The sequence below is a fragment of the Dasypus novemcinctus genome, chromosome 11 (genome assembly GCF_030445035.2).
Source record: "Dasypus novemcinctus isolate mDasNov1 chromosome 11, mDasNov1.1.hap2, whole genome shotgun sequence".
Lineage (NCBI taxonomy): Eukaryota > Metazoa > Chordata > Mammalia > Cingulata > Dasypodidae > Dasypus > Dasypus novemcinctus.
In genome coordinates this window covers 89,057,157-89,129,245 of record NC_080683.1, presented here as the reverse complement: position 1 = coordinate 89,129,245, position 72,089 = coordinate 89,057,157, and the positions used below count along the sequence as shown (strand labels likewise).

The 72,089-nt window shown below is 38.4% G+C and overlaps 3 protein-coding genes and 2 pseudogenes across 3 annotated transcripts; 2 read left to right on the top strand and 3 right to left on the bottom strand.

The window, feature by feature from the left end:
- Nucleotides 1-33,386: 33,386 nt before the first annotated feature.
- LOC101414932 (ret finger protein-like 4B) lies at nucleotides 33,387-34,061 on the bottom strand. The gene has a single exon (XM_058307647.1). The coding sequence runs from the start codon at nucleotides 34,059-34,061 to the stop codon at nucleotides 33,387-33,389; it is 675 nt and encodes a 224-aa protein (XP_058163630.1).
- A 5,498-nt stretch (nucleotides 34,062-39,559) lies between these two features.
- LOC101414474 (ret finger protein-like 4B) lies at nucleotides 39,560-40,372 on the bottom strand. Its single transcript, XM_004455862.2, has one exon. It carries the CDS (start codon nucleotides 40,370-40,372, stop codon nucleotides 39,560-39,562), a length of 813 nt encoding a protein of 270 aa, XP_004455919.2.
- A 3,943-nt stretch (nucleotides 40,373-44,315) lies between these two features.
- LOC131280487 (calmodulin-regulated spectrin-associated protein 3 pseudogene) lies at nucleotides 44,316-46,053 on the bottom strand (annotated as a pseudogene).
- Nucleotides 46,054-61,115: 15,062 nt separating this feature from the next.
- On the top strand, nucleotides 61,116-62,519 carry LOC101414042 (DNA polymerase delta subunit 2 pseudogene; annotated as a pseudogene).
- Nucleotides 62,520-67,219: 4,700 nt separating this feature from the next.
- Nucleotides 67,220-67,918, top strand: LOC101413604 (ret finger protein-like 4B). Its single transcript, XM_004455861.2, has one exon. It carries the CDS (start codon nucleotides 67,220-67,222, stop codon nucleotides 67,916-67,918), a length of 699 nt encoding a protein of 232 aa, XP_004455918.1.
- The last annotated feature ends 4,171 nt before the right edge of the window (nucleotides 67,919-72,089 follow it).

Sequence of the window (72,089 nt, the reverse complement as noted above, 5' to 3'; positions counted from 1 at the left end):
TCCCTTCAAATACAAGATAGACTACAGATTGTTAGACATTTCCCATGAGAAATAAAAAAGGAAAAAGACCTAAGAGAGCACCAAAACTTTTCTAAATTACCTGGCAAATTTTAACGAAGGATGTGTCTTTCAAAAACAATTTGTTGAACAGCAACTATGTCTGAGGAACAGGGTAAGGCATTGGGAATAGGGAATATTGTGTATGGTGGATACAGAAAAGACTAGTAAACCCAAGTCTAAACCAAGGCCTATTAGAGCAGGCATGTTGACATGTACCCTGCCACCACCCCACACAGAAAAATAAACAAATAACCTGGAAAAATAAATAAATAACCTGGATCTCTGTATGTTAAGATTCTAATAGTTGTTATTTCATTTTCCTGCATTATCTGTGCTCAGGAAGTCGGGGTCAGGTGAGGGTCAGGGGGGCAGATATTAATTCTAATGAAAACACCTAACCATACCTTCAATCCAGAAACCAGGACAGGAAATTTCAGAGGCATGTTATAGTGGCAGGTCCCCTCTCCCTGAGTTGTAGAAACACCCTGCACTCAGTACAGATTTGTCTTTCTCCTCCAAGAGGCATATGTGGAGCTGCCACCCACCAATACTGACCAGAGCAGTTTGGCCTCCCTGGCAGACAGGCCACGATGGGATGTCTTCCCTTGCTCATTTGGACACCTTGAGCTGTGGGAGTAATAAGGTGGCCATTTGCTGAAAGTTTCTGTTGTGCTGGAGCTTGTGTTCCCACTATGTACCGTGTCAGCTCCCTCTGCAATCTGGCACATGGTCCAAACCCCAATATCACCCCGGAAACTGAAGTTTTAGCAGCAGAAAGTCTGAGGTTGTAAGAGAAAGTTTCTAACAACCTATATCGTTTTCTCTTTCTTTTTTTTCCCTTTTTTAAAATTCAGAAGGCAAGCAAGGATGATCTTTATGCGGTTACTTACCTATGAAGGTCAGCTGCCTCCACAGCAGCCTCAGAACAAGTAGATTTCCTTCTGTGTCTAAAATCATCCAACACCAGTTGTCAGCCTAGACGTTTCCACCACTCAAGGGTGCTGGGCTGCCAGATCACCAAGTGCTGGAATGATGCTTCAGAAACTGTGATTTCCTATCCTGTTTCCATAAACTGAATGTGAAGTAAAAGGGACTCTAACCTTGAGAGGATGTTTTCTTGGATGTATAAGTTTGTCTCTATAAAATGGAAATGCAACCAACGGGAAAGATGCTAAGGAGGAGTCTAAGCTAGGAAGCTTATAAAATCATTTAACAGCGTTCATGTGATTGATTAGTATAGTTTCAAGACTTTAAGAGGAAATAATTTGTTACTGATAACATGATGTCAAAAGATAGAGATGCTTCTGTGTGCCACTGAACAATGAAGACATAAGAATAGCAATAAGCCTTCTTCATTATGTCTCTACCTCTCTGGCTGTGGTTATTTATATATCCTTCAGTAGAAGCTTGAGCAATTAAGATGGCCGATTTCCCAGGGAAGAGAGCTTTGTGTTAGCTAAGCACTACTGAGCACAAAGGCTTACAAGACTGTCCTAAAATAAAAACCCTATTGAATGAGTTGAGATTCCTAAATTTAGGCTTTAATCCATAGCCTAAATTAAAACTGACTGTTTGTCAGAACCAGGTACCCAAGTGTTAAATTGTTCTTTAAAAAAAAATCAAGATATTTGCTTGGACTGTTCGTATGGATTTCAAAATTTGCCTTCCTGCATTTTGCAGGGGTCTTTTAGAGTAGATTTTCCAGTGCTGGATTTTGCAGGAGTCATCTAGATTTTCCAATGGGTGAGGGGAGGGAAGCTGAACCATTTTACCCAGAAAAAGAAAAGTGAAATTTACCTCAGAGAAAATCTTTGAAAGTTACTCTTTTCTCTGTCTTGTTTAAAGAATAAAACCTGAAGCAACATCCCAACCTGATAGAAACATTGAGATAAATGGTTCAAAGCTCTTTTTTTTGTATTGTTTTTATTTTTTTCTCTTCTTTATTTACTTTTAAATGTTACATTCAAAAAATATGAAGTCCCCATAAACCCCCCACCCCCCCATCCCACTCCTCCCACATCAACAATCTCTTCCATCATCGTGGCACATTCACTGCACCTGGTGAATACATTTTGGAGCACCGCTACACCACATGGACAGTGGTCTACATTGTAGTCTACACTCTCCTCCATTCCACCCAGTGAGCCATGGCAGGACACACAATGTCCAGCATCTGTCCCTGCAGCACAACCCACAACAACTCCTAATCCTGAAAATGTGCCCACATCATATCTCTTCTTCCATCTCCCTACCATCAGCAGCTACCATGGCAACTTTCTCCACATCAATATTACAATTTCTTCCCTTACTAATCACAATAGTTCCCCAGCAGAACATCAAAGCTCTTTTTGTAGCACCACATCATGTCTCCAACCAAACTAAAGATTTCCTAATTAATTTTCTATCACTCAAATGTTTTGTTAAAACAGAAATGCAGGAGCAGAAGAGAGTTTCAGGGAACTGAAATTCCATATCTGCATTCTGTCTCTCATCTCCCTGGTGGATCCTCTGTGACTTTTGAGAGTACCAACTCTTCAGACAGGGCTAAAATCCTGCTGCAGCTACACATTAGCTATAGAATCACTCAGACCCACTGTACCTCCATTTTCTCATCAATAAAATTGAAAATAATATATTACCTATCTCCCTGTTCTAACGAATAAAAGATTTGACATGTGCAAAGCAATTAGAACAGTGCCTTCAAGAAGAAACTTGTTAGCTACTATATTATTTGAGTCATTGTTCCAACTAAAACAACATTTTATAGCAATAGTGCCTGCTAGTGATTCACACAATTACTGGGCTTACATGTTTGTAATATCCATATACGTTTGTAATATCCATATACGTTTCTAAATAGAGATATTGATACATGTTTTAAAATGGAAAGGAAATATACAAAATATCAAGTTTATGGGTATGGTGGTTATATTTTTCTTTTTAATGTTCTTTCTGTTTTCCAATTTACTGATACTTTTTTCTATTTGCAAATTTTTCCTTTTAATTACAAAATAGAATTTCCTAAAACGAAAGATCATCAGTACGTTAAAATTCCAGCATTTGATAACTTGTCCCCCAGGATGTCTTCAATCTTTGGCCCTTAAAGAGGATAGATTCTGGTATAACTTTGCTTGTCTCTAACCGAGGCACAACTTTCAGTTTGGGTGTCTGAACTTGATTTCTCTAAGAAGAAATTTCCAGCTATTTCTAAGATTGAAACTGGTTCACAACAACTCCAGGAGTAGATTTCCAATTCAGTTGAAATTCACTGTTTTGATTCCTCATTCATCAACATTAATTAGAAACACCTACAAATGTCATTGCAAATACTAGAGATTAGTCTTAAAGCAGCTGACTCTAATATTTGCTATGCAAGCACAGTATTCACTTTATTCACTCTATCTGTAAAGGAGCTGAGGTACCTGGCTAACAGGCACCCTTAGGGGAATAGATCTGAAACATGGTTTATCTTCAGAACCACCCAGATCTTTTTGAAACATTATTTCTTGAGACGCACACAATCATATTGAATCAGAAACTCTCAAAAAGGGATTAAGGAGTAAGGAAGTATCTGTATTTTTAAATAGCTTCCCAGTGCTGCTAGTAATAGGGAAGTTATTTAAACAGTTTGGGACTGTGATATTACAATCCCAGATAATATTAGGAGAAAGTGTCAGCCTGAGATTTAATAAATTGGTATGTAGCTCCATTTTATTTTATGTATGTTATATTATATCCTAATATATATATATATATATATACTGTATCTATACATGTTCTATATATTTGATATATTTATAACATTATCAGTTCTCCATCACCTTCATAATTACTGGTAAACAACACAATAATTCTCATTTTAAATGTTTATTTTAAGTTCATTTATTTGGTTCAATATTTACAATATTTAGATCATAAGTATTTGACAGTTTCCTTTAGAATACGTCTTATTTTTTTTTTAAGTGAATTGGTTTCTGAGTGCATGAGAAATGCAAAGAGATTTTCTGGCAAAGTACACCACACTTCCTGTTCCTTGCATTTGGGACAATTCTGAAATTAGAAGGTGTTTGGAAAAAGGTTTGTGAGAAGTGGAAAGTAGTTCTCCAATAAAGCATTATGCTTCAAGTTGTTATGAACAGCAAGTGAATGTTCAATTATTTATATGTGAATCAAAGAGTTATAAAGGTATTTGCACATTGATCCAGTTTTGCTGACTTTAGGTACCTCAATTTTGGCTGAAAATATTCCTTTCAATCAAGTTTCAGATACCAGTGTTATTTTAAGTGTGGATAATACAATAATGGAAAATTCCCAAATACATTGCAAATCTCTTTCAAAGTAAATAAGTCTTCTGATGTTTCTACCTTACTACTTAGGTTATATAAATTTCATGTGGCTTGGGGAATAATATAAAATAAGGAAAAAAACAGATTTTTTTCCACTGTGGGAGAGAGATGTGATGGGACTAGACAGAAGTAGTTACCTACTCTGAACTTTCAACACAAAATGATTTGAACAGATGGGAATCTTTCTGGAATACATCTACTTACACCTCGGAACTTGACATCATAGTCCTAGTGAACCAAGTGGTGAGGGGTATTTGTTTCCAATTGCCATATTTTTTTAATTAAATTCAAGAAAATAATTCCTGAAGGATTTGATCACATGCCAAGAAGAAACTACAAATGTGAGTTACCAAGCCCCCATGGTGACCTCAAAAGGGTTCCCCTCCTACACACCTAAGATTTTAAGCTGAGGTAAAACACCTGTCTCACTGCAGCCAATTGAGAGGGAAGCAGACATTTTCCTCCCTTCTCTTGTTTCAAAGGAAAAGGGAGGGGAGGTCGGGTGCTTTGCTTCAGTGAATTCAACCAGCAGAGTACACTTTGAATCTCCAATCTGAAGATTCAACACAGGAACACAGGAAAGGTGAGACTGAAACACTTCTGTGGAAAGATGCGTTGACCAGCACCATCTGCTGGTCTGTCTGGAAATTGCATGAACAAAACTCAGTGCTGTCTGTATCCAATCCCTTGAAGAAAATCTGTGTGCCACTAGTGAGCTCCTGGTCCAATTTTGAAAACTTAAACTGAGCAATTTTAATGACTGAGAATAAGTTGAACCAAATATCAAAGAAAAGCTGTGAACAAAAAGATAGACAGAGAGAAGTTAGCCATCAGAGTAAATTCACCAAAATATTTAGATGCCTAGACACCAGCAAAAAATTACAAGCCATACTATTAAACAGGAAAAGATGACCCAGTCAAAAGAAAAACCAAATATACTGAAGAGATACAGGATTCAATACAATTAATCAGTGATAATCACACAGCTCTCTTAAATCACTTAAAAGAATTTAAAGAAAATTTGACTAAAAAATAAAGGATATTAAGACACTGGGAAAGCAAAAAGAACAATTTGAAAGCTTGCAAAGAAAAGTAACATAACTTATGGGAATGAAAGACATGATGGATGAGATGAAAAGTACATTAGAGGCACATAAGAGCAGATTTGAATCACTCAAAGACAGAATTAATGATTTCAAAATCTGAACTTCTGACCTAGAAAATCCAGGAGAACAGAAAGAGAAAAGAAGGGGAAAAAAACATAACAGAGTCTCAGGGAATTGAAGGACAACACAAAGCATACAAACATTTGCATTATTGGTGTCCCAGAAGGAGAAGAGAATGGAAAAGGGGCAGAAAGAATATTTGAGGAATTAATGAATGAAAACTTTCCAAACTTTATGAAGGACATAAATATCAATATCCAAGAAGGACAATGCACCCCAAACAAAAGAAATCTGAATAGACCTACCCCAAGAGACCTACTATTCATAGATAGAAAGAGGATTCTGAAAGCAGTAAAAGAAAGCAAGGCATCACATACAAGGGAAACTCAGTAAGATTAAGTGATGACCTTTCATCAGAAACCACAGAGGAGAGAAAAAAGTGATGTATTTAAGGGACTGAAAGAGAAAAACTGGCAGCCAAGAATTCTGTATCTGGCAAAGTTGTCTTTTAAAAATGAGGGTGTGTTCAAAGTCTTCACAGACAAACAAAAACTGATAGAATATGTTACCGAAAGACCAGATTTGCAAAAGATACTAAATGGGGTGCTGCAGCCTGAAAGGAAAAACAAGGGTGAGAGATTTGGATAAGACCAGAAAAATGTAAAATAGTGGCACTACAGTATATGAACAATGATTATGCAATGCAACTGGAAAATTGTTCCTGTGATCAGTATTCTGGAATTTTTTTCAGACAACATAGACACTTGCTTTTAATTGAGGACTGGAGAAGAGATATATTTTTGGATATTTCATTTCTCTTTAACTCTTTCTTATTCATACTCTTTAATTAAAATAATTTATCTGGATCAATAATGATTTAGCAGGACCACTGTAGAACAAGATTTTGAGTTTTTCCACCTCATGAAATTATGAGTTGGCAAACTGTTATCTGCTGTAATACATTTCAATAAGATGTGACAAATTCCAAAATAGGAATTTGATTATCTAGAAAGAATTATGGCCTAAATGGAAATTAAATAGCTAAACCAATAACTTATTTAATTTATAGAAATTATTATGTCCACTAGTTAGAGCCATAATATAAAAAAATAGAATTATATTATGACTAATTTCTATTATATTTGAATTATTATTTATATTTATAAATGTTTGTTGCTATGTTATCTAGTTTTTATAATTGGTTATATTAAATCTAATGTTTCCTTCCACTCTTATTTAAAATTTGTAATTTCTTTTAATTTATTATTCTATTTATTTTACAATTTTACAATAAAGGAATTTTAACAGCTAAAAAAAGCTATTGGTTATGCATATGAATAGATCATGTGGTACATGAATATATCTCAATAAAACTGCTTAATAAACAAACAAATTGTGCAAGAATAGCCAGAAAAAAAACAGCTATGCACAGCAGGGGAAACAGAGAGATTGAGAGATGAGGAATTTTCTTGTTTGTTCATCTGGTTTTTTTGTTTGTTATTAGTATCATTGAAATAAAGAAAATGCTCTAACAAGGATTGAAGTGATGAACATACAGCTATGTGATTATACCTAATACCATTAATTGTACACTTTGGAAAAATTGTATGCTTCGTTAATATGTGTCAACATAATTGATTTGTTTTAAAAAAACAGCAACACAATCCTCATGCCAAAAAAACAAAAACAAAGAGTTCTCTGGTATGCTGGTATGCTATGTCCTAAAAGAGCTTCTAACCTAAAAGTTTAGTTTTTTTTTCAATTACAAGATAAATTATCATGCCATTAAGCAGGAACCTTGGCCATATGATGAGCCAGATTTGGAGAGATTCCAAATTAAGGCCCACTGACAGGGTGCTGAATTTCTGACCTATCTTCCCTGCTTATAGTTTCTGAATGTCCTAGAGTCCTCAGGAACCCCACTATTTGAGGCACTGATTACCGTGTCAGTCAAGGAGATCCTGCTGAGACTGGCATAAGCATAACCTTTGGAATGAACTCCCAACTCACTCTGAAATTTGTACTTACCATTTCCCCATTTTGGTCAAGCTCTTTTTCCAGACTCATTGCAAGTTGGCACTTAGTAATACTCCCTCTGTGCCAGGGAGGCTCATCCGCAAGAGTCATGTCTAAATGCAAAAGCATTGACTTTAAAGGACACAGCTCTACTAAATCTCACTGAAGAACTCTTTTCAGTCTGAGGACTTGGGAGAAAGCAGCAGGAATAAAGTGAAATTTCTTTCCAAATTACATTAAATGAAGAATAACTAACTCTATAGACTGAGAGAGACCATAAAAAGGACCTGAATTGATTCAAGACAAAGGAGAGAAGGAATGAATCAAAGAAATAGTATTTCTTTTCTTGATAAAAAGCTGTTACTTTTCAAAATTGCCTTGAACTAAAGGCTTCTTGTTTTCCAATTTATTTAGCATTCTTTTATACTACGTAATCAAAGAGGTCTTCCCTGCTCAGGGAAATTAAAATATATGTATATATTTTATATATTTTATAAAATATATATATATATATTTTACTTCAAATGAAATTCTCATATATATGAGAAGTAAAATATTTTTTAAATATTTGACTTAGCCCCATAATGCAATGCCCAAAGTACCTTCAGATTTTTATTCCTAAGTGGGTTTTCAAATTCAATTAAATTCTCTGGCTTCAAAGCTACTTAAGAAACATTCTGGGCCAAAAATATTTCATTTACCTTTAAGTCCTCTAGGGAATGTCCCTCCAAAAAAATCAGGTCATTTATTCTTGAAACTCATAAATGTCAATGCAAACATACTCTGAAGGTTCATTTATCACACAGAGGTTGAGTGAACTTATGATTGGAAATAGAATGAATAGTAATAACTCCTGAATGTGTTCCGTATTTTTGTATGCTCTGTAGAATCCAGTATCAGTTTTCGTTTGCTACTCCGGAGCTGGAATTTATTAAGGTGTATTAGAGAAAGGACTGAGATTCATATTTCAAATATTTCTGCCAAAAGCAAAAAATAAGTGTTCACTGATATGGATAATTCCCACCACTGCTGACAAGTTTCACTGTTTTTTTCTTCTTTTTCCCAGCTGAGAAAATATTTGCTGTTGAACATCTGGCTAAGGAATGTTGAAAGCCCAAAACGGTCTGGTGTATCATCTGAAGTAGAATTTTTGAAGAAACGTAACATGGAGCATTAAGCAGCTGCACCAAGATGAATTTCCAAAGAAAATGTCCTTTGTTATCTCATAAAATTCAGACAATCCTAAAAAAGAAAGGGTGGGGTAGAAGACATTTATGGGGAGCATGTATTTATTGTGGCATGGCATTGAAATTTGCCATCACAGGAGGTTAAGCATAAATTCATATAACACACTGACTGCCACAGCTGACATATCTGAACCAGGAACTTGCTCAGACTGGTACTGATGGCTGCACCATTTACCCACACCTGTATTTGGCAGGAAACAAACAGGTAAAGCTTGCAGGTATAGCATGAGAAAGTGCTTCCTACCTATTAGTACTTCACTTGGGGACTGAAGGAAAGCATAAAAAGCTCCTCTTTCTGAAATAATCTTATCAGACACTTGATCATTCGGGATTAAAGTCAAAGAGTTTGTGTACTGATATGTGTTTGAATGGAAGGAGTGGTTGTAAGAACAGTTCAACTTTGGAACAAAGAGCTAGTGCCAAATTCGAGTGAATTCTACCTGTTTTTACAAACATGAACAACCAAGCCTTTGCAAACTAAAACTTGTTGTGTTACTTGAAACTAAAACCTGTTGTATTACTCCAATGTACAAGAGCACATGCTACATAAACCCTTATAAATTCACACCCATGAAAAAATTACCAGTGGTCTTATTGATTTCCATCTTATGCTTCACTGAATGGCTTTTGCATTGCATTGATTTTATTAATGTTTCAGAAACAAATAGCCAAAGTGCTACTCATTTTGCACAAAAGTAAGAACGATGCATAGCCTATTGTCAGGAGCAGATCCTCTTTATCTTAAGATCCCCCAAATCTGACAATTAAATATTTACCGTTAGAATTTAAAAAGGGCCATTTAAAACATAGAAGTTTAGATCTGAAAAAGGTCAAAGAGATCATCTAGTCCAAATATCTCATTTCACAGAGTAATAAACTATAATGGAAGTGGAATCTTTTTCTTTTCTTTTTTTTTTTTACAATTGTACCATAAGTGAGTAGCAGGATTGGCTATCTCTTTCTGCCACACTGTGAAGTTTCTTTATAATTATTGTCATAGTTTTTCTTACCCTTGATGGTTAAGGACTGGTTTTATTTTAGGTACTCTGTTAATTTCTGAAGCTGTGAAATACTTCTGCAATGCATTTTGTGGGACATTTATTTTTCAATCCTGAAATGCTAATATTGAGAACACGAGATGTAAGTAGAAAACTGAGGCCATACAAAAGAGCTGAATGCTAAGAGGATATGATGAAAACCATTCTCACAGGGTGCCAGGGGTCTTAGACTTGTGCCATCAAGATAAACAATTGTGCTTTCACCAGACTAAGTTCATGCAAGCAGCCTTCCTTTTTTTTCCCTATCTTTTTTTCTTTCTTCCTTTTTTCTGTTTTTCTTTATAATAGTTTGAAAAACACAGGCCTCACTATGACAAGGGAAAATAATTCATAAATATTTGTTGCTGCCTAATACCCATTACACTAGAAATGGGATTAACACTTTCTTTTGAAATACAACCATTTCTATCAGAATTTGACAATATTCTCATTTAATTATTGCTAGATTGCATTGGTGAGACTAGGGGATCTTTCTTATTTTATAAAGGCAGATTAAAAGTTCCCCCTTATTAATTGTAAAAGTGTGGAAATGAATAAAGTTGAGAGTAACACATTATAGTGAGTATGACTAACACCACTGATTTATAAATGTGATTGTGACTGAAAGGTGTACATCCTATCCCTGCAAGTAAATGTTAATTGAAATGAAATTAGATAATAATCCTATAGCATAGTGATTTCAGTGATGGATGAAGATTACTGTTAATAGTACAAATATAAGAATGTTTTTCTTTTACAAAGTGCCAAGAATATGGTGATACACAGGAAAATTACAACTAATATAATTTATGGATGATAGTTAACAGTAATAATTTAGTATTTTGCAGCAATTGCAAGAAGATATCATTTCAACAGTAAGGGACAACAATAGATGGATATAAGGGGGTATGGGATTTTTCATTTTGGATTAATGAAAATGCTCCAACATTGCCTGGGGTACTGTACAACTCAGTGATGAAAATGAAAGTGTGTACTGACTGTACACTTTGAATGGATTGCTCAAAGCATGGGACTGTATAACCGGGAATTCAGTGGTAGATGATGGTCTGTAGTTAATAGGACAAATATTAGAATGTTTTCTCCTGAATTATAACAAAAATATAATACTAATATAGGGTGTTAATAATCAGGTGAGTTGCAGGGAAAATATACCAAATGTAAGATATGAGCTATAGTTAGTAGTAATATTTTAATGACGCTCTTTCAGTTTGTAACAATGTTTCACAACAAAGGGACGGTGGTGGGGAGGTGTATGTGAGGATTGTATGAGAATATGCGTGTTTGTTTTATAAATTCACAAATTTCACTATACATTTATTGTTTATGTAAGTTCATGCATGATGATGTGCTTCAATAAAATTTTATTTTTAAAAAATTTTCCCCATGTTGTTAAGTGGTTTGGGTTTGAGTTGTGAGCTCCTCTGAGAATACGAATATAAGCTTCTGCCTGAGAAATCTGATTTTGGTTGTCTTTTCCCTGAGAATCCTACAGATTCACATCCAAGCAGAAGAGCAGCAGCAGGCTGATCCATTTCCTGTTTTATTGGTAGCTTTAACTCTTGGATCCAATTTTTTTGGTCACTCTAGTTTGAAACTCAGCATTCCCATATGTGCTCACATTTTCTCATTTTCAAAATGAACAAAGAATGGACTATTATTAACAGAGTCAAAGAACTCAGAACAACGTGAGCCTCATTTGTGTAACACAATCAAAACCAAATAAACAAAGAGAGGTGCCAGTCCCAGAGGAGGAGAGCTGCTAACATTCCAGTAGAAGACTTCTATTCCCCAGGGTCTCATATTATTCAGAAAGCAACTTGGACTATAATGAATTAGTTTGAAAAATTATACCTCTCACCAGACTTACTCATTATCAAACCTCTCTGAGAGGAATTGCAGCACAGGAAGCTTTCTTTACCAGTGACATGTTGAAAGCATCTGTTTAATAGATTCCTTTGGTTAAGGGACTGTGAAGGTAGCTTTCACTACGTAAGTGTGTGGGGTACCCTGGGCTCTTCATTCCCCGGGGTTCACACCACATCTGTCATCCTCAACCTTTCCATGGCATCTCTGGCCTGCCCCTTCCCTGCCTTCTGGAGTCCCATCTCTTCTCTCACAGGGATGGCTCAGCTTGTATCGCACCCTGTCCCTCAGAGGCCACACACTGACCACTAAAATATTTCATGGGTGCAGTTTTCTTTCATTTGAAAAATGCATATCGCAAATATCATAAATTAATACCTAATACACATTAATCAATGACCGTGTTACCATATTCCTGCCTAGCTCTGTACAATCGTGAAGATTTCTTTTCCATCCTATAGGGACAGACTTCAGGCACACACATTTTGAAAACTCAAAAAAGTCTCACCACAAATAGAGGTAAAATTAAAGGACTGGCCTCTCTATTTCAGCCTTGCTCTCTGCAGTCCGCTCTTCATACTGCAGCTAGAGTCATCTTTGAAAAATGCAAATCTGATTACATCATAGACCACTGTTTAAAATCCTAGATAATTTACCATTCTTCTCACAATAAGCATAAATTCCTTAGCACCATGCACAAGGCCCTTCATGATCTGGCTTCTGTATACCTCTAAGACTTCACCTATCAATGTGCTACACACCTCCTTTGCAATCTGTACACCCACCATACCAAAATAATTTTAGTTCACCTAATATGCCTTATATAATTACACATTCTCTATTTCTCTCACCTCTAGACTTTTGTATGCACCTACAACATTCTTTGCACTTGCCCCTCCTGCTTTCAGTGATTCTTGTTCTTTTCTGTCTTTTCTTAGCTGCCAGTACCTTGCACAGGATCCCTGATTCTTCAAAGCTGGCCTAAATCCACATAATCCCCGACACTGCGCTTATCATGGCACCAATCAACTCATTACAATGGATGATTTTCTTTTCTTTTTACTCTCAGCAACCAGGAAGCAAGCTTCTTTAGGGCAAAGAGTGCATCTAATTGATCATTATGTTCCCAGGATCTAGTACTATATCACATGCAAAACTAAAAAACTCCTTAAAATCCTAAAATTCCTGTAAAATGAGAACTTGACTTAAAGCCTGCTAGTGGTAATGCTGGCATAGTCCTTATCCTCAAGGAACTTGCAATTTAATTGGAGAAATGTCAATTCACCTGGAAAAAAAATCATTAACAAAAAATGGAAGCATATGACTATTGACTACAAATGCTTTATGAGCAAAAAAAAATTTCAAAAGCCGTTGATAGGGAAAGAGTGTCATTCTCTTCACATTGTATACTCTGAGATGGCACCTAAACTGTGAAATCCAGGAGTGTTTTAATAAAAAGAAAGTAAAGCAGTATTAATGGATCAAAGAAAGAAAATGTCCAAATATTAATGTAAAAACACACGAGCTCAACAAGCAATGGTTGGTTTGTGAAATTTAGAAAGGAGAAAAAGAAGAGATATCTGGGATAATTCATTAATTAAGTATGTAACATGTGCAAGTCATTGCTCTCAGCACTTGAGATATACCAGTGACTAAGACCATGAGCTTGGCTCTCATGGATTTAATCTCCAGTGGGGCAAAGCCAAAAGAAAAAAGAAAAAATTGTACACAAGATGAAAATTCATATTTCCATAAATGAAGGCCATAAAGAACTTAATGTAGAATATATGTTCTTATTTGCCAGCAATCTAACCTGACAAAATGGATGGAAGATGCTAGTGTAGGAAGCTCCAGATTAGTCCCTCCAACAAAAAAACTATTAAACAAGCAGGAGCTGAATCATCTTCTTCAAAACCCAGTAGTCCAGTAGAACACTACACCATTCAAGGAAAAGTGGGAGAAAGAGACTGGTAAATTACAGTAAATACTAGTAAGTCTAGCCTCAGGTATAGTTTATGGATGCCAGAATGGAATATAAAAATCTAATTGCACAAGATATTCGAGGAGAGGGCCTTGGGTCAATCACAGATCATTGTTTTAGGTTAGCTTTTGGGTGGCTTGGAGCCCAGCTCTGAGGATGGTCCTTGTTCCAACATACCCCAAAGGTAAAAGAGAAGATTTAAACATGACATGCTCCCTCAGAGCTGTGGAGGACAGATTAAATGCTGCATTTTCCAGGCAAGGATGAATTCAAGATGTCCATCCAGCCCTGGAAAGCAGTCAAAGAAGCTCCTGGTGCCCTTTCTGGCCTCACGTTTATGTGCTCTCCAGGGCAGCTTGGAGGCAGCCAGGAATCCCTTTGTAGGACCCCGGCCTTGTTCTTGCTGGCAAAGACTAACTGGCAAAACTCACTCTCAGATATTCTCCTTCTGGACCCCACCACTGTCCCCAGAATATTTGCTCCAAGAAAAAGTAGCCTCTGACATGGAAAGCAATATATGGAACAATTAAGTTAGATGGCTTAGAGCAAAGCTTACCTGCTTTAAATTCCTGTCTTGGAATGCCTAGCATAGGGGAAATGTCTGCTTCTAGAGGAGCAGAGGGAACATTCAAACTCCTTTAAACAGGGAAACTCAGAAGACCACCAACAAGTAGACGTCAGAACAAAACACAGGCCAAGTAAAGCCAGGCAGGACCTATAATTTGCATTCACATTTGGCAGGCTTACCTGATAGGAAGGCTGACCTCCAACTAGAGAGCCAGCTAACACAAAGCTGAGGTTTGCTTAGGTTTGCCTGGTGTTGTTAACCCCTGACACTCAAGGAAATCTGTCATATTAACAGCTGGTTATAAACTCAGGAAACACACATCTCAAGATATAAATCCAGATCATTGTTTGAAAATATTATAACATGTAGTGTGCAAAAAAATAAAATAGGTAAAAACAAAGAAACAGGAAGTGATGGCCTATCCAAATGAAGAACATAAAAATTCAGTAAACATCAATGAGGAAGACCAGGTTGTAGGCATACCAAACAAAGAATTTTTTAAAACTGATCTCCAATATACTCAAGAAACTGAAGGAAAATACAGAAAAATAAAGTATGTCAGGAAAACAATGAATGAACAATATGAGAATCTCAAGAAAGACATGGAATTACTGGAGATGAGGACCACAAAAACTGAAATGAAAAATTCCCAGGAGTGTTTCAACAGTGTATCAGAGCTGACAGAAGAAAGGATCAGTGAAATCAAAGATAAGAAAATTGAAACAAGTTAGGGTGGAGAGTTGACAGAAAAAAGAAATAATAAAAGCAAAAATAGCCTATGACACCTCTGAGACAACATCAAGCATAACAGTTTAGGCATTATGGGAGTCCCAGAAGAAGATGAAATAGAGAAAGGGACAGAAGGAATTCCAGGAGATAATGACAGACTACTTTCCAAACTTAGCAAAGGATGTGACTATGTATATCAAAGAATCCCAGGGGGAAAAAAAAAAAAAAACTTGAAGAAAATATGTTCTGTCACATACTGAACAAACATTTGAAGGCAAAGGACAAAGGGGAGAGTTCTGAAAGCTACAAGAGGAAAGCAAAGTGCCGTGCACAAAGGAGTCCTGATTACATTAAATGATGATTTCTCATTAAATAATGGAAGCAAGAAGGCAGCAGGTTGAAACACTTGAAGTGCTGAAAGAAAACAATTGCCAAAAAAGAATTTTATATGCAGTAAGACTTGCTTTAAAAATCAGAGAGCCATTAATTCATTCTCAGAGGAATAAGAGCAAGTAACCATTTAGGTAAATATTAATGCCACTATTATTATAATGTATTTCCTGGTATATAACTCCATCTAATATTTCCTACAGGTGCTAAAATGCAAATGCATAAAATGTAACATTTAATCTATGGTTTTTGACATTCAATGTACAAAGATATAATTAGCAATAAATACAAAGAAAGGTTTGGAGTGGAGGGGGATAGGAAGGCTGGATGTAATGATATTGAAATCCAGTTGCTATCAAATATATATGAAAAACATGTCTAGATAGAAATGTATCATTGTGGTACAATGCAAAGAATCAAGTAACTATGAAAGTAGGTATAAATATTGATAAAGTATCAAGTTAACAAGAAGACATACCAACAATAAATATTTATGCATCTAACAGTAGTGCCCAAAATACATGAAGAAAATTCTGACAGATATGAAGGAAGAAATAGATGGTTCTACATAAACAGTAGGAATCTTTAAAACACCACTTTCAATAATGGATAGAACACATAGAAGATCAATAAGGAAATAAAAGACTTTATCAGTTCTCTAAATCAACTAGACCTAACAAAATTTTATAGAACACTTCAACCAACAATAGAAATAGAATACACATTCATTTCAAGTGCACAAAGATCATTATCCAAGATAGACAATATTCAGGTCACAAAACATGTCTCAAAAAATTAAGAAACTTTGACACGATATGATATATCTTCTCCAAAAAACAATAGAATGAAGCTAGAAATCAACAACAAAGGGAAAAACGGAATATTCACAAGTATGTAAAAACGAAATGATGTACTCTCAAACAAACAACAGGTTAAAGAGGAAATAACAAGGGAAATTAGAAAATATCTTGAGACCATTGAAACAAAATACAACATACCAAAGCTTAGTGAATGCTACTAAGGATAAATACCAGCTGGGTAGCATATGGATGAGGCTCCTGTCTCACCGTTTCCCATCCACTTGACCACAGAGACTAAATAAGGCAGTAGCAAAGGAACAGATCATTCATTGGCCACTGTACATACCCAAAAATTTATGAGGAAAGAAGCCTAACATCCCTCCATTAAAGAAAGGAAGCTTGAGATTTAAAATTTCTTAAAGAAGAAATAGAAAGTCCATTGAAGGACAGAGACCTTGGAAGAAGGGTTTAAATGTGCAAAAAAAAAAAAAAAAAAAGCAAGCTATTGCTTTTAACCCCAGAGAAACCAAAGCTGCCTCTCCCTTGAGAATTCAATGGTCTGGGAAGGAATATGGAAACCTAGGTGTCCTTCCTAGTTTCTCACCCTGTTTGTGAACAACCTATTAGTGAGGTGTGAAATTAAATTTGTGTGTAAGACAAGCATTTTTTTCCAATGAAGTGTCATAAAATTTTTTAAAAAAGAATATTTTATTTCACTCCTTGTAAGCATAAATACTGTTTTGGAAAACTTTTGTTTCTTATGCACACATTATGTACTGGATAGAAAAACATTTCTTACTAGAGTTCAAGATCAAAAAATTAGGAAACCATTTTAAGAAGAAAGAGACTAATACTGCAAACATTTCTCAATGATATTCACCATTTCAAAGACCTGTTGAGGTGGATCAACATGACCCAATCCAGGCCTGCATAGTGTGAGGGAAGGATGGAGATCCCTAAAGTGAATTCATCTTGGGGATCAAAGAAGAATAAGGGGAAAAAAGTGGCTGGCTCCTTTTCCCAGTGGCATTGGAAAGAGAAAGGAGATGACAATTCTTGGTCTCTTGGGAAAGGAATACAGAGGTAGATTTCATAATAGGGCCCAGTCCAGCCCTGGTGGGAGGGCGTCAAGTCAGAATTGGTTAACTCAATAAATCAGAAAACGAGCAATCCTAAGTGCCCTGAACAGTTTGTAAGTGAGCCATCATGGCAGAGTATAAAACATGCATATGGGAAATTGCAGTCTTGAACAAAGGGAATGTATTGAAAAGGGAAGGGTCTGGCATAAGGGGGGAACCCAGTTTTGTGGAGGGAGGGGAAATATACATGGGATTGGAAGCCAAACAGAATGAAATAAATATGAAAACACCAAACATTTTATTAAATAGACAATGGAGAGTTCTCAATTATCATGAAATCATGATGCTACAAGACAGGGTATAAAATAATGAAAAGGATATTGTTTCTAACCATAAAATCTAATAATCTACAAATTTACACTCTAGTAATCAATGTTTATTAATTATTAAAAGACAAAGTGCAGTGTTGTCTCTAATCATTAGTTATCTGCATATCTCTCCCCATTTACAAGCAAGGAAGAGAGCTTAACACCATTCCTTAAGATGTTGAAATTATTAAGCTACCAAGTCTACAAATGGTAGTAAAGGTCTCAGAAATATATCAAATCTCTCTGCTACAGCATATTGTCTCTCCCTCAGTCATTCATATGTTTCTTAGGGTAAAAAGTCTCACACAATCTGGCAAAGCTTCTATGAAGAGCTGAGTTTCTCATGGGCAGAGTTTCAATGGGGCACTGTTGTCACCAGCTCCAGGCTGCTCAGGACAGAGGAAAGGACACAAAGACTCCAAAGAGGAGGTGTCAGTCTTGTATAAATGAGGGATAATTTATTACATAAAAAAACTAGATTTCTTCCAGGTTGACATCTAGGAAAATTCCCACACAGTCATGGTCAGCTCTGGTAGGAATTCTGGTCTGTGGGAAGGAGCTAGAGTAGATTGCATTTCCCTTCAAGCTGATAACCCAAAAGCCAAGCTCAGAGGATAAAGTGTTCTTCTCCTTTCTGTTCATTCTCCTTGCAGACACCTAATGCCCATTCTTTCCCCTCTACCACTTCTACCTTCCAATAATGGCAGCCGAAGAGGAAGCAGGAGGAGCCCAGGACACAGGCTGTGTGGGTAAATCAGTGTGGGTTGTGGCAGGTCTTTCCACACTGAGCGATCCTTAGGTCTTGGGGGAGGACAAGGAAGGGGTTGGCGGTGGGAGCATCCAGGGTCATATGCTCTTGGAACCTCAGGATTGTATCTCATAAGTGCAGACTTTGCTCCAGTAGGGGGTCATGTTGTTTGATGAGAAGAGTTAACACTCGGATTTGCCATTCTTCCTTAGGATGTTTCTCACTTACTATTTGAAACAGAGGGCAGGTCATTGCTCTCTTCTCCCTTTTTAGCATCCAAGTTTTAATACAATCAAAATAGAAGGTGTGTGCACAGAAAGAGAAAAGGGATCGGAGAAAAACTCCAGACAAACAGAGCTTGCCTCCTCTTGCAGGCTTGTAGCCATTATTCTTGAAGGTCCTTCAGCAGTCGACAGAACTGAGCTGAAATTGCCCTTTATTAGATGCTGGAAGTGATCTGGAGCCTTCTACTCTTCATTAACTAGAATGTGTCTAAATCCAATATAAAAATTAAAATTAGCATATTGTGTTGAAGCGTAATCTTGACACAATATAATGATTGAATGAACAAAAGAAGACACTTCTTCCTTTTAATATTATCCCTGGTTGAAAAATAAGAGAAAAAAAAATCTATAAACAAGACAAGAGTATGTTCAAGTTCATAATAATATATCTGTATGATGCAATCTTAAGCAAGAGTTAAATGTAGAAACTGTATAAAACTTAGAAGACATTGTGTAATCATCAAGTGCAATGAATGTACCACACTAATGGAAAAAGTTGTTGATATGGGACCAGTGGGGAGTGAGGGAGTGTGGTAAATGGGAGACTCTTGCATTTTTTAATGTAACATTTTGTGTTATCTATGTATCTTTTAAAATAAATAAAAAGTCTATTAAAAATAAGCAATATTAAATAAGATAATGAAAATTATCATGTTAATGTTTCTTGTAGTTTGTAAATGAATGGTAATTAAAAATATTTATACATATGTCAAAAGGCTTGAATTACTAGGAAAGCTCAAATCATTGTGTTAAAGGATTCATTAGGTTCCCTGACATAAGAGAATAGGACAAAGGAAACTCTCTTTTCATGCAGCACAGTTTACCTTGTCTGGAGACTTCCTGGTGAGGTCTTGTCTGACCTGGCCACAGCTTCTCTCTGTGGAGGCTGAGCTGAGCTGGATTTAATATGATCCAGGGTCACAGTCTCTCTTCCATCCTTTGTAGGTAATCTACCATTCAGGGATCAAACAATTTCTACATCAAAATTCAGTCTTAAGAATAAAGTTAATTCTACTCTAGTCATCACATAAAGATGACTTTAAGGGCCATTCAGAATTTTAAAGAAAATTAAAATATATGAGTAAAACTAGCAAAACCCACTGCAAACATGAATTGCCCATTGTAAACTCGGATGAAATATTCAGAGTAAATGTTAAAAAGCAAATCAAGGCTTGATTGACTTTGACTACCATATTTAGTTATTGGTTTTGGCCTCTCTGAATTAATCCTATCTGAACAGCACCCAGAAGAGTGTTAATGACAAGGAAGGAGGCTTTCAGCTACACCAACTCAGCTGCTCCTGAAGCTTGAGAACCCCGGGTACACTGACAGCCTCCATCTGGGACTTACTAAACAGTTGCCCTACTTTAGGAGCCCTAAATCTGACATGTGGGGCCTGTCTGAATAGACCATGCTCAGAACAGAACCCAAAATCAGCCAATTAAGGCTCGTCAGGGCCTTCAGAGGGGGTGCGAACAGAGATGTCTTCCCTAAAAGTGTACACACTAAATGATTACAAGCAGACTTCATTCTTACTACAAATTGACAAATCACAAATTCCAGTGCAGCTAAAGTTACATTCAGAGATAGAGCAAGGAACAGAACAAACCCAACATTATTACAGAAAGATATATTTCACTTGTGCAGGCAGCCCAAAAAAATGGTTTGCTAGAAGTGTCCTGCATCCTGGAACACATTCATGCAAGAGCCTACCAAACTCCCAGACTCAGCTAGACCCTGGAAATACAAATGAGTATCACCATAGTGAAGGTAGCTATACACATATGACTTGGAGTCCTTGGAAGCTTTTCATTTCCTCAAGGAACTTCCAAGCTGATCGGGTCTGGTACGATGACAACAGAGAGAATTTTCTTCCTTAAATCCAAAAGTGAAGGCATTAGAAAAAGATGTTGTAACCAAGGAGACAGAAATAGACAATGAAAATATCCAAGAGTGAAGAGCTGGCTCCCTTGAGCTGGAGATTTTCAGTTGAGTAGCTAAAAGTTAGACGTCTCTCCCTGTACCTCACTGCCTCTCTGCTCCTCTCAGCAATGAGCTTGAGCTGATGCACTGGCCTTATGATGGGGCTGGAATTCAAGACCATGCCCCCAATGTTACAGACTCTGCCCCCAGGAATGTATTAACTAATTCTAATCAAACAAATGTAATCAACCCTACTCTTCTGAGCACATGATGCTGACATATTAACCTACTCCATATTCCATAGTATAGTTTTTGTCTTTGAGTTAAGATAGCAAACGTGAATGTGAATGAGATTCTCTAACTTTAAAACTCAACTTTAAAAAAAAGTAGGTTTTACCATGCAAATAGAAAAAACACTGTTGAAACCTAATCAAATCTGGACTAATGTAGTCATTGGTGTGGATGTCTTTCATGTAATTATGCATAAACAGAACGTAAACCAGCTTTACTATCTTTTGACTAAGCAGTTCAACCTTTGTATATAATTACTGGACAGGATAAGAATGATATCACCAGTTTAAACCTGTTGTCCTGGTATAAAAATACTAATGTCCTCCCATTATATTCTCAAAAGCATCCTCATTTGGACCATAACTTATAAGGTATTCTGATTGGAAGTAGAAGGAACAGTGAAAGTCCTAAATGAAGAGTACTAAAGCACAATTATCAAAAAAGAGAATTAATAGATCAAAGGATTCCTGTTGCTGAGGGAGCCTATAATAAATCCAACCACTGAGATACACTCTATTCTGCACAATAGTTCCATCTCCATGAGCCTTGGAACAGGGCTCTGCTCTAACCACTATGTTTTTACCAGGTGGCTGTCTTCATTTCCATGAGGAAATTCCTTTCAGCAGCAGTTTTCAAACTTTTAAATTTTAATCTAGGACCTTTTCACTCTTGAAAATGAGGAACCAAATCTACTTTTTTTTATGTCAATGTGCCTTCTCAAAATTAAAATTAAAACAAAATCTTGAAACATTTATTTAATAGATCAATTGTATAATAAAGTCTTTACATATTAACATAGATATCATAGTTTTAATGAAAAATCACTTCATGTTCCAAAACAAAAAACATTCAGTGAGAAGAATTCTAATGTTATACATGTTTGTAAACCTCTAATTTCTGGCTTAAGAAAGTATAATTGGATTCTCACATGTCCTTCTGCTCTTTCTGTTGTAATGTATTACTTGTTGAATTATGAAAAGAAAAGAATATATGCCTTCCCATAGATATTGAGATGGGAAAAGGAGGATCTTGCAACTGCCCAAAAGGTTTGGAGGGAACTCCAAGGCCACTATCTGAACACCTTTGCTCCATGACAAATGCCCCACTCCTCATGGAAACCAGGGAATCTTGGTTTTTTGGAAACAGAAGACTCGATGACACTTGCATAGCAAATGATTTCCTTATTTCCCTCACCTCCAGACTTTTGAATGTACCTGCAACATTCTTTGCCCCTGCCCTTCCTGCTTTCAGTGATTCCTAAAATTTTCTGTCCCTTCTTAGGTGCAAGTGCCTTGAGAAGTGTCCCAAATCCTTCAAAGTTGGGCTAAATGCACATAATCTTTGACACTGCCCCATCATGGCATCAATTAACTCATTTCAATAGACGTACTTTTATTTTTTCTAACTATCAAGGCAAAGGGTGAATCTATACATCATCTGTTCCAACATCTAGTACAATATCTCATGCAAAAATGTCAAATGTAATAATTCATTAAATTGCATGCCTTCTTTGGTAAAATGAAAACTTGACTTAAAGTCCTCCTCCTAGTTGTGGTTGTTGTATAGATCTCAACTTCAAGGAGGTTGCAATTTAGTTGGAGAAATGATAATTCACCTGAAAAAAATCATTAATCAAAGAAATGGAGGAAATGAGTAATACTTTCTGTCTTCCATCTTCTGTTGTTGGTCTTACATCCCACCTCCCTATGTTTAGCCCCCAATTTTTCTGGCTTTTTATTTCTAACACCTCTATTTTGTTTTCTATCATTTATATACTCTTTATGTTATTGTCCTTTTTTCTCTTTCCCTCACTCTTGATCACACTGGCTTCTAATTCATACTATACACTTCTCCATATTCAGTTTCCCATCTCATTGTAGGTACTCCACTTTTTTATTGTTATAACTCTACACAGCTCACATGAGTTTAATATTCATTCTCCTAAATCTTATATGTTTCTTCTGCTAATATTTACTATCAATACTACTATTATACTTTTTCTTTTCTTACCTCTTTCACTTTCCCCAGCCCTAGTCTTTTTCCTTCAAGGGAACTTAACAAGGAAATAGAATAGGAAGAAGAAAGTGTCAAAGAGAAGACTTAACACACACACAAAAATAGCACCTAAATAAAAACCAAAACTAGACAGAGAAGCAAACCAACTAAACAAACCCATCAAGAAAAAATGATGACCACACAGCAACAAAAATTTACAAACCATACCAATAATCAGGGAGACATGGCCCAATCGAATGGAAAAACTGAAAACCAGGAAGAGGAACAGAATCAAACAACTAATCAAAGATCTCCAAACAAATATCATGGGCCAACTTAATGAAGTGAAGAAAGCGATAAAGGATGTGAAGAAAACACATGGAGAGCATACAGAAGAAATTGTAAACATACACAAAAACATAATGGATATGATGGTAATGAACGGCACAATCCAAGAAATCAAAAATACACTCCCAGCAAATAACAGCAGATTTGAAGAGACAGAGGAAAGAATTAGTGATGTGGAAGACAGTACATCTGAAATCAAACAGATAGTAGAATTGATAGATAAAAAGACAGAAAAAATCCAGCAGGGACTTAGGGATCTGAATGTTAACACAAAATGCACAAACATACACATTATAGGCATCCCAGAAGGAGAAGAGAAGGGAAAGGGGACAAAAGAGGTGTTGGAGGAAATAATGGCTGAAAAATTCCCAAACCTATTGAGGGAGATGGATGTATATGTCCAAGAAGTGCAAAGCACCCCAAAGAGCATAAATCCCAGCAGGCCTACTCCAAGACATGTATTTTTCAAATTATCCAATGCTCAAGTAAAAGAGAAAATACTGATGGCAGCAAGAAAAAAAGAGAACCATCACATACAAGTGAAGGTCAATAAGATTAAGTGCTGATTTCTCATCTGAAACCATGGAGGCAAGAAAGCAGTGGTATGACATAGTCAAGGTACTAAAAGAAAAAAAATTCCAGCCAAGAATACTCAATCCAACAAAGCTGGCATTCAGAAATGACAGAGTTCAAAATATTCGCAGATAAACAGAAACTAAGAGAGTATGCCAATAAGAAACCTGCCCTTCAAGAAATACTAAAGGGAGTTCTGAGGAAAGCAAAACAGGAGAGACAGAGTTGGAGGAGAGTGTAAGAACAACAAAAAGACAAAAAGAGAAATAAAAACAACATATGACATAAACAAACCCAAAGAAACTGTGGCTAAAGTAAGTAATTCCTTGAGAATAATAACACTGAATGTTAATGGATTAAACTCACCAGTCAAGAGATACAGATTGGCAGAATGGATAAGGAAATATGACCAAGCTATATGCTGTCTATAAGAAACCAACCTTAGACCCCAGGATTCAAGGAGGTTGAAAGTGAACAACTGAAAAACAATCTTACCAGAAAACAATAACTAAAAAAGGGCAGGAGTAACTATACTAACATAAGACAAAATAGACTTTAAATGCAAAACTATTGTCAGAGACAAAGAAGGACACTATATATTAGTAAAAGGGGTAATCATTCAAGAAGAAAGAACAATCATAAACATTTATGCACCTAACCAATACATGAGGCAAACACTGGAAAAATTAAGTGAAGGAATAGATGCCTGTACAATTATAGTGGAGGACTTTAATATACCATTATCACCATTAGACAGAACATCTCAACAGAGAATTAATAAAGAAACAAAGACTTTGAATAATATATTAGAAGATCTGGGTCTAATAGACGTATACACAACACTACACCCAAATGCAGCAGGGTGTACATTTTTCTCAAGTGCACATGGATCATTCTTCATGATAGACCACATTATAGGCCACAGAGAAAGTCTCAATGAATTCAGAAAGATTGAAATCTTACAAAATAATTTCTCTGACCATAGTGGAATAAAGTTGGAAATCTCCAAGGGTCAGAGAACCAGATTAGGCACAAACATAAGGAAGTTAAGCAACACTCTTAGACAAAGAGTAGGTCAAGGAGGAAATCTCAAAAGAAATCAGTAACTACCTTGAAATCAATGAAAAGGACAACACAAAATATCAAAATTTATGGGATGCAGCAAAAGCTGTCCTGGAGGGAAATTCATAGCCATAAATTCACACATCAAAAAAGAAGAGCTAAAATCAAAGACCTAACTGCACACTTAGAGGAATTAGTTAAAAAAAAAAAAAACTAACACCAAAGGAAGAAGAAAGAAAGAAATAACAAACATCAGAGTATAACTAAATGAAATAGAAAAATAGAAAGCTCTACAAAAAATAAACAAAACAAAGTTCTTTGATGAAATCAATAAAATTGACAAACCCTTAGCTAGACTAACAAAGAAAAAAGGAAAATACAAATACACAAAATAAGACATGAGAAAGGGGATATCACCCCACAAAAAGAAAGAGTATCATAAGAGGTTATTTTGAAAAACTATATGCCAATAAGAAGGACAATTTAGAGGAAATGGACAAACTCATAGAAACACATAAGCAGCCTACATTGATGAAAGAAGAAATTGATGATTTTAACAGGCCAATCACAAGAAAAGAGAATCAGTCATTAAAAACCTCCCAACTAAGAAAATCCCCTGGCCAGGTGGCCTCACAGGTGAATTCTACCAAGCATTCCAGAAAGAACTAACACCAATCTTGCTTAAGCTCTTTCAAAAAATCAAAATAGAAGGAACATTGCCTAACTCATTCTATGATGCCAACCTTATCCTAATACCAAAGCCAAAGACACCACAAGGAAAGAAAATTACAGATCAATCTCTCTAATGAACCTAGATGCTAAAATACTCAACAAAATACTTGCTAATTATATTCAACAATACATCAGATGAATTATACACCATGACCAAGTGGGTTTTATCCCTGATATACAAGGATGGTTCAACATAAGAAGAGCAATCAATGAAATACACCACATAAACAGATCGAAGGGAAAAAATTCACATGATCCTATCTATAGATGCAGAAAAAGTATTGGACAAAATACAGCACCCTTTCCTGACAAAAACACTGCAAAAGATGGGAATAGAAGGAAACTTTCTGAACACCATCAAGGGTATATATGAAAAACCGACTGCTAACATCATTTACAATGGTGAAATCCTACAATCTTTCCCTCTAAGATCAGGAACAAGACAAGGATGCCCATGATCACCCCTCCTATTTAACATCATGTTAGAAGTACTTGCTCAAGCACTGTGGCAAGAAGCAGATATAAACAGAATCCAAACTGGAAAAGAAGAAGACAAAATTTCACTGTTTGCAGGAAATATGATCCTATACATAGAAAGCCCTGAGAAATCTACAACAAAGCTTCTAGAAATTACAAATGAGTTCAGTAAAGTCAGAGGTTATAAGATCAATGTGAAAAAATCAGTAGCATTCTGAACACTCATAATGAGCAATCTGAGGAAGAAATCAAGAAACAAATAGCACTTACAACAGTAAATTTAAAAATTGAATACCTAGGAATAAATTTAACTAAAGATGTAAAAGACTTATACACAGAAAACTACACAACATTGTTAAAGGAAATCAAAGAAAACTTAAATAAATGGAAGTGTATTCCCTGTTCATGGATAGGAAGACTAACCATCATTTAAATGTCTATCCTACCAAAACTAATGTACAGATTTAATGCAGTCCTGATAAAAATCAGCACAGCATTTTTTCATGAACTGGAAAAACTAACTATGAAATTTATTTGGAAAGGAAAGAGGCCCCAAATAGCCAAAGACATATTGAAAAAGAAAAATGTAATAGGAGGAATCATACTACCTGACTTTAAAACATACTACAAAGCTAGAGTGGTCAAAACAGCACGGTATTGGCACAAGGATGGACACACTAACCAATGGAACTGAATTGAGAGTTCTGATATAGATTCTCACATATACAGTCATCTTATATTTGACAAGGCCACCAAGCCCACTCAACTGGGAGAGAATGGCCTCTTCAACAAATGGTGCTTGGAGAACTGGATATCCATATACTAAAAAGTGAAAGAGGATCACCATCTCACACCTTACACAAAAATCAACTCAAGATGGATCAAAGACCTCAAAATAAAAGCCAGACTGTAAAGACTTTGCAAGACAATGTAGGGAAGCATCTACAGGACCTTGTAATAGGAAATGATTTCATGAACTTCACACCCAAAGCATGAGCAGCAAAAGAAAAAAGTAGATAAATGGGACCTCCTCAAAATTAAAGCCTTTTGCACCTTAAAGGAGTTTATCAAGAAAGTGAAAAGACAGCCTACCCAATGGGAGAAAATATTTGGTAACCATATATCTGATAGGAGACTAATAACCACCATATATAAAGATATCCTATATCTCAAAAATAAAAAGAGAAACATCTTATCTAAAAAATGGGCAAGAGATTTGAACAGATGCTCCTCCAAAAAAGAAAAACAAGTGGCTAAAAAGTACATGAAAAGATGCTCAACATCACTAGCTATTAAGGAAATGCAAATCAAAATCAGAATAAGATACCATCTTATACCCATTAGACTGATGGCTATTAAAAAAACAAGACTGTAAGTATTGTAGAGAATATGGAGGAATGGGAATCCTCATCCACTGCTGGTGGGAATGCAGAAGGATCCAGCCATTCTGGAGGACAATTTGGCAGTTCCTCCAAAAACTAGCTATACATTTGCCATATCACCCAGCAATTCCACTGCTGGCTACATACCCAGAAGAACTGCAAACAAGAACACAAACCAATATATACACAGCAATGTTCATAGTGGCATTTTTCATTATCACCTAAACCCAAATGCCCATCAACAGATGAATGGATAAACCAAATGTGGCACATACATAGAATGGAATGCTGGTTAACTTTAAGAAGGAATACAGTACTAACACATGAGATAACATGGATGAATCTTGAGGACTTTATGTTGAGTGAAGCAAGCCAGGCATTGAAGGACAAATTATATATGACCTCTCTGATATGAATTAAGCAAATCAAGCTGTCTCAGAGAGCTAGATACTGGACAATAAGCGTACAGGAAATTGCGAGCAGGGGGAAGGAAAAGTCTGAGCTGATGCTTACATGGGTGAAATCTATGATAAAGTAGAGGTACATAGCAGTAAATGGATAGGATGGGTGCATAGGGATACTATTGGGAGGGGCTTTGCAGGCTTGAGGGGGGCTAGGGAGGGAAGATGGGTCAGATGGTCCATGGAATTGAGGGGAGGGTTCGGGGTGAGTAGATAAACACGGGAGATTGTCAGGTACATGAAATTATAATGTTGGAAAACTCTTTAGAAAATATAATAAGGAAGGGTTAATTGTTTAAAGGTTTGATTGGGGGGCATCTGGCACAGGGTGCACCTGGAGCAGGCTTCTAGGGAGTGTGGAATGTTCATCTTGTCATTGTGTGTTATATCATTGGGTAGAGATCCATACAATGAGTGGGAAGGTGTTGTACCCTCATCCCAGGGAGGCCTGATGTTCTCAAACAGAGGGAAGGGTGTCGAGAGAGAGCATGGGTGGCTCCCAATTGGAGAGGACAGACTAGTTTGCCAAGCTCTCAGCATTGTTGCAGATATCTATGAATCCGGTCCTTCAAGCAATGAAGCTTGTTTGTCACTGTGGGCCATGAGTGGAGGGGGAGAGAGGAATAGAATAGATGGAAAAGGGGGTAACTAGGGGGCAATGGAAGTGTTCCACGAGATTGTGCAATGATGGATACAGGCCATGTTAAATTTCACCAAAAATTTATAAAAGTGTGTAGTCTAAAATGTAAACCAAAATGTAACTAAAAATTTAGAAAAGTGTACAGTCTAAAATATAAACCATAATGTAAACCATAATGGAACCATGGTTAGTAGCTATGTTTCAATATCTGTACATCAGCTGTAACAAATATAACATCCACATGTAAGAAGATCATTTCTCAGGAAGGGGGAAAAGGGTTTGATGTTGGGTATATGGGAGTCCCCTATATTCTGTATGTGACTTTACTCTGATCTAAAACTTTTTTGAAGGCAAAATTAAAAATTAAAAAAAAAAAGAAAGGATGTAGACACTGATGAAGGAATGGAAGAGATTGCCTTGCCATTGTATATACAGGGCAACACTGATTACAGTGATGAAAGGCAAAACATCAAAAAAAAGTTTTATGGTATTTTTCATTTTTATACTCCAATTTATTTTTTACTTTATTTTCATTTTTCTAAATTAGTATATATTATATTTCTAATCTTTAATCCTATCATTATTATTTCATTTCCTTACTAATTGAATTTGGCAATATATTAGGCTTCATTTTTTTAAGAAGTTTTGGTTCTACAATGGCAGGGAGCAGTGCTGGTATGGGGTATCATTGATGGAGGACACATGGTTAGGAGGAAGTTCTCCAGGGCATGTATGTAGGTTATGTAAAAATGTTCAGGTATCCATTGGGTAGTGTCCTAGTAGGTAGAGTTACACATAACAACTGAGGGAGTACTGAGTTCCTAGCCAGGGAGCTCTGTCACATTCTCCAGTGGAACAGCAGCAATCCTCCAAGTGCAAGGGCAAAGACCAGTGAAGAAGGATGGCCCAATGATGGGCCCTTGACACTGATGACTATGCTTATGAACCTGTGTGCTTGAAATTTCAAACTAGGCCTAGAGCTGCAGGGTGCCTTAGAGTTACCTCCTGAGAGCCTGCATGTTGCTCAAATGTGGCCACTCTCTAACCCAAACTCAGCATTTAAATGCATTACCTTCACAACAGCATGGGACATGACTTCTGGGGATGAGCCTCCCTAGTGCCAGGGGATTACTACCAAGCACCAGCTGGTGATGCAACTAGAAAAAGACCTTGAATTAAAGAGGGAAATGGTTAAGACAAATGAGTTTATTTGGCTAAGAGACTTCAAAATGAGTTGGAAGATCATCAGAGAGGTCATACTTATGCACATCTCAGCAGGATCCCAGAGACAGCCAAAGTATATACAACTCCAAGTACTGGTGCTCCTGAGGGCTATGGAGACACACAGGTTCTAAGGTCATGGCAGATGACTCTGAGGTTCAATGCCATGCCAGTGGACACTTTGGAATTTGTGCTCTTGAGTGTGATGAAACTGGACCCAGATGTGACCTCTCTACACTTGCCTCTTCTGTCCCTTTTACTGAAACCGTGGTTGGTGCTGGGTTTGGTATATATTCAGGAGACTTGAATCTCTGGACTGTCCATGTGCCAGCTGGGCCCTGAGCCTCAAGAGAGTTGCACCACCTACTCTCCAGTTCATTTGACCTAAGCAGGTCAGCTAACAGGGAGGTGAGGACGGTCAACCCCCACAACTGAGAACTGAGAGTTTCTACCACTGAAGCAGGAGAATCACATCCATCAGCTATGTGAGATCTAAGCCCCCTCTTGATTTAGAGGTGGAGTGGACATCACCATCCCAGGGTCCATAGGATTGAGGAATAAAATATGCATTAGAGTGGACTTACTGATATTCTACTATGGAACTATTGTGACTCTAGCAATGGAAGAAAAAGTATCATTGATGTGGAGATTGTGGCCATGGGAGTTGCTGAGGGCAAGGAGGGAGAAGTGAATGTATGATACAGGTTTTTTCGGGACTTGGCACTGTCCTCAGTGATATTGCAGGGACAGATGCAGGACATTATATATCCTGCCATAAGCCATTGAATGGGATGGGGAGAGTGTAAACTACAATTTAAACTTATAATCCATGCGATATAGCAGTGCTCCAAAATGTATTCACTAAAAGCAATGAATGTACCACAATGGTGAAAGAGGTTGTTGATGTGGGAGGAATATGTGAGGGGTGTGTGAGGTATATAGGAACCTCTTATATTTTTTAATGTAATATTTTTTGTGATATATGTATCTTTAAAAAAGACAATTAAAAATTTGCTAAAAAAATGACATAAGAAAATTGAAAGAGAAGGATGATAAAAAATATATATAAATATCATTCAAGTTGTATACAAAAGAAAGCTGGTTTAGATATGCAAATATAAGATAAAATAGACTTGAAGTAAAAAACTGTTCTGAGGAACACAGTCAGTCCTTATATACTGATAAATAGGTCAAGACAAGAAAAAGACATAAAAACTAAAATATTTGTGCACCCAACAGTAGAGCCCCAAAATATGTGAAGAAAATTCTGTCAGATTTGTAGTGAGAAAGAGAAGGTTCTACATAATATTAGTTGACTTTATTACATCAATTCCAATAATGGATAAAATACATAGAAGATTAATAAGGAAATATAAGATGTGATTAGTTCTCTAAAATCAAGTAGACTTAACAGGCATATATAGAAGACTTCAACCAGCAACAAGAGAATTCACATTCTTCTTAAATGCACATGGATCATTATCCAAGGAGGACTGTAAGTTAGGTCACAAAACAAGTCTCGATAAATACAAAAATGTTCAAATCATACAATATATCTTCTCTGACTGCAATGGAATGAAGCTAGAAATCAATAACAGAGGGAGTAATGGAATATTCACCAACATGGAAATTTAAAAATGTATCAGACAACGAATGGGTAAAGGAGAAAATCATAAAGGAAATTAGGAAATATCTTTTGGCCAATGAAAATGAAAATACAGCATACCAAAATTTAGAGAATACAGTTAAGGATAAATATCAACTGGTCAACATGTGTTGGGACTTCCTGGCCTACAATTGTTTTTCATCCCCTGGCCACAGAGACTAAATACAGCAATCATTGTACAGCAATTTCACTGTTGTATATATATGAGGTCCTCCTCATGACCCTCAGTGGGAGATTGGATGATTGGGTTTTTAATTTCAATAAGATAAAGTTAGAAAGTTCCTTAAAGCAAAGAGAACTCAGAAGAAGGGTTTAAATGTGCAAAGAAGGCAAGATACGACTTTTCATTTCAGGGAAACTAAATCTGCCTCTCCCTTTTAATACAATGGTCTGGGAAAGGATATGGAAGCCTAAGTGCCCCTCCCAGTTTTTCAAACTGCAGTTCTCACCCTGAGAGTTATGAATGCAAACTAATGTGTGAGATCAGCCTTTTTTTTCCTCCAATGAAATGTCATCAAAGAAAAGATTATAGTGTTTCACTCATCCTAAGTATAAATACTGTTTTGGAAAACTTTTTTTTCTTATGCACACATTACGCACTGGATGGTAAAGTAAGATACTTCTTACTTGAGTTCAAGATAAAAAAATTAATAAGCATTTCAGGATGAAAGGAACTAATACTGCAAACATTTCACAATGATATTCACCATTTCAAAGACCTCTTGAGGTGGCCTAGTATGAGGGAAGCACAGAAGCCCCTGAAGTGAAATCATCTTGGTTATCAAATAAGAGTAAAGGAAGAAAGAGTAGGCAGAACCCCTTCCCTGTTGGCACTGGAAAGAGAAAGAACACCACATTTCTGGGTCTCTTTGGGAAAGATCATGAGACAGATTTCATAAAATGAGCAAACACAGCACAACTGGGGCATGAATCGAGACAAAAGTTCCTGACTTTAAATCAGAAGAAAGGCAATCCAGTGGACTCTGAAAAGTTTGCAAGACAGCCATTATGACAGTTATAAGACTTGGGTGTGGGCAATTGCACTGTGGGACAAAGTAATGTGTTGATGAGGGAATGTACAGCCTGTGGGTGAGGGGAAATGTATATCAGATTGAATGCAACCAAAGAGAATAAAATTAAACATCAAAATAACAAATATTTTATTGATTCAATTACATGATAATGTAACATTTTATTAATAAAAATAAATTCAAAAGCAACTTCAAAATCAATTATTGCTGAATCCTAGTTGAAGACTTAATGTGGGTTGTAAATTTCACCAATCAAAACTCACAGAATGTGCAGGAGGTTTTTCATTAAAAACTGCAACTAGTGGGCATGCCAGGATCTCAGGCTTCAGTACAGTCATTCTCATTTTCTATAACTAACTCCAAAACATTTAAAATCTCTTACAATTCTGGAAACTTGATATCCTTTGATTGTGTCTATCGACACCTTGTTACCAAGCATATTTCTATACTATATTTATAACCACAATAGGCCATTATTTAAATGGAAAATGGACAATTCTCAAATATTATCAAATCATCATGCTATAAGAAAGGGTATACAATAATGGAAAAGGCACTGTTTCTATCCATAAAATCTAAGTAATAAATTTACAGTCTAATTATCCTTGTGTGTGAACTACTAAAAGAGAAATGTGCTGTATTGTCCCTAATTATCAGTTACTGTAATTCTTTCCCCATTTACAGGCAAGGGAAGAGAGCTTAATGCCATCTCCTAACACCCTACAAATATTTAGCTAACAAGTCTATGAGAGCTACCCAACTCTCCAGAATCTACCAAATCTTTATGCTATAGCATTGTCTCTCCCTCAGTCATTGTGATGTTTCTCAGGGTGCAGAGTCTCATTCATCTGTTGGAAAGCTTCTGTGAAGAACTGAGGCTTTCATGGGTAGAGGCTTAAGGAGGTACCACTGTCACCATCTCCAGGCTGCTCAGGACAGAAGAAAGGACGGAGAGGCTCCAGGGAGGAGAGGTCACTCTGCATATAGATGAGGGCATCATTTCGAACATCAAAAAACTTGACTTCTTCCAGGTCGACATCTAGGAAAATTCCCACACGGTCAAGGTCAGGGCTTGCAGGAATTCTGGTCTGTGGGAAGGAGCTAGGGTAGATTGCATTTCCCTTCAGGCTAATAACCCAGAAGCCAAGCTCCGAGGATAAAATGCTCTTCTCCTTTCTGTTCACAGACTCCTTGCAGACACCTAATGCCCACTCCTTCCCCTCCCCCACTTCTACCTCCCAATAATGGCGGCCAAAGTGGAAGAGGGAGGATCCCAAGACACAGGCCACGTGAGTGAATCTTTCAGGACCTTTCAGTAGGTTGTGAAAGATCGTTCCACACTGGACAGTCCTTAGGTCTTTGGAAAGGTCAAGGAAGGAGTTGGCAGTGGCAGCATCCAGGGTCATATGCTCCTGGAAACTCAGGATTGCATCACTTAAGTGCAGACTTTGCTCCAGTAGGGCGCCATGCTGCTTGATGAGAAGAGTTAACACTCGGATTTGCCATTCTTCCTTAGGAGATTTCTCACTTACTTCTCGACAGAGAGGACAGGTCATTGCTGACGTCTCCCTTTCTAGCATCCAAGTTTTAATGCAATCAAAACAAAAGGTGTGTGCACAGGAAAGAGAAATGGGATCGGAGAAAAACTCCAGACAAACAGGGCATCTTGCTTCCTCTTGCAGACTTTTAGCCATTGTTCTTGAAGGTCCTTCGTCAGCAGTCAGCAGAACTGAGCTGAAATTGCCCTTTATTAGCTTCTGGAAGTAATCTGGAGTGCTCTGCTCTCCAATAACCAGAATGTTTCTGAATCCAAAACAAAAATTAAATTAGCACATTGTATTGGAGCATTATCTTAACATAGTAAATAGACTAAACAACAAATAAATGAGAAGAAAATTCAATAAACAAAAAATGAGTATGATTAAGTTAATGATAGTATATCAATATGATGCAATATTAAGCAAGTATTAAATGTAGAAACTAGGTAAAACCTAGAAAGGTGCAAAAAGTAATATTAAAGAAGATAATGAAAATATTCAAATTAATGTTTCCTGAGTTGTAAATGGATAGTATTTTAAAATATTTATATGTATATCAAAAGGCCTGAAGTTAACATGAAACCTGATATTGTTGTTTTAAAGGATTCATTAAGATCCCTATCAGAAGAAAATAGTAGAGTGGATAGTCTTTTTCAGACATTTCAGCTTACTCTGTCTGGATACCTCGATGTGAGTTCTTGTCTAGACTGACCACAGCTTCTCTTTGTGCAGGCTGAGCTGGGTTTAGCAGGATCCAGGGGCAAAGTCTCCTTTTCTACCTAGGTAATTTCCCATTCAGGGTTCAAAAATTTATATATCTAAATGCAATCATAAAACTAAAGTCAATCCTACTCTAGTCAGCGCATAAAGGTGACCCTAAAGAACCACTAAAATTTCAAAGAATATTAAAGTATGTGAGTAAAACCAGTAAAACTCACTGCAAAATCATACTTATTATACTATCAATTTTAAGGACAAAATATCACTCAGAGGGAGTGAAGATGGTTCAAGTCATTAGGTGCTTCCTTCCCACATGGCAGACCTCAGTTTCAGTTCCCAGTGCCTTCTAAAAACAAGAAGAGCACACCATACACAGACAGTGAGTACAAATGATGAAGCAGGGAGAAATTAATAAATCTTTAAGAAAATAAAAATTTAAAAATAATTTAAAAAATATCATCCAGAGAAAATGTTTAAAGCACTCTTATACAACAATTCAAGGCTTGAGTGACTTTGACTAAACATATTAATTATTGGTTTCAGCTTCTCTGAAATAATCCTCTATGAGCTTTACCCAAATGGGTGTTTATGACATTGCCCTCCAGCTATCCCAATTATTCCAAAACTTGAGAACTTCTGGTACACTGACATCCTCCTGCTGGGTCTTGCTAAAATGGTTGCCCTGTATTTGGGGGAGCTAACCCTGACATGCTGGGCATATGTGATGTGTCCATGCTTGAACCATAGACAAAAGATAGCCATTAAGGCTGATCAGTACTTTCTGATGGGGTAGGAACTAGGGATCATCCCCCAAAAGGATATACACTGAGTAATAGCTAGCACGCCATCTTACTATGAATTCACAAATCACGTATTTCATTGAGGCTGGAGTAACATTCAGAGATGGAACAAGGAACAGAAAAAATATATATATATATAATTACAAAAAGATAAAGTTCACCTTTACAGCCAGCCTAGGAAAATGGGTTTCTAGAACTGTCCTGCATCCTGGAACACATCTACGCATCTCCATCCAACAAATACTTATTAAGAGCCTTCGAAGCTCCCAGTCTCATCTAGACCCTGGAGATACAAATATGATATCCATATCGAGGATAGGTGCCTACACGGAACTTGGAGTCTTTAGAAGCTTTCCAGTTCCTCTAGGATTCTCCAGTCTGATGGGGTCCATACAGTGCCAACAAAGAAAAATTTCTTCCTTAAATCCGAAAGTGAAGGCATTTGGAAAAGATGTTCACTGCTGCACCACATGGTCAATGGTCCACATTATAGTTTACACTCTCCCCCCAGTCCACCCGTGGGCCATGGGAGGACATACAATGTCCAGTAACTGTCCCTGCAGTACCACCCAGGACAACTCCAAGTCCTGAAAATGCCCCCACATCACATCTCTTCTTCCTACTCCCCACCCTCAGCAGCTACCATGGCCACTTTCTCCACCTCAATGCTACATTTACTTCCATTACTAATAAAGACAAAGAAATTTTTAAAAAAGATGTTGTGACCAAAGTTACAGAAATGGACAATGGAAATATCCCAGAGTGAAGGAGCAGCTTACCTTGAGCTGAAGACTTTCACTGAGTTGCTGAAGTTCAGATATCTCTTGCTTACCTCTGGCTCTCTGTCCTCTCAGCAATGAGCTTGAACTGATGCACAGGCCTTTTGATGGGGCTAGAATGCAGACCACACCCCCAGTGTCACAGATTCTGCCCTCTGAAATGCGTTAACTAAATCTAATCAAACAGATGTCCTCCACACTACTCCTTTGAGCACATGATGGTAGCATTATAGCCCACTCTATATTCCATAGTATAGTTTTAATCTTTGAGTTAAAATAGCAAACCTGAACGTGAATGAGATTCCCTTACTTCAGAACTCTACTTTAAAAAAACACAATGTTTTACCATGCAAATTACAAAAACACACTTGAAACCTAATCACATCTGGACTAATGTAATCATTGGTGTGGATGTCTCTGATATAATTATGCATAAACAGAACTTAAACCAGCTCTAATATCTTTTGACTAAGCAATTCTACCTTTGTATGTAGTTACTGGACAGGATGAGAATGATATCACCAGTTTAAACCTACTGTCCTCATGTAATTACTAATGTCCTCCCATTTTATTCTCAAAAGCGCCCCCATTTGGACCATAAATTATAAGGTATCCTAATTGGAAGTAGAAGGAACAGTAAAATTTCTAAGTGAAGAGGACTAAAACAAACATCAAAAAAGGGAACTGATGGGTCATAGGACTCCTGTTGTCGAGGGAGCCTATAATAAACACATCCATCCACAGAGATACACTCCATTCTGCACAATATTCTCACCTCCCTGAGCTTTGGAACAGGGCTCCTGCTCCAACCACTATGCTTTTACCTGGTTTCTGTCTTCATTTCCATGAGTAAAATCCTTTCAGCAGCAGTACTCACACTTTCAAATTTTAATCTCAGAAACTTTTACTCTTAAAAATGAAGAAGCAAATCTACTTTTTTATGTGAATGTGACTTCTCAAAATTAAAAATAAAACAAAATCTTGAAATATTTATTTAAGAGATCATTTATGTAATAAAGTCACTATGTATTAACATAAATATCATCTTTTTTTAAAAAAATTACTTTACTTTCCAGAATAAAAAAACGTTCAGTGAGAGGAGTTCCAATGTTTTACATGTTTGTAAACCTTTCATTCCTGGCTTAAGAAAGTATAACTGGATTCTCCACATGTGCCTCTGCTCACTTTGTTGCAATATGTTACTTTATTGAAAATATGAGACAAAAACATGCTTTCCCACACATATTGAGATGGAATTAGGAGGACTTTGCAGGTTCCAAAAAGGATTGGATAGAACTGCAGGGCCACTGTCTGGGCACCTTTGCTCAATGACAAATGCCGCACTCCATGTAGAAACAGTGAGTCTTGGTTCTTTGGAAACAAAAGACTCAGTGAAACTTGCATAGCAAATCATTTCCCTATTTAATTACACACTCCCTAATTCTTTCACCTCCAGCTTTTGAATGCACTGGCAACATCCTTTGCCCCTGCCCCTCCTGCTTTTGGTGATTCCTAATCTTTTCTATCCCTTCATGGGCAACAGTTCCTTGGGAAGGATCCTTCAAAGTTGGGCTAATTGCATGTAATTCTTAACACTGCACCATCGTGGCACCAATCGACTCATTACAATGGACGATTTTCTATTCTTTTTAAATCTCAGGGCACCAATCAATTCATTACAATGGATGATTTTTTTGAGCACTTAGTGCAAAGAGTGAATTTAATTTATCATCTATTCCAGTATCTAGTACATCTTATGCAAAAATGTCAAAATGGAATAAATTGTTAAATGGCAATCCTTTACCTGCAAAAAGAATAGTTGACTTAAAGCCCTCCTAGATGTGATTGTTGTATAGATAGCATCATCCTCAAGGAGGTTGCATTTAGTTGGAGAGATAAATACCTGAAAATAATCACTAATCAAAGAAATGAAGGAAATGAGTATTGGATACAAATGCTACTTGAGCAAAAAACAGAACAACTTTCATAGGAGTTGATAAAGAGCATCACTCTCTGCATATTATACAGTCTGAGATGGTAACTAAACTGAGAAAGTTCAGAGTACTTTAATAAATAGGTATTTAAGGCAGTGTTAAATGATCAAAAGAAAAAAGAATGTCTCATCCCCAGTATCATTGGAAAGGGAAAGGAGACCACACTTCTGCATCTCTTTGAGAAAGATCTTGAGCCAGATTTCATAATATGACTGAACCCAGCCCAACTTGGCAAAGTGTCTACCCAAAAGTGGTTGACTCTGTAAATCAGAAGAAAGATAATTCAAAGAGTCCTGAAAGGTTTGCAAGAGAGATATTATGACAGAGTATAAGACTTGGGTGTGGGTACTTGCTGTCATGAATAAAGGGAATGTGTTGAGTGAGGAAGGTAAAGGCCTGGGCGTGAGGGTAAATGTATATCAGATTGAATACCACCAAACAGAATAAAGTAAACATCAAAACAACAAACATTTTATTGATTTAATTGCAAGATAATGTAACATTCTATTAATAAAAAGTAACAAATTCAAAAGTCTTCAAAAACAATTATTACTGAATGTTAGTTGAAGATATAACATGATTGTTAAGTTTTCAAATCAAAGCTCACAGAATGTGCAGGAGGTTTTCCATCAAAAATTGCACCTGGTGGGCATGCCAGGATTTCAGGCTTCAGAACAGTCATTCTCATTTTCTGTAACTCCAAAACATTCAGAATCTCTTACAATTCTGGAAACTTGATATCTTCTGATTGTGTCTATTGACACCTTGTTACCAAACATATTTCTATACTATATTTGATAACCACAATAACCCATTATTTAAATGGACAATGGACAATTCTCAAATATTATCACATCATCATGCTATAAGAAAGGGTATACAATAATGGAAAAGGCATTGTTTCTATCCATAAAATCTAATAAAGTAATAAATTTACAATCTAATAATCCTTGTGTGTGAACTACTAAAGGAGAAATGTGCTGTATTGTCCCTAATTATCAGTTACTGTGATTCTTTCCCCATTTACAGGCAAGGGAAGAGAGCTTAATGCCATCTAACACCCTACAAATATTTAGCTAACAAGCCTATGAGAGCTACCCAACTCTCCAGAAGCTACCAAATCTTTATGCTATAGCATTGTCTCTCCCTCAGTCATTGTGATGTTTCTCAGGGTGCAGAGTCTCATTCATCTGTTGGAAAGCTTCTATGAAGAACTGAGACTTTCATGGGTAGAGGCTTAAGGAGGTACCACTGTCACCATCTCCAGGCTGCTCAGGACAGAAGAAAGGACGGAGAGGCTCCAGGGAGGAGAGGTCACTCTGCATATAGATGAGGGCATCATTTCGAACATCAAAAAACTTGATTTCTTCCAGGTCAACATCTAGGAAAATTCCCACACGGTCAAGGTCAGGACTTGCAGGAATTCTGGTCTGTGGAAAGGAGCTAGGGTAGATTGCATTTCCCTTCAGGCTAATAACCCAGAAGCCAAGCTCCGAGGATAAAATGCTCTTCTCCTTTCTGTTCACAGACTCCTTGCAGACACCTAATGCCCACTCCTTCCCCTCCCCCACTTCTACCTCCCAATAATGGCGGCCAAAGTGGAAGCGGGAGGATCCCAAGACACAGGCCATATGGGTGAATCTTTCAGGACCTTTCAGTAGGTTGTGGCAAATCTTTCCACACTGGACAGTCCTTAGGTCTTTGGAAAGGTCGAGGAAGGAGTTGGCGGTAGCAGCATCCAGGGTCATATGCTCCTGGAAACTCAGGATTGCATCACTTAAGTGCAGACTTTGCTCCAGTAGGGCGCCATGCTGCTTGATGAGAAGAGTTAACACTCGGATTTGCCATTCTTCCTTAGGAGATTTCTCACTTACTTCTCGACAGAGAGGACAGGTCATTGCTGACGTCTCCCTTTCTAGCATCCAAGTTTTAATGCAATCAAAACAGAAGGTGTGCGCACAGGAAAGAGAAACCGGATCGGAGAAAAACTCCAGACAAACAGGGCATCTTGCTTCCTCTTGCAGACTTTTAGCCATTGTTCTTGAAGGTCCTTCGTCAGCAGTCAGCAGAACTGAGCCGAAATTTCCTTTTTAGCTTCTAGAAGCCTGCTACAGTCTTCTCTTTAATAACCAAAATGTGTCTAAATCCAATATAAAAATTAAATTAACATATCACGTTGGGGCATTTTCTTTGCACAGTAACTAGATTTGACAACAGAAAAGTGTTATATATATATAAAGAAATTTCTTCCTTTCAATATTACCCTGGGCAACAAAAAATCAGAAAAAAATTTAATAAACAAAATAGCAGTAGGATTAAGTTAATGATACTATATCAATATGATGCAATATTAAGCAAATGTTAAATGTAGAAACTACATAAAACCTAGAAAGGTGCTAACAAGTAATGTTAAGGAAGACAATGAAAATTTTCATGTTAATCTTTCCTGAAATTGTAAATGGATAGTTTTTAAAAATATCTATATGTATGTCAAAAGATCTGAAGCTAATATGAAACCTGAAATTGTTAATGGATTCATTAAGTTCCCTGACAAAAGAAAATAGTAGATACTGTCTTTTTCAGACATTGCAGCTTACCTTGTCTGAATTCCTCCAAGTGAGGTCTTGTTTAGGCTGACCACAGCTTTTCTCTGTGAGGGTGAGTTGGTTTTAGCAGGATCCAGAGGCAAAGTCTCTTTCCCACCTTTATAGGTATTCTATCATTCAGGGATAAAAAATTTCTAGCTCTAAATGCAATCATATAAGTAAAGTCAATCCTATTCTAGTCGTCACATAAAGGTGATTCTAAGGAACCACCAGAATTTCTAAGAAATTTAATATATGTAAGTAAAACTGAACATCAGCTGCCTCTTCCTCTCTCTCTCTGACTCTCTGCTCTTCTCAGCAATGAGCTTAAGCTGATGCACTGGCCTTTTTATGGGATTGGTATGCAGACCACGCCCCCAACGTCACAGACTCTACCTCTGGAATGTGTTAACTAACCTAATCAAGCAAAGGTAATCACTCCTACTCTTTTGAGCACATGGTGGTGGCATTAAAGCCCACTCCATAATATAGTTTTCATCTTTGAGTTATAATAGCAAACCTGAATATGAATGAGATTCTCTAACTTCAGAACTCAACTTTAAAAAGCAAAATGTTTTTTACTGTTCAATTAAGAAACACACTGTTGAAACCTAATCAATTCTTGATTAATGTGATCATTGATGTGGAAGTCTCCAACATAATTATGCATAATTAAATTCTAAACCAGCTTTCATATCCCTTGACTCAGCATTTCTACCCTTAGATGTAATTATTGGACAGGGTAAGGAAGTGGCTGGCAAGTGACATCTATTGTCCCTGTCTAATTATTAATAATCTCCTCTTATTCTCAACAACGCCCCATTTTGTACCACAAATTATATGATATCTACTTTCGAAGTAGAAGGATCAGTAAAAGTCACACAGGAGGAGGCCTAAAACACAATCATCGAAAAATGGGGTTAATAGAACAAATGAGCTCCTTTTACTGAGGGAGCCCTCCTCGCTGAGACACACTCCATTCTGTACAACTTTCTAGTTTTCATCTTCTTGAGCCATGGAACAGGACTCCTGCTCCAACCACACAGTTTTTACTGTGTTTTTACCTGGCAGTTGTCTCCATTTCCAAGACTTAAACCCCTAGAATAGCAGGTCTCAATCCTTTTCATTTTAATCTCAGAATGCTCTTTCCTTTTACAAATGAAGACCTCAAAACTTCTTTTTTATGTGAATGTTCCCTCTCCATATTAAAATTTAAAGCAAAATCTTGAAACATTTAATAAATCATTTAATTAATAATGTCATTACATATTAACATAAGTAATGGAATTACTTCTTCTTTGGAAAATAAAAGTAAATGAAATACCACTCCCATTTTCCAAACATAAAACAGTCAGTACGAGAAGAAAATATGACTTTGCATAGATACGGAGTTGGGAAAATGAGGACCTTGCAGATGCCCTAGAAGGACTGGAGGGACCAGCAGGGCTGCTCTCTGAGTGCCTTTGCACCACCACACGTGCCACACTCTGCGGAACAGTGAATCTTAGTTCCCTGGCAACAGGAAGACCCTAATGAGCCCCCGGCCAACCTTTTGTGTGGCCTCTGCCATCTCATATCTAATTCCTGTGGATGGCATATGTCAGACTAAATATGGAGCAATTTTCTTCCTTTTTTCAAAATTAATGTTGTCCTTGTCATGTTTTTCCATTTGAGTTACTAAACTATATTATTGGTGCCAAAAATTAGGTTGCTTTCTAACTGTCTAGAACCTAAGAAGCCCTCAAGATACATTTCAAAATTATAAAAAGCATCCTATTCCCAGTGATTTTAAATTTTTTACCTAGCTCTGACTGTGTCTTAAACATACCCTAACTAGCTTCTGCTGAGATTTTGTCTGCCAGGAGAAATCTTCCTTTCCCAGAAAACCTCAGTTTAATTTCCAGATTCTCTATTTTTATGGTAAAGCTAAATTCAGGGGGAAATGTTTTTTTAAGAGCTGGAAATATTTGTTGTCACTTATCTGTAATATGTTAATATCACAATGACAACATATGCACAATAATTTTTATTTAAATTTTGGAATAATTTTTAATTATCATTAGTATTTTCACAATTTAAGATTAAATCAGGAATTATGTTTTTTTCCATTGCTTCCTGGCTAATAAAAGGAATAGACTTTCACATAAGCAAGTTAGATATGATGGTGGGGGATAAGGGAGTTTGTAATTGACCCTGTCAACATCTAGGGTCCCTACAAAGGAAGGGTATGTTTGCTCAAAAAAAGTTTGCATTTTTAAAAGGCAGCAGCTGTTGTGGGGCAGATTTTCACAATTAGCTTCCATTTCCCCTTTTGGTTGGCAACTACTTCTCTCCATCCTATATCCTCTCCTCCTCTCTGCTGCCCTTTATTTATACATCAAGAGGAGAAAATGCAGAGCACTTATCTGAATTATCACAGTAAAGCCACTGGAGAAACTCCCAGCCACTTCACTTCAAAAGGAGATATGTTATGAAAACATGGCAAGTCCAAGAAAAGAATATTTTTGAAACTTAGAATGTGTAGAACTAGTTCCACTTCTAGTACACTTATTTTAGAGGGCTGATGCTACAACAAAGTCAGGGACAATTCGTCTCCATAGTTATGTATCTGATCATCTGTAATCTCTGTGTAACACTGTGACCCCTCCTAATGAATGTTTTTCCTTATGTCTTATTCCTCTGCATTGTATTTGTCAAAAATATTGGGGGGGGGGGATTGACTAATGTTTGTGTTTCACACACAAGTTGTGTTTTTTGTCATCAGATTTCCTTTTCTGAAATAATCTGTAAAAATACTAAGTGTTAACCTGAATGTCCATGTAAATTTCAATGACCTTAGGCCACTAGGAAGGAAAGAAGCAGCGCTCAGTCACCCCTCGTGGGCCGACTTTCTTCCACCGTGTGGGGTGACTCTGAGTGATGAGTGTCCAGGAGCAAGGACACTCACGTGACTCTGCCCTTCGGGCTTGCATATCTCTGTGGTTTCTAAGCATCTTCAGTTTTTCCCAGTGCCTTCTCTTCTGGCAGAGGTCTGTTGGGTTATCTTTGCGCCGGTGAGGAAGTCTGAGTCAAAATAAATTTCCTTTCCAACAAATTATCTGACATTCAACATTCACACAAGAGACTGCAACTCTCTTAAAACCACTCCAGCCCCACCCCCACTCCAGGCAGGGCATCAGGGCAGTTGCTGGGCTTCCCCAGAGGCTGAAATCAGCCTCCAAGGGCTCCCAAATGGCCAAGCTCACACAGGCAACCAGGTGTGATCCAGCCATGGAAATCCTGCGCCTTCGCCCCTTCACCCTCTTCAGTGCCTGCCCGGGGCTCTTCAAGGAGGTGAGGGAGGACAGATGGAGGAGGGGGCCGAACCGAGCACTGAGTCCCTGAACCTCCCAGCTCAGCCCCTCACAGCAGGACAGGACATAACTTCCGGGGGTGGGGGCCCCAGCCCCACCCAGACAAGGCTGGGAAGGCAGACAGGACCCAGGGTTCCACCGGTCCCCCAGGGGAGCCGCGAACGCGGGGTGCAGGGGGCCCAGCCTGCGGGCCGCCCGGGGCGGGGCTTTTTGGGGATGCTGCCCCCCTTCTTGGGAGTGGTGGGTTTCTTGCTCTGCCAGAGGTGTGCCTGGATGGTGAGGCGTCCACGCTCATGCACATGGTCTTGGCGGGGATCTGGGTGAAGCGCTGGCGGTCCGAGTTGTACTCGCAGATGCCCTCGACCGTGGCCGGTGTCACGGTGCGGGGCCCGTAGCCCGCCAGCCGCGACAGCTCCTCCTTCTCCCCGGACAGCGAGCACAGGGCCCGGAACTGGCAGCTCGGGTCGCGGAAGAGGATGAGGAAGTGGTTGGCTTGGCTCTTCTCGAGTTCCTCGAGGATGCGGTTCTCCTGAGGCTCGTTCACCTGGGCCGCCAGGCAGCAGCGTGACAGGGCGCTGTGGACGATGAGCCTGTTGGACTTGGCGCTGGGCTCCTCCTACAGCCGCGGGCCTGAGCACTCGGGCACGGATGCGGGGCACGAGGCGTTGCTGCCCTTCTCCCAGGCGCGCTCGCGGCTGCCAGGCAGACGGCTCGGGGCCATGAGGCCGCATGGGGAGGGCGCCCGAGACGGGGGTGTCCTCACACCGAGGTTACCGCGGGTCTCGTTAGCCACAGTGGACAGCGACAGGGGGCACTGCGCGTAGACCTTGCTGAGCCAGGAGCCCAGCAGGCCGCGGGCTGGGCCCCGGGCCAGGGCCGAGTCGTCACCGCAGCCAGAGCGGGCCCCCCCCGGCGGCCCGGGGCCGCAGCACCTTATCCAGGTCATCCATCAGCTTCAACTGGGCCCTGCGCTCGTATTCGAGCCCCGCCGGGGACCCACCTCCTCCTCAGCCGCAGCCCGGGCGGAGGGCACAGCAGCCGCGGGGCCCGAGGGGGCCGCAGGGGCCGTGGCGGGGGCCGCGGCGGGGGCCGCGGCGGGGGCCGCGGCGGGGGCCGCCTCCTCCCGGGCCAGCCGCACAGCCTCCTCCCTCCGCGGCTCCTCCCCCGCCTCCCGCCGCTGTTGGCGTCGCCGCGCCTCCTCCGCCCGCCGCTCTGCAGCTCTAGCAGGCTGGCCCGCTTTTGTGCCATCTCGTCCTCCGGCGTGTCTTCATCCTTATAGAAGAACCCGAGTCCAGCCCGCGGCTCTCCCTCCGAAGAGGCCTCTTCTTCCAGGGAGTCCTCAGCCCCGGGGGGGGGCTCCCTTCTCCCTCATGCTCGGCTGCAGGTTCTTCCAGGCTTCCCAGTGGGATCTCCACAAGGCCGGGCCGCGCGGGCCCGGGGGATGGCTCCTCAGCCAGGAGGAGAGAGGAGCGCGTCTGCACGGGCACCTGGCTCGGCGAGAACGGGCGCAGGTGAGGGAGGCTGTCCACGTCGTGGGGTGGCGTGAGCCCCTGGTCAGGGGGCCCAGCGCAGCTCGGCTGGCCGGGCGTGCTGCGGGCTGCGGGATGTGGGGCTGGGGCCAGGCCCCGGACTGCGACGGGCAGCAGGGGCGCGGCGGGCAGGGATGGGCGAGGAGCACTTGGGCGCCCGTGCTGGCCCCGGGGATGACCCAGGCTGCAGCGGCCCGGGGGCCTCGGACTGGGCCAAGAGCCACTGCTGCTGGTCCGTGAGCCTCTGCATGTCCCACCAAACGCCTACTGTGACCTCCTGGCCCCCGGCTCCTCTCCAGCCTCATCTGACATCCAGGCACAAAGCTTACTCTCATTCCTTCTCCTTGCTCCCTTCCAATTCAGAACAGGGTGCCAAGTCCTCAGGGAATCATACCCTGATCCCCCCAGACTAGGTCAGAAAACTTATTCTATCCTCTTACATCGTGGTTGTAACCTTCCTCCATGTGAGCTAGCACAGTGGTCATGATACATTCATGAATGTGATCACTCGAATAATCTGTGGCTGCCACCCGTTAATAACATTTATTGAGCACTAAACATATGCCAGGAATTTTCTAAGTCTGCCACAAGTTTTATATAATTCAGTCTACAGAGCTATATGAAGTAGGTGCTGCTATCATCACAACCTCTCACATGATAAATTTAAAGCCCAGAGAGGTCTAGTAACTCACCAAGGTCACAGAGCAAGAAGTGGTAGGACCGGGATTTAAACTCAGACTGATTCCAGAGCCCATAATCCTAGCCTCCACTAGGCTTAGGCACACTAGCAGTCCTGCTTAGCATCCTGTCCTAAGTCCCTGGGAATGGTAGGCACGCAATAAAAATTGGTTGGAACAATTTAGTAAATGTTTCGGAGGTGCATTCATTTCTGCTCTGACCTTCAAGATTTTTACAATTGAGAAAGGCCCTTTTTTGGGAAGGCCTTGTCTCAACACTACCTCAGATATCTCCAAAACCATCTTTGCCTCTCCACCATGAGATAGACAAGACTGTCCTGCTTTTCTTGACTCAAGAAGTAACAATGAATAACTTCCCTCAGGGGAACACTTTCTGCTTTTAGTGAAAGGCCATGCAAAGGACCCTAATCTGAGCGCTAGGCTTGCAGGTTCTTTCATCCAGAGGAACGCTGGTAACAGGTAGAGTGTCAGCAGAAAGAGCAAAGGTACTTTCATTACTGAATGAGAATGTTTCAAAACCATGAGTTCATGCAGATGCATTCCATTCAATGCTTACGGCTATATCCCTTCTGCCTTATAAAAATTAAAACACAAAACACACTCCCTGCTGAACCTGGATTTTCTGTAGCATTTTCCTCCCATATCGTTTGTGTATATATATGTATATGTATATATATGTATATACACAATTTTTCTTCAAATTGCCTCATCTAGTTTCTGTGTATTCCTATAAAATGTTATAGCAAATGGTGGATATTTATTTCTTAAATTCAGAAACCTTCAGCATGTAAGCATATTAACCCAAATAATTTAATAAGCATATTAGTAATGAATTTGAGGAACTAGTTCTAATGCTGGTATCACCCAAGGCTCAGTTTCTTTGATAGATTTGATCATATGAAAGCAAATTATATTGAAATACTCATACTTTGTAACATAAAAACTCTTTATTATTAAATTCAACTACTTAACAATTTCTTGCCAAATAATTTCAGACATAATATATTCCATATAACAATAGTACCCATTATTCAAATTAAACAGTATTGAATCATTTTTTAAACTCTGCTACCAGGTTTGGCTAATTTGAAATCCAAATGAAAAACAAAATGCACCTATATCAAGCCATCAAAAACCGTAAATTCTAGGTAGATTGTAAAGCTAAATGTAAAAGGTAAGACAAAATATTTAAAAGAAAATATAGGAGGACATGTTCATGATTTCCAGTCAGAACTAACAATAAAATATATATACATAAATTATACTATATTAAAATTGAGAACCTCTATTCATCAAAAAACACTATTAAGCAAAAAGGTAAACCACATAATGGGAGATTATATATGCAATATATTTATCCAGTAAAGAGCCCATATCCAAGAAATATAATATCCTATAAATCAAAACAAAAAAGATAAACAATTCAGTAGAAAATGGAGAAAATTACTTAAAGAAGCATTTCACAAAAAAAGGCTAATATGAAAAAGTGGCCAACTAGATTAATGCAATTAAAATCACAATGAAATAACAATACATACTGTAAAAGAAAAAAAATATCCAGTGTTGAAAAGGATGTAGAGTACCCAAAACTTTCATACTCTGGTGGTGGGAATATAAAGGAGACACAGAATTTGGAAAACTATCTGGCAGTTATCAGTGAAGGCTGAACATATGTCTACCCTATGACCCTACAATTCCAATTCTAAGTATAGACCCAAAAGATGTGTGTGCATATGTTCACTAAAAAACCCCCCAAAAAACATGTTCATAATAACAGTAATAGCCAAAAACTAGGAACAACCCACATGTTCATCAAGAATTATAAGAAAAATAAGTAGTGGTATATGGACATAATAAGTACATTAGTCAGTTTTCCTTTTCAATGATAACCTTGGGAAGCAACCACAACTGTGCATAACAATATAGGTTAATCTCAAAATATAGTTACAAGTGAAAGAAGCCAGATACAAAAGAGTAAATGCTGAATTCATGTGTATCAAGTTCTTTATTGTTTCTTGATTGGGGTGTTAATTTACATGAATATGTTCATTTTGAAAAAATCACCAAACTTTACACTTACAGTTTATGCACTTCTCTGTATGCATGTTAGATTTCAATTTAAACACACACACAAAAAAACAAAAACAAAAACAAACCCACAAAAACCCTCTGCCACCTGGAGAGTAAAATGTTAGCAGAATGTTTTATCACTTTGTTAGTCATATTATGTATCATCCTCCTTATCTAAAAAAAGGAGTTAGTGTACATGTGCACATGTATTTGTTGGGGTGGGGCTTGCTTTTCTGTGGGCCTCAGCATAAGCCACAAAAGAGCCATTATCCTCAATTCATATTGCTAATTCAAGTGTATGCTCAGTTCATACTGTTAATTCAAGTGTGAATCAAATATTTAACCCATTTTTATCTGCCTTCCCTCTGTCTTCAGAGTTAGAAGGCTAATACCATTGGAAGTTTAACTTTTTTTTCCCCAATTGGCTTCACCTGTTCTCTACCATAAGTCAATTTGCAATTAAGAGCAGAAAGCCATTTTAGGATGTGAATTTATAAAATCAAGCACATTTTTAAAGTTCACAATATTTTCAAATTTGAGAAATTTACCCCTGGTCTTAGATTTTTCACAACCAGGAGTCTTAGCTATGAATTAGCTAAAAATCATCCCCAGCATTATGAACAAGTATTCATTTTCTGTCAAGGTGCTCATACCCTTGATTACTTAAATTTCACATACTTTGCTAAACCTGCCACAAAGTAAATATAAGTAAGTCACAAACCTTGACTGCCATGCAATTTTTTGGAACTTCTGAAAGGCAAAAGTGACTTTTGACTCTGATGAAAGAAGGATTCCTGAAGAAATGAGGGTCCATCAGTGGAAACAGGACCAAAGCTTAGTCATGGTTCCTTAAGTCTGAGCAGACTTCGTCAAGTTATCTAAACTATATGAACGATTCCATTTCTATACCATTTTGTCATTGATAAATTGGTAATAATGGTACCTACCTTTCAGCATAGCTCTGAAATTTTAAATTAAGTTGGCAAAGCATCTGGCATTGAATAAACGCTCCACAAACAATGCCTATTTTTTATCCACAAGAGTGTACACTCATCAAAGCAGGTGCCATTCATTTTTCAATTTTATCCTCAATTAAAATTCCTGGCAATAGTAAATTCTCAATAAACAGTTGTTAAATCAATAGGTTAATGAATTAAAGAAGTCTTTAGAAATGTGATTTTAATGGAAGAAAAATATTCCATTTTTTTGTATAACCTGGTTGGTTTTGACATGCTAGGTAGAACTTTCTTGTTTTCCTGAAATTCTCTACCAAAGCACACTGATGGAAACCAAAGTACCTATATTCCACGTGCAGGGACTCATCTGCTCTGAGGCCAATCACCATATTATGGGTCTTTCTGAAAAAAGCCATTTTATCAGAACCTGCACTAAAACAATGCATCCTCCACCCCTGGGGTTAGTTAGGGGATGAAAGGTTGACTGGAAGGGATCAGTTAAGAAGATGCAGAATTTGTGAAGTAGCAACCCCTTCCTGACTCCTCTCTATTTTGGGGAGTGAGATCATTCAATTACCACCACTCCCCAATTCCTGCAATATTTAGATACTCAAGTCACTAAGTGGTGGACTGACAATTTTCTCTCATGTGAAAAAGTCCTCTGACTTCACATAATGCCCTTTTCCCAAGGCTGATGCTGGGAGCTTAAGGTAAAAAGCAGGAGAGAGACCCCAGGAAAGAGAGAAAACCAAATTGGCCTGCTTCCCACCATCTGGTATGTAAGCATCAGTGGGTTTGCCACAAATAAAGTGAATCCCGCAGAAGGTGGTGGGGATTCAGCCATCACATGCGTGTCTTCAGGAGAGCCAGCCAACTCTGGGTGAGGTGATCCTAGCAGAAAGAAGGTGACCTGGGTGACTTGTTATAGGGTCTGAGAGATGAGGAAATGCAAGCCTCAGAAGATGTTCCCTCACTAGGGAGTCTGAAGGGGAAGCCCCTCCAAATTGAATGTATTCCCTACCATACTGGCCAGCTGGCATTTGAATGCCTGCCACGTCGAGGAGACTGTCAGCCCCATCTGGACTCAGGGACGTGCAACAGAGAAAGAAGGATGAGGACCTGTGGAAAAGTCTTCTTCCCTCTCCCTCCTTTTCCTCTCAACTCTAGGGGTGCAAAAGCAAGGAAAGAATCAAGGAGAGAGAGCAGACATCTCAGTGACCCTAGCTCCAAGCTGCTGGAGCTACAAGACCATTCTTTATTGAGGAAAGAGAAACAGAGAAGGGAGAGGGAAAATGCAAAACGATCTTAATATTTGAAACCAACTGTTATGACAACTGGAGGTGTTTGGGAAAAAAGAACTATCCTGAGATGTCATTAAGGGAGCCAAAGACCTAACAGGAAAACAAGGGCTGCAAGACACATCAGAGGCAGTTAATTGAAAAAGACAAAAAAATAAATAAATAAATAATCTGAGACTCCTCAATCAAACCAGGTCCCCGGTAGATGTTTTGTGATCCATTTAAATGATTATTTAACTGCTTCCAATTACCATTCCAACAGGTACAGCCTCTAGTTTCTGGATAAATGCAAATAAGACAGACAATGCTGTAGAAGATTTTATATGTCCAAATTGATAAAATAATTTATATCCAGCTACAAACTTGACCCACAAAGATTCTGAAAGATGAACTTCTAATTCCTTTTGCCCAACCCCTTGTCTATGTGTTCTCAGTCCCCTTACAGCCTTTCTCCTCCCCTGCTCTCTATGGTGAGGGCTGACCCCTGCAAATTGCATTTCTCAGGTACCTCCCAACAGCCTTCCGGTTCAGGTTCAGTCAGCTGGAGCAAGGGCAGGAGATGGGAGGGTGGGCAGTAGATTGGAGGGTGGAGGAAAGGAAAAGCCAGAGTGCTTCACTTCCCTCTCTGCTTTGGGGGCAGCCGTAGCAGGGTCTGCGACTCCTCCAGGGCTTTCAGCTTCCCATGGCCAACCGCTGCCTCCATACTCCTCCATAGCCCCAGTCCCTTCTGAGTACAACTCCTTCTTCCCTTCTTCCATTCTGGGTCTCTTAGGAAATGCCAGGCTGTGTCTAATCTTTTTTTTTTTTTTTTTACCATTTTAGTTCTTCCATCACCTTTGAAACTAGTTCCCCATATTGAATCCCTTTTATTGAGCTACTTGGCATGGGGCTCTATTTTCCTGATCTATAACAGTGACTGATATGCCTTCCAAATGCCATCCATCCTCCCACTTTGTGGAGAGCTTGGGTCATACCAATGATAAATACACAAACACACACACACCTTTTCAAGGAATTCCACGGTCATTACTAATAGTTAACTAAAGTGTTGAGAGACAGTGAGAAATATACTGATACCAAGTTTCTATTACCAATCTCAAATTTTCAAAAGAAAAATTGTGGACATCAAGAACACTAGGCAATATCCAACTAGGTTTTTCAATCACTAGGACAAATGGGCAGGACACTGTACTGATCAGTATATTCTTCCACTCTGGGGTATAAATCCCAAAAAAACAGAACACAAAGCCTGTAAATATTGACTAGAAACAGATTTCTGAGAAGGTAGATTTCTGAGATGGTAGATTCATTCATTCAACAAATATTTATTCATTAACAGACAAACTGTAGGTGCTGGGAATATAGCCATGAATAAAACAGGTAAAACCCCTGCCCTCCTGCAGCTTACACTTTGGAGGAGGGGAGACTCAAAAAGTAAGCATAAGTAAATGATGTTTTTTCAGCAAATTCAGGGGAAGGGGGCAGGCTGGGACTGGGACAGTGGCCTTTCTTTGTCAGGAAAGGTGCCTGAGGAGGTGAGATGACAATGGAGTCTGAGTGGTGGGTGGGAGTCAACCATATAAAGAAAAGAAAAATACGTAGTCCCTGACTTTGAGGAATTCCACCCTCACCCCAGTACATGCCCTTTAGAACCTGCATTTTACAGTCCATTCACATTTACCTAATACCAGTCAAATTACATACCATCATCTTTGGTCCACCTCCCAACATTTCCAATACACCCACCACAATTTCAAATAACCATCCCATGATTTTCTCAATAAATTCAAATATGAATGGTTGCAATCATTCAGATTATTTGCCTAGGCTCAGCTGGTATTTTTCCAAGTGATAACCCTAAATCACTTACTTCAGAGTCACTTGGGATTTTTGCTTAAAATTCTACTTCCCCATCTGCTGCTTAGAACTACTGAACCAGAGCCCTGGGCTTGGGGCCTGTGAATGTGTGGCAGTCTTCCTATGTAACATTTATGCACATAGTTCTGAGAACCACTGGGCTAAAGCTCCATGCCTGCCTTCCTAACTTAGCAATATGTAGTTGATGAAGCTGCAACCTGCCAATTAGTATATACAATTTCACAGTAGTATTCAAATTCACCCCCCAAAAAACCCCACTGAAGTGAAAATCAATCAGTATGGAAATGTCCAAACAAAAGCAAAATGCATGACTCAACTTATTCTGATTTCAGAGCAATAATTTTTAAAATCACATTTGCAACTCTCAACTTTACCAGCCATTCCTCAGGGTGTTTCTCCCTCTGTACTACCAAAAGATTATTTGGGCCAACCTGTAATATAGTCGAAAGAGGTGTCCACTCCTTTGTGTCTCTTGGGCTGCTGCTGAGCTCCTGAGTAACTTGGATTAAAAAGAAACTCTGGTTGTCTCCATTTCTGAACATGCCGCCTTTTCAGTGTCCCTGTCTCTTGCACACTGTCTGTGCATATGGAGCAAATTCATAGAAAGTGACCCTCACCCTCACACAAAAACTCCTTTAAAAATCAGCACATCTGATTTATATAAAGAACTTGGTAGTTTGAAATTATAATCTAATTATATGTATGTAATAATATAATCTATAGCACCATATTTTTCCCCCTCACCCCCTCCTCTCCCTCTCCCACCTCTCCGTGCTCTGCTGTTCTTGTTGTCTGTGTCCATTCATTGTGTGATCTTATGTACCTATTTCTCTTTTAGTCTTTTCTTCTCATCTTTCTCTTCTAGGATTCACCAGGATTTGACCCTGGAGATCTCAGATGTGTAGAGAGTTTCCCTGTCACTTGCACCACCTCCATTCCTGGTTTCTGCTGCACTTCACCTTGACTCTCCTCTTCGTTTCTCTTTTGTTGCTTCATCTTCTCGCTGCATGACTCACTTGTGCGGGCACTGGCTTGCTGCACGGGCACTCGTGTGTGCACTCAGCTCACCGCGGGGCACTAGGCTTGCCACATAGGCATGCTTTCTCTTTTTCTTCTTTTTACCAGGAGGCCCCAGGGATTGAACCCAGGTCCCCCCATATTGTAGGCGGAGGCCCTATCACTTGAGGCACATCTGCTTCCCACAGAATTCTTTTTATTCTTGCATTTTTCTTTAAGAACAAACCAAATAAGTTACAAAGCATAGATAAGTAAAAATTTTTCCTAAATAACCAAATTCACATCCAACTTGATTAGGAGGTTTGGAGCAAGTAGCCATGTGTCTCATGATTTCAAAAAAATAACAAAATTGCTGACAGGTCCATTAGAAAAATTAAACAAACAGAAAGAGAAAAAGCTTTCCTTAATTTCGAAACATAAATTAAAATTCCAAATCAGGTAATTCAATTATGTAAGTTAGAAGTATCATTTCTAACAACTGATATTCATTTTGATATCCTTGGAACACTGATTTTTCTCCAGTTCATTTCAATTAATCACATATTTCAGTCCTTCTAACTGAAAAAAAGGAAATTTGAGGCATGTACATTTTCAAAAGAAAATATTCATTATTAAAAAATTAAATAAAAAGGAAACAATCTCTGCTAGTATTGGCTTTTAAGATATTATTTGCACATACTGTCACTTGTCTCAATTGCTCTTCTTATCTCATTCATGGAAATATTGTCTCATTCCACAATATTACAGAAGTAAACTGAGAATGAAGTCAGTGGAGAAAGAATCACAGCATTCAAGAGCAAATTTCCTGCTCGCTCTCCAAAACCTGACCAATTCTCTATGTGCCAAGTGATTTGGGACTAATGAGAATTAAAAGAATTTTGTAAGCTCACAATCACAGTTGCTCTCACATTCTTGTATTTCACTGACAAAAGGACCAGAACCTCTGACTCTTCTCTAAGAGAAGAAAGCCTCCCTAAGTTTCTTCCTATCACCCTAACACCTTCCATAGGCCAGTAGAGTGAACCAGCAAGAACTCACACTGCATACACACACCCCTCTCTCAGCCGTTGTTCTCCTTCAGTCCCGGAGTTAGTCTTTCAGACTCTGGGTGTAACCAGAAATACAGTAACCAGCATTTCCTGGATTAAAGGAGCCATGTGTGTCCCATGTTACCCCCAAAAACTGACTTAATGCCCACCTGTTTTGCACAACGAAGTCTATGCCATTTCTTAAAACATCCACTAGAGAGTGCACTTTCTCTCTGGTTTGTTGAAGATGTCATCAAGAGATATTAAAGACAATCCCTTCCAGCATTCCTATCCCAAATCTTCCACCTAAATTGGGTACTCAATATCAGAGATTTTTAAAAATACAAAAACAAACAAACAAACAAACACAGAAGAGTCATATTTAATGGGTCTAGTGGGCCAGAAAAAGGAAATAGCAGCAACTGCCCACCATTTGTTCAAGGGTGGGATGATTTCTTAACCTGGGATCCCCCAACCTCATGGTGAATGTGGCTGGCATTGTAAGCACCATGAATTTGCCTGTGCTATCTACACGCACACACACACAGTCCCCACTTCTGGAGAAGTTGAAGTAAAATTGAATCTCAGGGCCACACTCAAATAGAATAGATGTGACAACTGCAACAGCCCGATTTGAACACAGGAACTCAGCCCTTTTTATAGTAGCCCTTGTCCATCAGTCTCTTTACTCCTATATATTCAGAGCAGGAAGCTTACTCCATGAGCTTGTTACTGCAAAAGCAATCTTCCTTGTCAATGATGAATCGATAGTGTAGGCTATTGACTGTTGTGTTTCGGGATTCAGACCACATGTCCATGCAGACAGTGGCTTTAATGTTAGAAAATCAGATTGTCCACTACTGTGTGCAAACTTTGGTAAAGAGAGATGGGGAGGGACAAACTCCAGGGTTGTAAAACTGAGATCATTGACATTCATTACTAAGAAAATACAATTGGAATTTTTGCAATAATAATTTTAGTGTAAGGCTTGTAATAGTGTTCAGTCTATATGCTATCATTTCTTCAACTGAAAATTCATATGTGTAATACAAATGTCCTTCCATAGTCTATAAACACACTTCATGTAACTTGTTAAACAATATATGCATATATGTATACATATATATGTTCACAAAACTAAGGCCCTTACACAAATATAACCTGTTTCACTTTATGGTATTAACAGATTATATTTATTACCATTCATGCACCATTATGGGTGGACCTCTTGTCACCTCTCAATGCTACCCCAGGAATCTCTGAAAGTATCATTACTCTAATCAACTGAGATGTTGTAGACTATTTTTCTTTTCTTGCCCTAACTTAGCATTGATCACCCTCAAAGAAAACTTGGCTCATTTTAGAAAAAAGATAACACAAAATCCTGAAATCTGGGTCCTAGACTACATTTTATGTGACTTCACACCACCACTGGCATAAAACTGCCTAATATTAAAAGAGGTAAAAATGATTTCAGTAACATAGGAGGAGACACCCAAAATCAATATTTCAGGAAAAGAAGACTCCCCAGGATTTTCCTAACATAGGTGATTACCATAATGCATGTTGATCTGCAGTAAAGGAACTCCCCTGAGTGGTAGTGAAGTGGGTTAAAATCAAAGAAATGAGTCCCATAAAATAGCAGAAAACCATAATGTGTCAATATCTGCACATGGCCAAAAATAAGTCCGTTTCTGTTTTATTTCTGGTATATTATCAGATACAAATAGAACATTTTATTAACACACTTTGACAAAATGCCTTAGCTCTCAATCTCTGTTAACAAAGAAGCAATTGAATAAAATAGAGTGCATTAGTTTCACTGATTTACTAGTCCATAAGTTCGGCACAGGTGACGAGTGCTTGGAGAGAGCCTAGATATCCTTTGATTTTCCCTTATTCCTAAATAGAAAATTTTATTGCAGTTTTTAACTTTTTTCTCTCTGTTAAATATTAGTACAATGGTATTGGTTACATATAATATTTTATGCATAGTTTCCAGAGAAATCTTTTTTCTCATAAATTAAGCAAGTATGAGTTATTCATGTTATTACAGCATTATGAATCTTCATTTCTGAAGGTTGTCTCAAGTAATTACTTATTCTAAATTAAAACATTCTTAGCATTTTAATTAATGAATTAGAGAAGCAGCTCTTTTCTGACAAGTGTCTACTGCAGTCAGAATACATTGGCACATTTTCAGGGGAGAAACTGAAATTTAATTAGCTTTCGTGTTTGAACATCCAAAAAGTAGGGAGGTCAAAGGTGAAAAGAGATTATCCTCCACTGTGCTCTTCATAGGTCTCTTAACTGAATTATTAATAATATGAGATGATAGTGTATGTAACATTTCTTTATGGACTTCATTTAAAATTATTTTTCTCCATCTATCTGGATCTTCTAAGGAATATTGCCTAGGGTGAATATTGACTTCAGTGCCTATAAAATCTAATGAACTGCTTTGTCTTTGGGATTCTCAGTCCAGGAAATCCATCAGTACAGCAACAACTTTTAACATAAACTCCTAAAATACTTGCCTGTCATGCTTACAAAGCTGGTCCAGGCCTACCATGTCCTTTGCTCCTGAGACCCCCATCTGGAACAAAGTTCTACCACCCTTCAGAGAAGGGATCTTAATATAAATGCTTGCAGAGGGCAACTAGCAATAAATGGTTAAAGCTGACTAATGAAAGCAGTAGGGGGAGGCAAGCTCTGGGGGACCTCCCCACATCTGCCCCACTTCCACCAAGGTAGTTCATTGCCAGATCTTCCTCTTTCTCAACGTCACCTGGTTTGTATGCAAGTTTGTTTATTTTATGGATGTCAGATGTGCAGAATGGAATTGATCATACCATCTATTCATGACACATTTTCTTCATTTGTCTTTATAAGAACTCTATTTCATTCTTCATTTTATGTTAGATTTTTACTCCTTTCTTCCCATACAATCCTAGTTCTCTCCCCCTCTACAGGCTCCTGAACTAAAGTATTTAATATGTGTTCTTTCAATACATGCTCATTAATTTTTATTTGTGTATGTCGTTTTATTTGCATGGATATTATTTATGTGCATGTTTATTTTTACATAAAAAGAATTGAACTGTTTTGGAGATCTAGTCATGTGGCTAGATGTTTACATAGTTCATCTTTCCCGACTGGTATATGGTCTACCTTTAACTTAATCATTCCCCAGTTCTTTGCTACCATACATAATGCTGTAATAAATGTCCTCATAAATGCCTCCTGATGCAAGTGTGTGAGAATTTCCCTAATATTTAAGATCTATACAGTAATGACTTAATTTGCTTAAGTACTTTCTTTTAAAAGCCACTTTTGATATCCCCATTAGCAGAGTGGGACTTTCCCTGCCTCCCCACAACTGTACCAGCACTTGATATCCAACTTCCTTTATTTTTGTACTTCAGTAAGTAGTATCTCAGAATTTTTATTTTTATTTTTTACTATTCAACAATTAAACTCATCTCTTTACATATCTCATATCCTTACATATCTATATCTTAATCTTAATCCTTGCCTAATTTTCTATTGTATATCCTTTCTCTTGCTTATGTATAGGCATGTATTTTGTTATTTACCTTAAATTTTGTCACTGGTGCCCTTCATTGTCTTTTAAGCACTGGCTGGAAAGCTAAAATGCACACCTTCCCAGAATTCATTGTAGCAGGAATTGACCAAATAGTTAATTTTGATGTGATAGAATACATTAATTTTTCTCTTCATAGTTTATGCTTTGAGAATTTGTTTTTTAAGTTTTCTACATTCCAAGTCACAAAAGAAAGTTTCCTATTGACTGATAAATTTTGTTTTACCCATTATATTTAAATTTTAATGTATCTGTAATCCAACTTGATTTTTCTACCTATACTGATGCAACATGCCCAACATTATTTATCTTAAAATTTAATCCTTTATCCAAATGAAAATACCAAGTTTTAAAATTTTTTTTAAAATTATTTCTATGGCTTAAAATAATGCCTTAATTGCAAATAAGATAATTGCCAAAAAGATTGGTGCCCCCTTGTTGCTCCTCATTTTCTAAATTAGCTTAGTATTTATAGATAAATTATTTATAAATTTAGAAATCAGTTTGTGGAGATGCACATACGCAAAAGTTTTTGTTAGGATTTTATTAGAATTGCCTTGATATTTAAACTATTAAATTGCCTTGTCCCATCCGTGAACATTGTTTACCTCTAGATTTTCAGGTCTTTTATATGCTTTGCTCATAAAGGTGTGATGCATTTAAGTCCAAGATACATTATAGATTTTGTCGCTGTGAAAGCTGGGATTAACTACTCAAAAACACTCAAAAACACTTTTGCACTTGTCTCTACACTGGAGACTGGAAGCTACAATACTCAACTTCCAGACTCCACTGTAGCATGAGGACCCCAACACAGATTGGTCAAAGAGAGAAAGTCCCTTGAAGGGGTTTTCTTCCCCACCAAGCCGTAAGACAAGCAAAGCCTAATGAGGAGAAAGCACCAAATTGATATCCATTTGAGATGCTGAGGTAACCTTTATAATTTCATTTTAAATAGTTGGACCATAAGGATGCACTCAGTAAAATCCTGACATTGATATTTCTTCAACAAAAGAATTACAAGGGAAACAGGTAGGAAAATGTAAATATTAAAAAGCAACCTTAGAGATGCATCAACTAATAACAATGTTTGGATCTCAATTCAATCATTCAAGCTGGGGAAAAAAATGTATAAGGCAATGGAGTAAATGTGAACATTGGATATTTGATGTTAAGGAACTGCTATTAGGTGTCATATGGTATTGTAATTATTTTAAAAGTTCTTATCTTTTAGAGATATATACACAGAAATATTTGTAGATGAAATGGTGGGATATCTGGGGTTTGCTTCGAAATAATCTGGAGACCACACATCAATAATTATTGAAGTTGGTTGAAAGGTGCACTGGATTCACTATATGCTCTATTATATGTGTGTTTGATACTTTACATTCTGAAAAGTTCCCTTAAAAAATGTTATTTTTATGTTTTTCATATTTTTCAAATTACATCTATTCATTGATGGGTCAGTTGTTTGCTTCATAAACCTAGTTCTTCTTTTCCAAAATGTAAACCTTCCTCCATAATGTCTGGTACTTTGCTTGCCTGCTCATATTATAAATGAATGGCTAAAGTGATAATTATAGATATCAAACCAAAGTGATGTCACTTTAATATATTTCTCTCCTTGGAAGAAATGACCATCCCTTAAGTTTCCCCATACATAGATCTGTTGTGGTCATCCAGAACACATAAGATTTACTCTGCTGCTCTCTAGTTCAAAGTGCATTCAAGGAGCTCCTTCCTGGTACTTTCTTTACAGAAAAAAATAGTGAGTTTTAACTTGGGGGTTAGAAATGACTTTAAATTATAGTCAACATTTAAATACACTTTTCATCAGGTATACTAATTTATACCCTGTATACCACATTCTCAGAACTGGCTTTCTCCAATCTTGGAGCATCTCTGAAGTTCTATTAGAAAAAAAATGACCCTCATCGATTGTTTATTTTTCTGGTCTAAGGCTTCTTCTGTTATACTTTTTTTTTCTAAGAAAGAGCCCAAATGAATGTGGTTAACAGAACAAATATGAGAACATTCTCTCATGAACTATAACAAATATATAATACTAATATAGGGTGTTAATAATCAGGTGGGTTGGGGTAAAACACACCAAATGTATGATATGGGTTATATCATACTTTCACACTTTGTAACAAACGTTTAACAACAATGCAAAGTGTTGGTGGTAGGGTGATGTATGGGACCCCAGTATGATGAGATGCATGTTTGTTTTGTAATTTCACGTTTATTACACTCTTACTGTTTATATATGGGCATGAGTGTATGATATACTTCAATAAGATTTTATTTAAAAAAAAAAAAGAGGTCATGGTGGATTACTTTGGGCCTTAAATCCAATGTAAGTGGTCTCCTTGAAAGAGTGAATTTGGACTCAGAAACACATGGGGAAAAGATGGTCCTGTATAGAGGAAAGGAGGGACTGGAGTTATGCTTCTCAATCCAAAAAATGTGTGGATCCACCAGTAGCTGGAGAAAGATAGGAAGAATTCTACCCTAGAGACTTTAGGGGATAAATGAATGGGCTGACACCCTAATCTTGGACTTCTATCCTCCAGAACTGTGAGAGATATATTGATGTAGTTTCAAGCCACTAAATTTGTGTAATAAAAAGAAAGAGCCCAAATGCTTTTCTAAATTCTGGAAATCCATGTAAAGCATATATGTTCAATTTCCCACCTTCAGAATTCTTATAAATACAATCTTTTGATACTTTCTTGTCATTCCATGAGAAGGTAATATATGCTCTTGGTCCATGAACATTTACCAGATGCCTTTGTGTTCAGGCTAGGGGAGCATCACTTCAGCTGGCAGTATGCCCACATCTACGCCACACGCCTCATCCACCTGATGCCCTTCCTGGTGAGCCAGGCCCAGCAGCACTGAGGCGGTGGAGTTCAAGTGAAGAAGCTGTGTCAGCTGCAGCCTGGGGAGAAATGCTGTGTGGTGGGGACTCTCTTTAAGGCATGCAGCTCCAGACTTCCATGCTGCAAGAAGTCAGTGAGGGGCACAGCCTGCTCCCCCAGCCTCCTCGGAGCAAATACACTTACCCAGACAATGAGCTGATCTTGGAGGACGAGTTGCAGCACATCAAACTGGAAGGCACCATCGACGCATCCACGTTGGTTACAGGGACCGTCCCGGCTGTGTTTGGCTCCGTGAAAGATGATGGGGAAGTTTGTGGTGGAGGACCACTGCTTTGCAGACCTTGCCCCCCAGAAACCCGTGGCACCCCTTGACACAGACCAGTCCGTGCTGCTCGTGTTAGGTCTGGGTCTCGGTGGAGGCAGAGGCGAGAGCCTGTTGGGCAACCAGCTGCTGGTGGACATGATGACGGGGCAGCTCGGTGACGACGCCGAGCAAGGCTGTGCTGCCTACATCTCCTGGGTCATCCTCGCCGGAAACCTCCTCAGCCAAAACACCCAGAGCAGAGACTCCATCACCAAGGCAAAGTACTTGACCAAGAAGATGCAGGCAGCCAGCGTGGAGGCTGTCAAGATGCTGGACGAGATCCTCCTGTAGCTGAGTGCTTTGGTGCCCGTGGCTGTGATGCCGGGTGAGTTTGACCCCACCAACTACAGGCTGCCCCAGCAGCCCTTGCACCCGTGCATATTCCCGCTGGCCACTGCCTATTGCACGCTCCAACTGGTCACCAACCCCTACAAGGCCTCTGTCAATGGCATCATGTTCCCGGCGTCATTGGGGCAGAACATGAGTGACATTTTCCAGTACAGAAGCATGGAGGACCACCTGGAGACCCTCGAGTGGACCCTGCAAACCTGTCACCTCAGTCCCACAGCCCCTGACACCTTGGGGTGCTACCCTTCCTACAGAACAGACCTATTCATCTTCTCTGAGTGTCCTCATGTCTACTTTTGTGGCAGTGCCCCCAGCTTTGGCTCCAAAGTTGTCTGAGTCCCTGAGGACCAGATTGTGCTACTGGTGGCCATGCCCAACTTCAGCACCACACAGACCGCCTGCCTCGTCAGCCTGTGTACCCTGGCCTGCCAGCCCATCAGCTTCTTTGGCTTCAGGGCAGAGGGACAGGGACCTGGGGACCCTGAGCCCCTGACTGCAGAGGCCACTGCAGTCGAGGAGGCTGGAGAGGGGCCATTCTTTCACTGGCAGTGCGAACTTCCCCAATAAAGCCTGAACATTCACCTTCAAAAATTATATATATTTTAGATATATTATCAAGAAGCAAGACCTGAAGGTGGAAATCATTGGATGCCTGTTTATGCACTTGCAGGGGCCATTAATTGCCAGTGAGGACTGAGGACTAGCAAGAAGGAATTTCCTATTACCATAGCACTGTTTAAATGCTGTTTAAGAAAAGAGTGACTGGCTAGCATCCAAACATTGGTCAATCATTATCATCACTACAGAGGTCAGAACTTTTATACCACCAGAGGAATGTTTCCCAACCAGACTGATTACACTTACCACACACAAATCAATAACTCTTTATAGACTATTTAGATGCACAGTTCAGAAAGTTCAGGAAATAAATAGTTTATACTGAGGGTGTGACAAGGAGAGGCTTATTGATGTGGGAAAGATAAAGTCCCTGCATGCAAAACATGAATGTTTCTAAAAAGACAGCAGAGAGTCAGGGAAATTCAGTAAGAAGACGTAGATAATTTATTGGTTATGGTGATTTTGGCTGAAAGGAAAGAAACCCCAATTTGAACTCACTTTAACAAAAAGTAAAGATTATGGAAAGGACATTCCATAGTGTCATATCAAACCAAGGAGCAAGCAAAGCCAGGAATCAGCTGGCCTTCCGGAACCTCTGGGACTTGAACCATCTGCCTCCCCCCTCTGACTCTCACTAAATGCTGACTTTATTTTTGTCCCTTGCTGCTGATCAGACTTCTACACATGTTGGAAATCATAGATGCTGTTATCCACAAGGTTTACAACTTAAAAAGGCAGCCAACCAGCCAACAGCTAAGTGCCATGGCCAGTCCCCATGGACTGGACTACTGGTCTGCCCTGGATTTTACAAAAAATCTCATTAATTCTGAAATAGTTCTTTTTTCCTAAGGTTTTCAAAATGTGAAATCATATGCTCTACAAGTATCATTAGGGTCTTTATTTTTGGCAAAGAAACTAAGATCTGCTGTATTTTCATGGAGTGTGGCAAGTGTGGTGGAACAGAGTCAAACAGTGGCCCTGGAGAACCCTCTAACCCTTCTGGGACATCTGCAAGGCTCTTGTTTTCCCAACTAAATAGCTACAGGAAGCCATGTTTTCTTCACATACCTCAATCAAAACAACAGATTGCAACAGATTGAGCAGAAGCACTTGTGAGAATCCAGTTTTCCTCACTTAAGCCAGGAATTAGAGGTTTACAAATATGTAAAACAGGGAAGTGGACTTGGCCCAGTGGATAGGGCGTCCGTCTACCATATGGGGGGTCTGCAGTTCAAATCCCAGGCCTCCTTGACCCATGTGGAGCTGGCCCCTGCACAGTGCTGATGCACACAAGGAGTTGCCGTGCCATGCAGGGGTGTCCCCAGCATAGGGGAGCCCCACGCACAAGGAGTGCGCCCTGTAAGGAGAGCCGCCCAGCACGAAAGAGGGTTCAACCTGCCCAGGAATGGTGCAGCACACACGGAGAGCTGACACACAAGATGACACAGCAAAAGGAAACCCAGAATCCCGGTGCCACTGACAACAACAGAAGCGGACAAAGAAGAACACACAGCAAATGGACTCAGAGAACAGACAACGGTGGGGAGGGGAGCGGGTTGGGGGGGAAGGGGAGAGAAATAAATAAAAAATAAATCTTTAAAAAAATATATGTAAAACAATGGAAGTCTTGCTTTTTGCATTTTGTATTAGAAAATAAAGTGATTTTTCATTAAAAACTGTTTTATCTGTTAAAATGCAAATGACTTTATTATATAAATTATTTAATAAGCATTTCAAGATTTTGTTTTAATTTTATTGTGGAGAAGGAGCAATCATGTAAAAAAGAAGCTTTAGTTCCTCATTTTTAAAAGCTTAAAATGATTAAAATCAGAAAGCTTAAGACCTACACTTGTAGGGATTTAGCCCATGGAAGTGGAGACAGTGAGCAAGTGAAAATACAGTAAAATCTGCATGGTTGGAGCAGGAGCCCTGGACCAAGCCTAATGAAGATGAGAACTAGGGCATGGTACAGAATAGAGTGTATCTCCAGAGAAGGGCTTATTATCCACCCTCTCAGCAATAGGGATTCCTGATGTGCTAACTCCTTTTTTTATATATAATTGTGGTTTAGATCTCTTCCCTTATGACTTTTACTGTTCCTTCTACTTCTAATGCAGGTATTTGTAAATTATTGTCCAAATTGGGAAACTTTTAGGAATAAGTTTGGGTTATTAATATTTATACCATGACAACACGTTTATACAGGCCATGTCTTCCTTATCTTGTCTAGTAACTATCTCCAACAGTAAAAATGCTGAGTAAAGGGGGATGAAAGCTGGTTTTGATTCTGTTTATGCATAATTATATCAGAGGCATCCACGCCAGTGATTACATTAGCTGGAATTTATTTAGGTTTCAACGGTGGGTTCCTGTAATTGTACAGTAAAACATTTTGTTTTTTAAAGTTGAGTTCTGAAGTTAGAGAATCACGTTCATATTCAGGTTTGCTATCTTTAACTCAAAGAGGAAAACTGTACTATGAAATATGGAATGTGCCTTAATGCCACCGTCTTGCGAAAAAGAATAGGGTTAATGGTAGTTTGATTAGATTTAGTTAGCATCATTCCTAGGGGAGCCTGTGACCTTGAATGGGGGCATGGTCTGCACCCTAGCACTTAAAAAGACCAGTGTATCAGCTCAAGCTCATTGCTGAAGAGAGCAGAGACCCAGAGAGGTAGAGGTGGAGAATCGGACCTTCAGGAACACAACTGAAAGTCTCCAGCTCAAGGAAGCTGGCCGCTAGGAATATATCCATTGTCCCACTTCTCACTCTTTCATGAAAACTCCTTTTTCCAATGCTTTCACTTGGGATTTAAGAAAGAAAGCTATCGCTGTTGTCACACAACCAGATCCCATCAGACTGGAATGTCATTGAGGAACTGGAAACATCCAAAGATTCTGCTTTCCATGTAGGCATACATCCTGATTATTGTTACACATACTTGTTTCTCCAGAGACTAGTTGAGTCTGAGAGCTTGGAAGGCTCTTAAATATTTGCTGGATGGAGATATGTGAATGTGTTCCAGGATCCAGAACACTTCTAGTAACCCATTTTTCTGGGCTGACCACGCAGTGTACTTTATGTTTCTGTAATAATGTTGAGGTTTTCCTGCTCTTTATTCCATCTCTGATTGTTAAGTCAACCACAGCAGAACGTGTGATTTGTGAATTGTGAATTCTTACTAAGAAGGTATGTTATTTATTACTCAGGGTACATCCTGTTGAAGAGGAAACCTCAGCTCCCTCTACCTATCAGAATTAACTCACCCAAAGTAAGGCAAACTTTTTAGAAAAGCCCAGGAGGCTGTCAATTCACCTGAGGTTCTCAAGCTTTGGCAGCAGTTAGGGTAGCTGAAGTGCATCTTCCTTGTGATTAAAATTGTGTCTACAATGGGCATCTCATTGTGCAATATATTTTGCTAATTTTTTTCATATATTCTTTGTACTTCTGACAGTTTTTACAGGCACCTTTATGTGATGACTAGAGTAGGATTGACTGAGTTTTATGATTGAATTTAAATGCGGAAATTGACCCCCGAATGGTAGATGATCTAGAAAGGAAGGAGCGGAGACTACCTGTGGATACTATTAAAGACATAACTCACCTCAGCTTCCACAGGGAAACTGTGGTCAGCACAAACAAGATCTCACCTGGGCATACCAGACAAGGTAGCTGCAATGCCTGAAAAAGGCAGTTTTCATCATTTTGTTTCTCTTGTGACCCCTTTCACTTCACTTACTAAAGAGCCCACAATGCCCTACCCCAAATGTCAGGGAAATTAATGAATCCTCTTTAAAAAGACAATCTGAGTTTTCATTTTAACTTTAGGTCTTTTGACATATGTATAAATATTTTAAAATCATATCCATTTGCAAGTTGAGGAAATTAAACAAAATAATTTTCTTTGTGTTACTAACATTACTTTTTAAGCACTCTTCTAGGTTTTATGTAGTTTCTACATTTAACATTTGATTAAGATTGATTGCATCATATTGCTATATTATATTCACTTGATCATACCTCTACTTTGTATATGGATTTTTCCTTGTTTGTTTATTTTTTTGACCAGGGATAATCTTGAAAGGAACAAATTTCTTATATAAATAAAATGCTGTTCCGTTGTTGAATTATTTTTCTGACTCAGGATTTTGTGTCAACATAATTAATAATACTGCTAGAATAGGTGACACCAACAATTACATTCTAGTTTTATTCAAACCTCCCAAGTCTTAATGAGCCTTCTAAGAATGTTTTATTTATCTTGAAGACTTTTTGTATATAAAGTTTCTTCTGCAATAAGGAAATCTCAGCCATTTTATGTAGATTTTTAAAATTTTCTCACAAATGTTGGCATTACTATGAATCCCAGGTGACTATCATTTTTAGGCATAGGCTACAGAAAGATTTACATTATTTAACTTCTGTATAGGAGTTAGGCACATTCTGGTTATTGAAGAGCAGAAGGCTCCAGAAGCTAAGAAAGGGCAATTTCAGCTCAGTTCTGCCTACTACTGAAGAGTGTCCTTCTGGAACAATGGCTAAAAGTCTGCAAAAGGAGGCAAAATACCCTGTTTGTCTGGTTTTTTTCTCCAATTCCATTTCTCTTTCCTGAGCACACACCTTCTGTTTTGATTGCATTGAAAACTGGATGCTAGAAAGGCAGGAATCAACACTGACCTGCCCTCTGTGTCGAGGAGTAAATGAGAAACCTCCTAAGGAAGAAAGGCAGATTCACGTGTTAATGCTTCTTATCAAGCAACATGGCCCCCTACTGGAGCAAAGTCTGCACTTAAGCGATGCAAGTCTAAGGTCCCAAGAGTATAAGATCCTGGACGCTGCCACTGCCAACTCTTTCCTTGACCTCTCTGATGACCTAAGGACCATCCAGTGTGGAAAGATCTGCTACAACCCACTAGAAGGTCCTGAAAGATTCACCCACATGGCCTGTGTCCTGGGCTCCTCCTGCTTCCTCTTTGGCTACCATTATTGGGAAGTAGAGGTAGGAGAGGGGAAGGGATGGGCATTAGGTGTCTGTAAGGACTCTGTGAACAGAAGGGAGAAGAACATTTTATCCTCTGTGCTTGGCTTCTGGGTCATCAGCATGAAAGGAAAAGCAATCTACCCTAGCTCCTTCCCACAGACCAGAATTCCTACCAGTCCTGACCTTCACTGTGTGGGAATTTTCCTAGATGTGGACCTGGAAGAAATCAAGTTTTTTGATGTTCGATTTGATGCCCTCATCTATACACAGACTGACCTCTCCTCTTTGGAGCCTTTGCGTCCTTTCTTCTGTCATGAGCAGACTAGAGAGGATGACAGTAGTGATCCCTTTAGTCTCTGCCTGTGAGAATCTCAGCTCTTCACAGAAGATTTCCAACAGATGAATGAGGCTTTGGACTCTGAGAAACATCACAACGACTGATGGAGAGACAATAACAGAAAGATTTGAAGTATTTTTAGACTTTTTGTAGTTTTGTAGACTTGGTGGCTAAATGACTATAGGGTTTTAGGGGATGGTATTAACATCTCCTTGTCTAAATGGGGAGCAGTAATCACATAATTGATGGACATAAACAATACTACACGTTTCTCTTTTAGTAATTAATAAACAGATTATTAGATTGTAAATTTGCTACATTATTAGATTTTACAGATAAAAATGCCTTTTATATTATTATATACCCTTTTTTTGGTAATATAATTTGATGATAGTTGAAAATTGTCCTTTTTTGCATTTCAATAATCAGCCTATTGTGGTTTTCAAAGACAGTATAAAAATATATTTGGCAATATTCGACACAATTAAGGGTTGTCAAGAGTCCAGAGAGCAAAAGATTCTGAATTTTCTGGAGTTACATAAAAAGAGAAATAACTGTTCTGAAGCATAGGACCTTAGCCTGTGCACTAGATGCATTTGGGTTTAAGAACTCCTGCACATTGTGAGACATAAGGACAGCAAACTCATGCTTGAAACAACTATAGAGTTTTGATTTGTAAGAATTATCACCATATTAGCTCCCAGCAAAAATTGACTTGATGATTGCTTTTGAACTTGTTACTTTTATCAACAGAATGTTATATTGATTAAATCAATAAAACCTTTGTTATTTTCATGTTTATTATATTCTGTTTTATGGTATCCAATCTCATGGATATTTCCCCTGTGGTAGGGAATGGGAAGTACAACTCATGTTTTTTCCTTTGACCTCTTCCTCTCTGTCTCAGTTCCTCCTGGACAATGTGTGCTGCTCTCTCCTGGTCTGGAGTTCCTCAGGGTACCTCCCTCAGACAACTTCTAGGCTTTCTCCACTATTTTGTAAGAGATCTGGACCCTCCCTCATAAGAGTTCTGACTTAAAGTCTATTTTATGTGATATTAGGATAGCTAACCAGCCCAGATTTCTTTTGGTTACTACTTTTGTGGTATGTTTTTTTTTTTTTTATTCTTCTCTTGCAGCTTACCCATGTGTTTGAATTTACAGTGAGTTTCTTCTAAACAGCTGATAGCTGCTTCATGCTTTTGTACCTGTTCTACTGATCTCTGCCTTTTGCCTGGAAAGTTTAAGTCATCAATTGTTTTTAAAGAAATCAACTTTATTGATACATATTAATAAAGCATATAATTAATCCAAAATTGATCATTCAATGATACTTGGTATAGTCACATAGTTTTGCATTCATCACCTCGTCATCATCAGAGCACGTCCATTATTTCAATAATAATAATAGTAAAAACAAAAATAAACTAACAGAAAATTCTTCACTTCCCTTCTCTCTCTGTTTCCCCTGCTGTACATAGCCGCTGTTTCTGGTTATTCTTGCACAATCATTTAATTATTTTTAGCAGTTTTTGAGATATATTCACATAGCATGCAATCTATCCAAAGTGTATGATCAATAAGCCATTTAATCTTAAAGTCACTACTGATAATGCATAAATTTCTTCTGCCATTTTGCTATTTAATCTTTGTGTTATACCTTTGTTCCTCAGTTCCTCAGTAATGCCTGCATTCTTATTTATTTTATTTTATATTTTACCATATTGAGTTCCCTCTCATTTCTATATGGATACATTTTTTTAATGTATTTTCCATGGAGTTAACATCGAGTTAAAATTTAACATCCTGGGAAGCGGACTTGGCCCAGTGGATGGGCATCCATCTACCACAGGGGAGGTCCACAGTACAAACTCCAGGCCTCCTTGACCCATGTGGAGCTGGTCCGTGAGCAGTGCTGATGTGTGCAAGGAGAGCCGTGCCATGCAGGGGTGTCCCCCGCGTAGGGAAGCCCCACATGCATGGAGTGTATCCCATAAGGAGAGCTGCCCAGCATGAAAGAAAGTGCAGCCTGCCCAAGAATGGCACCACACACATGGAGAGCTGATGCAGCAAGATGATGCAACAAAAAGAAACACAGATCCCCATGCTGCTGACAACACAGAAGCAGACAAAAAGAAGAATATGCAGCAAATAGACACAGAAAACAGACAACTGGGGTGGGGAAAGGGGAGAGAAATAAATTAAAAGAAAAATTTAACATCCTAAATATATATATATAACAAATAACTTTGATTTGATACCAACTAAATTTCAATATCTTACTCATAAGGCCTTCCTATACCCCACCATCTCCAACTTTCTTTGTATATTGTATTCAAAAACCAGAGATTTAATATTACATTTTATGCATTGGTGTTTAGTGAAAGAAGTAATGAATGGAATTACCTACCAAAAAATACATTAAAATAATAGTGGCATTAATATTTACCCAAATGGTTACCACCTGGAGGTTTTTGTTTCTTTATGCTGCTTTCAACTACTGTCTAATGTCCTTTCCTTTCAGTCTGAAGAATTCCCTTTAATATTGCTTATAGGGCAAGTCTACTGCTGATGAACTCCTTCAATTTTTATTCATTTGGAAATGTCTTCATTGCTCCCTCATTTTTTTTTAAAAAAAGTCTTACCATAGTCATAAAATGCAATGAATGTGCCACACTGATGAAAGAGGTTGCTGATGTGGGAGGAGTAGGGGGGCTGGGGAGTAGGGTATACGGGAACCTCTTATATTTTTTAATGTAACATTTTGTGAGATCTACTTATCTTTAAAAAAAGACAATAAAAATAAGAAAAAAAAGAGGAAGTAAAATCACATATTGCCTAAAAAAAAAAAAAAAGTCTTACAAGAATATAAATGCATTTTTTGACTATTGTTTTCTTTTCACACTTCAAATATTTTCACCCACTGCCTTCTTGCCTTCATGGTTTCTAATCAGACATCAGCACTTAATGTAATTGAGACTTCCTTGTACATAACACATTGCTTTTCTCTTTTAGCTTTTAGAACTCTCTTATTGTGCTTTGCAATTGAAACTTTGATCAGTGTGTGACAGGGCATCTTTTCTTCAGGTGTTTCCTGTTTGGTGCTCTCTGAGATTCTTGGATGTACAGATTTACATCTTTTACTAAGTTCAGGAAATTTTTGGTCATTATTTCCTTAAATATTCCTTCTTCCCCTTTCTCTCTTCCATTTTTTTTCCTGGACTCCCAGAATATATTGGTGTGCCTGATGTTGTCCTAGAGGTGTTTTAGGCTATTTTTCCCTTTTGATGTTTGTTTGTTTCTGACTCATCTGCCTAACTCATTTAAATTTTCTTGTCTTTGAGTGCACTGATTCTTTCTTCTTCCAAGTCTGATATGCTGTTGAAACATCTTGGGAATTTTTCATTTCAGTTACTGTAGTCCTTAAATACAGTAGTTTTATGTGTTTCTTGAGAGTCTCATATTGTTCATTTATTGTTTTCCTGACATCCTTTATTTATTTCTCTGTATTTTACTTTAGTTTTTTGAGTATATTAAAAACTACCTTTAAAAAATTAGTTGTAGGGCATGCCCTTAATGTGGTCTTCTTCAGTGATGTTTGCTAGATTTTTATGCTTTTCCTCTGGATGTGCCATCTTTTCCTGTTTCTTTTTATTTTAATATTTTATATTTTGCACACTGTGCACTATAATATTTCAAAACATTAATTCTAAGATTTTTCCCTGAGATACCAGTTTCATGAATTTATAACTGCTGGTAATATGGAATATTTTCTTCAGTGTCAAGACCTAACAATATCAAGCAAACCCAAAAAATCCATATGACATTTCATTAGGAAAAAACGCTGGTTTCACAAACTAATTTCATTTCAAAGCTTATCAATATGTTTCTCACCAAAAGGGTAAGAAATGCAGTTTGAAAAACTGGGAATGGCCCTCATAGACCTCCAGATCCCTTTTCAGATCTTTGAATTCTAAAGGGAAAGGCAACTCCAGATTCCCTGGGAGGAAAAGTAATAGCTTTACTTCTTTGCATATTTAAACCCTTCTCCCACATTCTCTTTGCTTCAAGGAACTTTCTAACCCTTCTTATGGAAATTTAAATCCTAAATTTCCATTATCCCACTGAGGGCCCTGAGCTTTCTTTCCTCATACACTAGGGGGATTTAGCAGTGACCAAATATTTGGTCAGTTGCTTTCTT

Excerpts from the sequence above, each read along its gene's own strand:
- LOC101414932 (XM_058307647.1), bottom strand. The coding sequence starts at position 34,061 with ATGACCTGTCCTCTCTGTCGAGAAGTAAGTGAGAAATCTCCTAAGGAA.
- LOC101414474 (XM_004455862.2), bottom strand. The coding sequence starts at position 40,372 with ATGGCTAAAAGTCTGCAAGAGGAAGCAAGATGCCCTGTTTGTCTGGAG.
- LOC101413604 (XM_004455861.2), top strand. The coding sequence starts at position 67,220 with ATGCTAGAAAGGCAGGAATCAACACTGACCTGCCCTCTGTGTCGAGGA.